General features: G+C 36.8%; 2 protein-coding genes across 5 annotated transcripts in view; both read right to left on the bottom strand.

Moving 5' to 3' along the window:
• Positions 1-298: 298 nt before the first annotated feature.
• On the bottom strand, positions 299-54,285 carry LOC106140260 (unconventional myosin IC). Of its 4 annotated transcripts, none has more exons than XM_060947276.1 (23): positions 54,131-54,285; positions 53,884-54,015; positions 25,403-25,559; positions 24,511-24,626; positions 23,323-23,393; positions 22,681-23,072; positions 19,666-19,878; positions 15,495-15,661; positions 14,819-14,914; positions 14,119-14,288; positions 13,322-13,476; positions 12,849-12,989; positions 12,052-12,193; positions 11,115-11,232; positions 10,201-10,314; positions 9,297-9,538; positions 8,121-8,277; positions 6,743-6,855; positions 5,900-6,027; positions 4,694-4,912; positions 4,083-4,183; positions 2,765-2,867; positions 299-1,602 (listed from the first exon to the last, which is right to left on the bottom strand). In XM_060947276.1, the coding sequence occupies exons 2-23, from the start codon at positions 53,988-53,990 to the stop codon at positions 1,588-1,590; spliced, it is 3,237 nt and encodes a 1,078-aa protein (XP_060803259.1). In that variant the 5' UTR covers positions 53,991-54,015; positions 54,131-54,285; the 3' UTR covers positions 299-1,587. The 4 variants fall into 4 exon arrangements, with proteins under 4 accessions (XP_060803259.1, XP_060803261.1, XP_060803260.1 ...); XM_060947278.1 differs by having other exon boundaries at positions 53,884-54,036; positions 54,131-54,227; XM_060947277.1 differs by lacking the exon at positions 54,131-54,285 and having other exon boundaries at positions 53,884-54,123.
• Positions 54,286-56,232: 1,947 nt separating this feature from the next.
• LOC106141500 (uncharacterized) overlaps positions 56,233-60,948 on the bottom strand; it is an 8,557-nt gene continuing 3,841 nt past the window's right edge. Inside the window, exons 2-5 of the mRNA XM_060947381.1 lie at positions 59,334-60,184; positions 57,593-57,715; positions 57,079-57,252; positions 56,233-56,566 (exon numbers count right to left, since the gene is read on the bottom strand). Coding sequence (XP_060803364.1) covers positions 56,233-56,566; positions 57,079-57,252; positions 57,593-57,715; positions 59,334-60,184 — 1,482 coding nt within the window. The remainder of the gene's footprint in view (positions 56,567-57,078; positions 57,253-57,592; positions 57,716-59,333; positions 60,185-60,948) is intronic.

Here is a 60,948-nt window from a genome sequence, read left to right as displayed (position 1 = left end):
AACCCTGCCCGATCCGGGAAGAAAATGTTGGGAAACTTGGGTAGTTTCTACTCATATCGGTTTTTTGCTTAGATAACATAATAAAAATATGTTTCTCGCCAGGAAAAAATATTTGTATTAAAATTTTGTTTTGTGAATAATGCACAACTACAAAATATATGGAATCCTGATTTTAAAAAAAATGGTTAAATTTATTACGTTTTTTGAAATTGTTACTTTCTTTTCGGATCTGACAAAAGTTTTTTGTTACATATTGATTGAGAAATTCTGGACAGGGTAAAAATGAAATAACGTAGAAATATATCAAAATACATTTATTCAATAATAAAATGACTGCAAAGGAACTGGCGTTAAAATTAAGGCACACATTCGCCTGTATTTAAGAATTTGGCCATAAACCTAGGTTCCTTAAGGTTTATTTTAAACCTTCGGTTTTTTAATACATTGAAGGTGATTCTTATTGTTGAAGGAATTTCTAATCATTTCAAAAATATTTTTTTTTTAAATATCTATGTTTAAAGATCCTTTCGAACCTGTGAAGATGGGTTGGCTCTTATTGATTCTTAGTAAAAAATTAATTGGACTAACTTCTAAGGCATAGTGCATCGCGCCTCTGAAGTCTCCTTTTCACTCTCGTATGTAAGTCAAGTTAATTTACTTCAAATCTTAGCATTAACTATGTTGTAGGTGTAGTATGACATACTTAAGCTACAAATTACTATCAATAGGCACCTTCGATTCAGCTAACATTATCGTTTACTTGACACGAAAGTTATTTTTTAATTCTGTATTCCGTACCAAGTGGTAGACGTTGTTAGGCAGCGTCCCCACTACTTGGTTGACTGTCCGTATAATAATCTGATGTCACGGGCAAGTTCGTACTGGGCGTAGCAAGGGAGGGCTAGCCCACCTCAGAATGAATGATGCCCAAAATTTGGAATTTTTCGTAAAGAACAGCCCTTTACCTTTTTCATATATCCCAGGATTCCGAAAGATTTGTTTATACGCCCGTGCATGTGGGAACATAGCCAGTGTAATGTAGTTAATTTTAACATTTACCTAAATATTTATTGATTTTTGGCACGGAAATCATAAAGCACTATGTATGATACGATATTAATCTTTTATGTAACGTAAATCAAGTGCATAAAAATGGTAAACGTTAATTAATTCTTGATCAATGTTACTAATAAGATATTTATTATAATTCGTTCATGATTTTTATGGCATATATATAAATATTAAGTACTTTGTACGTAAAACTATCACATCTTTACAATATAAAACTAAAAGTATGTTATAAAAATAAAATCATACACATGAAATAAACATTGGGTACCTATAAAACTAAAAATCATTTTTAAAATTATCAATTTGAATATTTTCTATTACAACTAGAAAAAATACTATTATTATTTTCAATATGGCCAATATTCTGAAGTGTCACAATAATTTTCAATCTCGTTGTGCTTAAAAATTACAAATAAATTACATATGTAGGTAGAATGGAAAAGTTCTAATACAATGATTTTACAAAACGTAGCTTCGTTATCGTCGGTCGCAAATGGTATTTTCTCAATATTGCGTTTATGGAGTAGCAACCTGTAAGAAAAATTGAGGATAAAAATCAAGTGCGTATTTTTTGTGACAATGATTCAATATATGGATACATACCTACATAAATCTTTTTAAAATTGGCAATCCATAAAATATATAAATATATTTTTTTCATAAAATATATAAATATATTGTAAAGTTGACGTTGTTGAAGAAAATGCTGCAGTGCAGTTTGTTACCGCTTCATCTGCACTGACGCCTTGGAAGCGGCAGTAAACTTAGTTTTTAAGTAATTTATTTGACGTCAACCAATGTTGTTAAACCATACGTTTTGACAATTATTAAGCGATAAATAGTATCCTATAATAATGAATAAAAATTTTGAATTTGAATTTTGAATTTTTTGAATTTGGATGTAAGGACAAAAAGAGTATGAGAATCAAATTTTATCAGTGATCACATCGCTTATTGATGGATTTGATTTGACCGTTGCAGCCCCACCTGCATAGGCAGCTGCGTAGGCATCTTGATACGCCCATGGTAAGTATGGAGAATATATTTCAATCAACTTTAACAATATAAACCGCCTCGCGACTGATGGTGTTTTGTGTGATAAGAATTGTCATAGTTTTTACGGTTGCCAGTTTTTGGTTTGATGAGTTAGGGCTTTGTTTCTAGGGTTAGGTTTAATAATAAGAGTTTTATCCTATTTTACAACATTCATTGGAACAGTGGCAGTTCCTACAAGAGCTAAAGTTTATAGCTTTATCCGTTATAACAATGCAATGAAAGAAATTCCCACGGGAGCCAACTCCCTAGCAGAGGCTAATTGGACATTCATACATACATATGCTCACATCTACATCCCTTGTGGGGTAGACAGAGCCAACAGTCTTAAAAATACTGATAGGCCACGTTCAGCTATTTGGCTTAATGATAGCATTGATATTCAAATAATGACAAGTTGCTAGGCCTTAGTCGTCTTTTACGACATCAATGGGAAAGAAGTAGAGTGGTCCCCTTCTCTTTTTCGTACTGGTGCCGGGAACCACTCTGCACGGCAAAGGCCAATTGGAAAATGAAATAATCTGTATAAATAAGCCATACTTACAGCGGACATGGACTTTCAATCTTTCAAGACAGTCGGCTCCGTCTACCCCGCACGGGATATAGACGTGTCTATAATATAGTATAAATGAATTCTTACCACGAGCAGGTTGCCGCTCTTGGCACGGTGTATGGTGGGCTGCGGGCCGTTGGTGACTTCGATGCTGCCCGCCTGCTTGCCGTTCACCATGTTGTGGGCGATCCTGGGTAAAAGAACTGGTCAAGTGTGTGTCGGGCCACGCGCCTTATGGGGTTCACATCCTACTACTATTATAAAGGCGAAAGTTTGTATGGATGTATGGATGTTTGTTACTCTTTCACGCAAAAACTACATAACCGATTACCATGAAATTTGGTATGTAGGTAGCTGAAGACCCAGAATAACACATAGGCTACTTTTTATCCCAGAGTTCCCGCGGGATTGATAGGGTTTCCATGCGGACGAAGTCGCGGGCGGCCTCTAGTACAAACATACATATCATCACAGAGCCAACAGTATTGAAGACCGATCCTGAGAGAAAACACTGGTCAAGTGTGTGTCGGGCCACGCGCTTTATGGGGTTCACATACATACATATCATCACAGAGCCAACAGTCTTGAAAAGACTGATAGGCCACGTTCAGCTGTTTGACTTTATTATAGAATTGAGATTCGAATAGTAACAGGTTGCTAGCCTGTCGTCTAAGAGAAGAATCCCAAGTTTAGAAGCCTATCCTATTAGTCGCCTTTTACGACATCCACGGCGAAAAGATGGAGTGGTCCTATTCTTTTTTTTTTATTGGTGCCGGAAACCACACGGCTAACCATGATCGATCCAATACGGGTTAGGTTCTCCTGCAAAGGTTGCGGAGGTCAGACGGGAGTCGCTTCGTGTGTAAACCTGACTCACCCAATCCAGGATCTATGATCAAAGGCATACCCCAGGCTCCTCTCTCTCCTGATGAGGATGCAACTGGGACCAAAGCCGGGAGGAAGAAGTAGTATTTGTTTTGGTAATTGGTACCTATACCTATATTGCCTATATAGGTACATTGGAATTTGTATAGGTAACCACTTCTGAATAAAGGTATATTTTATCTAGTAATCTACGACTCAATACAATTAAGACCAATTTTTTTGGCTTTTCTTGAGCAGTCCTGCTGTGCAGATACAAATTGTGGTTTGACGTCGAACCAGACGCTTCGTGAGTAAAGGATATTAAGCTGAGGAGAAAGTTGGTCGCTTAACATAGCGGAGGGTGCAACAGGGAGAACACACACAACTCTCATATTATCGTGTTCCCAGTTGCACCTTCTGTCATTAAGCACCGAGGCCTGGGGTCAGCTTTCCTTCTCTAATTCCACTTCCTCCGGTCTACCACGTCTCGGGAACACTTTAAATGTAAAAAAAACAACTTAAAATGACAACAGTGACTCACGTCCTAGTATCGACGATGTCGATGAGCTGAGGTTTCTTGGTGTAGTCCGTGACGATAGTCAGTGCCTCCACCAAGTAAGACACGGAGATGATCAGGTCACCCTGGAACAGACACACCACATATTAATTTACATACATATGGTCACGTCTATATCCCTTGCGGGGTAGACAGAGCCAACAGTCTTGAAAAGACTGAATGGCCACGTTCGGCTATTTGGCTTAATGATAGAATATTAATTTTTTTGACTTTATTTATTTCTTATTATTTATATCTTCTTTATTTTTTTATATATGTATATTCTTTTGACCATGATTCTGGATTGGGTCAATCAGGTATTGACACGTCTGGCCTCCACAACCTTTGCATCAACATTAAGAACATACTTACATACATATAAAAAAACCACGCCTTTTTCCGGAGGCAGAGACTACGTCTTTCCACTTGCCACGATCTCTGCACACTTCCTTCGCTTCATCCACATTTTAAATCTCTTCATGCAAGCTCGGCGGTTTCGGGTACTCCTGACCTGACCCTTTGCCAGGACGTCCTTAATTTGATCAAGATACGTTCGTCTAGGCTTTCCCACTACGTTACTTATATTTAACGCTCACCTTGTCTTTCTTCAGTTCCTGCGGTATCTTGACCAGGATGAGGCTATCCGACTCATTGGTGACCACAACCTTCAGCTTTTCCAAGGGAAGCCGGTGCTTCAGCTTGTATGTCTTGCGACTGGAAGCGTCTAGCACGTAGAGAGCTTTGTCGGAAGCGATAAGCGCGCGCTCGCGAGGCTTGTAGCCGCGGCGGTCGTATTTCACGGCTTCGCAAGAATACTGTGGAATGTAACAGGGTTAAGACCACTTAACCCTTTACAGTTCAACTTTGCAAGGTATACTCAGTTGGACTGTAGAGGCGTTGATAGATTAGTCCACATTCTATTCTAAGTTTAATTGATATTGGGAAGTTGACGTTCTTGAAGAAAATGCTGCAGTGCAGTTTGTTATCGCTTCTTCTGCACTGACGCCTTGGAAGCGGCAGTAAACTTGGTTGTAAGTAATTTATTTGACGTCAACCAATGTTGTTAAACCATACGTTTTGACAATTATTAAGCGATATGAAGTATCCTATAATAATGAATAAAAATTTTGAATTTTTTGATTTAAGTATGTGAAAAGATTAATTTCACACTTCGCAAAGGTGATGAGGCCGCCCGCCATTTATCTGATGGTCAGAGAGACCTCCAGAAAGCCCAACTTCCTGATGTGACAACCAAGGATTAACCTGACGCAAAGTAGTGAGGAGACCCGACTCCAAATAATACGATAAGGTCTGGACAAAGAAGATGTGGCGACTTCACTTACGTCACACGCCATCAGCCAATCATAGAGAGAATACGACTCGCTCAACCAATAGCAGCGATGAGTCTATGGCAACATCTCAAATGTCACACGCCAGCAGCCTATTACAGCGCGTATGCTAAATCGCGATATTGAAGTTTTCACGGATTGGGGCCTCCGATTCAACTCAGCCTAAAGTTGGAGGATACGCAGCTGATATGGGAATGTTGTGATGTGAAAGAAGATACAGTGACGAGAATAGAAAAAGGAATGCCTAGATTGTTTGGTCATGCGGAGACGATAAAGCAAGCAGGTTGATCTCCAGTTATCCCTTATTCGCCTTTTACGACATCCATGGGAACGAGATGGAGTATCCTATTCTGAAGTTCCTGGCACGGAAGAGAAATAATTATGCTGGTAACGTGGGAAAGTATCCCTCCGGAAAAGAGGCGTGTTATTATATGAACCTCTGTGTTAACTTACAATGAGCTGTTCCCCGGCCGGCCATGATGGCGACGCCATGAAGGTGTTCCTGAGGGTCTGGTGCTCAGGAGTGAGGCGGTCGCTCACGAACCGTTCACGGATGCTGCTCGGGTAACTGTTCTTCTTGCCTGGTAGAAAGGGTACGAATTATTTACTAATACTTAAATTGTGCCGTGTGGTTCCCGGTTCACTAATACAAAAAAAGAATTGCACCATTCCATCTCTTTCCCATGGTTGTCGTAAAAGGCGAATAAGGGATAGGCTTACAAATTTGGGATTCCTTTTTAGGCGATGGGTTAGCGACCTGTCACTATTTGAATCTCAATTCTATCATTAAGCTAAAAAGCTGAACGTGGCCATTCAGTCTTTTCAAGACTGTTGGCTCTGTCTACCCCGCAAGGGATATAGACGTGACCATATGTATGTATGGTTGTATGTATGTACTTAAATACATATAATCACGTCTATATCCCTTGATGGGTAGACAACGTTTACAGTCTTGAAAGACTGATAGGCCACGTCCGGCTGTTAGGCCTAATGATAGAATTTGGATTTAAATAGTGACAGGTTGCTAGCCCATCGCCTAAATGAAGAGTACAAATTGTATAACGCCTAACGCTTAGTCGCCTTTTAAGACATCAATGGGAAAGAGATGGAGTTTTTGTTAGAGACTTTTTGTTATTAGTGCCGGGAATCACACGGCACAATAGAGCTTAAATAAATGAGACTTACCAAATCTAGGATCACAGTCAAAAGCGAATCCAGGGCTCCTTTCAAGAGTAGTAAGTAGAGAGAATAACCAATATTTACCCCAGAAAGAAGAAGAAGGTAATAAAAACTCACCCTTGAAGATGCTCTCAGCCAGCACTTTGAGCTCGAACTGCTTCTTGTTCTCCGGAGACAGCGCCAGGCGATACTTCCGGGATAGATGCGCGCGATGCAAGCGTTGGAGTTCCCTGGGGAATGGCCTCAGTTAGGAGAGTGATTTAAGGGAAATTGACCATGTTTTTGAAGGTGTGGCGACGTCACAAATGTCACACTAACTGTCAATCATAGCGATAAAATGACGCGTTCTGTCAATAACAGCAAAGAGTCTAAATCGCGATTACAAGATTTCACGGATTGGAGCATAAATACAACATCCGACTCAACATCGTCGGAGCCGCGGTTCCCCAGGCATACCACGTCTAGTCAGGCGGAAGGTCTTCCCTTTGGCGCCTCCTGGTACAATGAGCAAAAGCAAAAGTATATATAGGACTGTCGATAGCATTGATATTTCACTAGACGGCCTCTGTGGCGCAGCGGTAGTGCGCTTGTCTGAGTCACCGGAGGTCTCGGGTTCGGCCAGGGCATGATGAGAAATGAACTTTCTCTGATTGGCCTGGGTCTTGGACGTTTATCTATACAAGTAGGTATTTATTATAAAATATAGTATCTTTGAGTTAGTATCTCGTAACACAAGTTTCGAACTAACTCGTACTTCGAGGCTAACTCAATCTGTGTAATTTGTCCCGTATATATATTTGGTATAATAGTATAAAAAATTGGTCAGCGGTTAAGGGAATTTACCAAGATATGTATGTCAGTCATTACTTTCCTTTTAACACATGCCGCGTCCCAAGCCCTGACTCAGGATCTAAGGCTATAAAGTAAGTTCCAGTTATTTCAAATCAATTCAAATATTTTATTTTCTCTCAAATCTTAAGCAGTAACTACATCACATAGTTAAGATTATGAGAGACTGGTGTCTGAACTAAGCAGATGCTTGTATCTCAGGAACATTAGCCTCTCCCCACTTGTAGTTAACATAACTCATATGTAAACGAAATCAAAACTATTTAAATACAAATACTAGCATGGCCCGCGACTTCATCCGCTTGGAATAGTTATTGTGGGCATCATTGAAGCCCTCAAGGATGAATCATTTTCTCCGTTTTTTTTTTCACATATTCCATTATTTCTTTGCTTCTTATAGTTGCAGCGTGATGTTATATAGCCTTAAGCCTACCTCGATAAATGGTCTATTCAACGCGAAAAGAATTTTTCAATTCGAACCAGTAGTTCCTAAGATTAGCGCGTTCAAAAAAAAAAAACTCATCAGCTTTATTACATTAGTATAGAATAATATAAGATAGGGTTCAGCAGTTAAGCTGTGGAATATAAATACATTCGCATTTATTAAATAGTATTAAGGCGTACATATACAGTAGAAAAAACATACTTGGATGCCTCTTGGCAGGTAGCTGGACAGATGGGCCACGAGAGGTCCAGGATCTTGGTGGGGAGCTGCTTCGACAGCCTCTTCAGCCAGTGGACCTTCGCGATGCCCAGGAACCGGCGGTTTTCTGGCGTCTCCGGCCCGTTGCGGGTGATGAAACCTGATGAGGAAATAAATAGATATATTCAACGGTCCACTAAGTTTATGTCACGCATGGGTTTGTGCTTCAACCAATTACGGCGAACCCAGTTGAGCTCATCATCATCATTCCTCATGAGGAATCTATGCGACATTGATAAGTAGTTGCGATACGCTGGGTGGTAAGCCAATGAGGCTCTTCGGATAAGCTTAACCCGAGCTCAACATTTTGAAATTCATGCAGTTCCTGTTCAGAGGGCCTGATGCGGGTGAATAATTCGTGGGGTAAGTACAACACAATCCAGAGGTTCGACGAGCTTCCAGAAATCGGATCCCATAGAAGGTACTGTTTCCTCTGTCAGCATCCCCATCCAACTTATAAGCCTTCACCTGGACTGACTTTAATGGATGTATAATATGGTGTTTCCCCAACTTTCACGAAAGAACTGATGAGCCCAGCTCCCATCTCCTCCTTTCCTAGAGCTTCTGCGCCAGGAACCTTTGAACCCATTTCCGCATATGCAGATGAAGGTATCACCTTACGCCTGAAAAAAGACCTGATAACTCCAGCAGATCATCTCCTCCTCTTTTTCAGCTTCTGCCCCTAGAATCTTTGAACCTAATTCTGGACTATAATAACTACGGCCCTTATCTTTAGGTACTATTTCCTATGCCAGCATCCCTTCCACCGACCTATAAGCCTTCCATTGATTGTTTTGCACCCATACATTGTTGCGTACCTTTGATGAAAGACCTTATGACCCCAGCTCCCATCTCCTTTTTTCCTAGAGCTTCTGCGCCAGGAACCTTTGAACCCATTTCCGCATATGCAGATGAAGGTATCACCTTACCCCTGAAAAAAGACCTGATAACTCCAGCAGATCATCTCCTCCTCTTTTTCAGCTTCTGCCCCAAGAATCTTCGAACCTAATTCTGGACTATAATAGCTGCGGCTCTTATCTTTAGGTACTGTTTCCTCTGCCAGTATCCTCTCCAACTTATAAGCCTTCTACTTGATTAAGTTTCATGGATATTGCATACCTTTGATGAAAGATCTGATGACTCCAGCCGCCCATCTCCTCCTCTCTTTCAGCTTCTGCGCCAGGAACCTTCGAACCCATTTCTGGACTATGATAGCTGCGGCCCTCATCTTAAGGTACTGTTTCCTCTGCCAGTATCCTCTCCATCGGCTCTGGATGATGGTCGCGATGTCGTTCTTCTTCGTTTGGAACGCGTCTTCTGTCTCGAACAGAGTTTTAGGGAAACGAATGAAGATTTTCGTGCTGTGGAGAAGAGATATAAAAAATTATAACCAATAGAAATAATAATAGGACTTGGGATTCTACTTTTAGGCGATGGGCTAGACACTTGTGTCACTATTGGAATCTCTATTCTATCATTGAACTGAGCTGAACGTGACTATCAATCTTTTCGAGACTGTTGGCTCTAGCGTGATTGTATGTGTGATTGTAGAAGTAATTGAGCATTATTTGTTGATCTTTTGGCAATTTGCAAATGAGACGATTAAAAATTCCTGAAATTTTAATACTAGGTCTACAAAGCTATTATATATGTATATATATATTAAACATAATTATAATATTTTTAATTTCTAAATCAAAGCTAAAACTACTTATAAAAAAGATGATTACAAACAAAAATTTAATTTACAAATTGTACTGTCCCGCATGTTGATGCTATATCAACATGCGGGAATGTGCCCAGAAGGCTGGCAGCATTGTCAGTGAATTTAAATACTAGACTCTGCGACTACTTTCGGACGACTATTCGACTATAAAATTTCTGATAATTTATCTTCGTGTCAACATTGTTATTTATTCCAAATTTAAAACATTGAAGTAGTAAAATTAAAAGTACCTAGTAAGATGTAAGTATTAAGTGAGAGCTAGTACGGTATACAAAGATGAGCTAAATGATTACTGACTTGCCCATCCTGTAATCTTCTCTCTCGTACTTGAGAGCGTTGACGAGCACCTGGACGCCATCTCGCGGCGCGCCGCGGTAGTTGGGCCACGTGTCCGAGCTCAGGCATTTGTACCTGATGGAAACATATTATTAATCATCAAATTCCGTGCCGTGCGGTTCCCGGCACCAATAGAAAAAGAATAGGACCACTCGCATCTCTAAGGGTAGGTTTATAAACTTGGGATTCTTCTTTTAGGCGATGGGCTAGCAATCTGTCTGTATTTGAATTTCAATTATATCTTAAAGCCAAATAGCTGAACGTGGCCTATCAGTCTTTTCAAGACTGTTGGCTCTGTCTACCCCGCAAGGGATATGATGATTTTGTAATTTAGTAGAACGTCGGTGGTCAAATCTGTAAGGTGCCCGGTTAAAATGGGTGTTGCGCAGAAAGGCACAGGTTCAAATCCTACAGTTCCAGACCATGTTACCAATGACTATTAAGTTATGTACATTAGTTTGAATACTAACCGATGATCTTACGGTGAGGGAGGGCATCGTGAGGATACCTGCACATTCAGGCATGACTATATGTGTTACCATAATCCGATACGGGTTAGGTTCCCCTGCAGAGGTTTCGGAGGTCAAATGGCAGTCGCTTCGTGTAAAAACCTGACTCACCCATCCAGGATCCATGGTCAAAGGCACACCCCGGGCTTCGCTCCAGAGTGGTGAGGATGCAACCGGGACTAAAGCCAGGAGGTAGAAAAGATACAAGGTAACTAATGCTAGAAGGCTGATAACGTGTGTAAAGGCCGACGAAAGGAACTTATAACCATACATACATTCATATAGTAAAGTCTATATTCCTTGCGGGGTAGACAGAGCGGACAGTCTTAATAAAGCTAGTAAGTGTAAATATTTTATAGGTATTACCTCTCCAAGAAGGCTTCATAAGTACGTCTGTATGCGAAACCAGCTCGCCTCACCCTGAGGTTCTCCATCAGCCCGAGGTACTTGACCTGGTGAGAAACCAGCTTCTCGTCGAATTGCACTGGAATATTTAATACATTTGAAATATACGGGACAAATTGAGTGAATTATTAATCATCAAATTCCGTGCTGTGTGGTTCCCGGCACCAACAGAAAAAAGAATAGGACCACCTCCATCTCTCTCCCATGGATGTCGTAAAAGGCGACTAAGGGGTAGGCTTATAAACTTGGGATTCTTCTTTTAAGAGATGGGCTAGCAACCTGTCACTATTTGAACCTAAACTCTGTCATTAACCCAAACAGCTGAACGTGGAACTATCAGTCTTTTCAAGACTGTTGGCTCTATCTACCCCGCAAGGGATATAGACGTGATTATATGTGATGTGTCAAATTGAGTCAGGTTCGAAGTGAGTTCGAGACTTTTGTTACGAGATACTAACACAACGATACAATTTTTTACGATAAATACTTATTATACATATAGATAAACGTCCAAGACCCAGGTCAATCAGAGAAAGTTCGTTTCATATTGTGCCCTGGCCGGGATCCGAACCTCCGGTGTCACCGACAAGCGCACAACCGCTGTGCCACAGAGGCCGAAAAAACTTAGGTATTCATTAATGTTTATTATTTTTCGGTATTTTTTAATGATGAAACTTTGTTTATTAAGACTTAAAGGGCACGTTTAGCTATAACTTCATGATGGAATCGAGATTCAAATAGTGAAAGGTTGCTAGCCCATCGCCTACAAGAAGAATCCCAAGTTTATTAGCTTATCCCTTAGTCGTCTTTTACGACTTCCATGGGAAAGATATGGAGTGGTTCTATTCTAAAGTGTCAAAAATCACACGGCACGTAGTCAAAGAAGGGAATCTCATACTGGGTGCCTTAAAATCGTTGGGTTTGATGCAACGGATGTAGGAAGGCTCCTTGCTGCTCAGGATCTTGATCAGGTCGTTCAGGGAGTTCTTGAATTGAGTGATGGCAGTCTCTGGACGCTTCTTGCTTCTTAAGTTGAGGTCCTGTAATGAGAGTTAATTTAAATGTTTTGAACATCACATACATATGGTCATGTCTTTATCCCTTGTGGGATAGACGGAGCCAACAGTCTTGGAAAGACTGATCGGCCACGTTCAGCTATTTGGTTTAATGATTGAATTGAGATTCATATAGTGATAGGTTGCTAGCCCATCGCCTCAAAAAAGAATCCCAAGTTTGTAAGCCTATCCTTTAGTCGCCTTTGATAGTGACATTTTAAGAAGATTAATTCAGTAGATAATCCGCGAAGAGATAACAAACAAACAAATAAACTTACTTTCGCATATTTATAATATAAGTTGGGATGTAACATTTTTTCCAAAGAAAAAAAGAATTATAAATACGTTTGACAAAAGTTTGACTTAACATTAAGGAAGGAATTAGGAAGGAAGAAGGAACAAAGAAGGAAATAGGAATAAAGAACTAGGTACAAGGAACTACGAACGAAGAAGGAACTAGGAACAAAGAAGGAACTAAGAACATAGTAGGAATTAGGAACGAAGAAGCTAGCTGGCTAGTTCAGCCATGATGTTGTTCCCGCTGCTGGAACAAATCGACTTTTTCTCCAAGAAAATGCCCATGACCTACATTAAGTAAAGAAAGAACGAATCAAGGAACTAGGAAGAAATAGATACTGACCTTGAAACAACTGGCCACTATGTTGTTCCCGCTGCCGGCCATGAGGCTCTGGATGTCCCGGAACAGCAGGTCGTTGTTCTTCTCCAGGAAAGTGTTCACGTTGTACGTCACTTCTCCGGCGTAGTGTTTCAGGCAGAATTCCTGTTAATGGTAAAATTTAAAATAAATAAATTAAAATTTAAGACCTCTTCTAGAGGTGAAGGACCAAAGTTGGAAGAGTGATGATTCAAATTTAAGTACGTGTCAAGGTAATAATGTTGGCTGAAACTTAGAATGGCATTTCATCTTTTCGACTGAGGAAATATTAAGGATCAAAATTACGGTCAATTAGTGAACTTTTGTGAGTTAATTTCAAGAATATTTGGCAAAAAGCGTCGGTAGGATATCTTATAACAAAGCAGAAAACTTGGGTCGTATTCACATTTTCTTAGTACACAATATATACCAGGTCTTCTATAAGAGAATAAACTTACGTCTCTCCCCATCAGTTTCTGGGTCTTGGAGTCAGCTTTACGGTGGGACTTGTAGTGGGGGTGGCCGTCCAGTTGTTGAGACAGTCTCTCCAAGAAACTCGCGTCGGTGGCGTCTCCCGGTCTTAGGCACTCATCATCAAGGATCGCGATGATACCTGATGAGCAGATGAAGCTTTTAACCAGTTTTAAGTAATCTACTTCGCTCTCATTCGCTTTGCATTGGTAGCTTTAATTAAAAATTTAGGGTTCCTACTCTTATTATAAAAAATCCTCTGAAATGGTAAAGAATAATTCCATACTTTCCTGACCTAGCATGCTTTGGTTTAATTTCGCAATCAAAGGAGGCCAGGAGTTTCATTTGAAGGCTGAATTTTGCTAGGAGTTTGAATGATTCAAACTCATCAAAAAAATATGGAATTTCACCATATACGACGGCTTCTGTGGCGCAGCGGTAGTACGCTTGTCTGTGACACAGGAGGTCCCGGGTTCGAATCCCGGTAAGGGCATGATGAGAAAAGAACTTTTTCTGATTAGCCTGGGTCTTGGATGTTTATCTATATAAGTATTTATTATAAAATATAGTATCGTTGAGTTAGTATAGTAACACAAGTTTCTAACTTACTTCGATGCTAACTAAATCAGTGTAATTTGTCCCGTATATATTTATTTATTTATCCGCCACTGGAAACTCTAAATGATCTACCAAAACTAATTTTTCAATGGGAAATTAATCTGCCTGGTGGTAGATAAGCAAGTGCAACTCTTAACTCCGATTCCTAGACTCAAGCAATAGCTACCTTTATGCCTAGCCTCGATGAGGTCGCAGATGATGATGTTGTTGAAGTACTCCACCGGCTCCCACTCGATGCCCTCCCGCAGGTACTCCTCCTGTTCCTGCCTCAAGGTCAGCTGGATAAACAGCTGTTGCAGCTTCTCGTTGCAGAAGTTGATGCAGAATTGCTCGAAGCTGTGTGATAAAATTGACAATGTTAACACCATTGTTAGATAGTTGGATAAATTCAAAATTTGGTAAAATCTGGAGGCTATTTAAGAGCAATAAGAGATTTATCTCTGATTTTGATGGGATCAGGAATAAATTGTGGTGTGGTTCCCGGCATCAATACATCCTTTCCCATGGATGTCGTAAAAGGCGACAAAGGGATAGGCTTACAAACTTGGGATTCTTTTTTAGACGATGGGCTAGCAACCTGTCACTATTTTATCTCAATTCTATCATTAAGCCAAATAGCTGAACGTAGTCTTTTCAAGACTGTTAGCTCTGTCTGATATAGACGTGACCATATTATGTATGTATGTATCAGGAATAAAACGTTTCATCCCTTAGTCATTGGTTGAAACGACTAAGTGATAAAAGACGCGTTAGCGTTGGACGATGTGGCGCTACTTTTTTGTAGACATTCTTTTGTCTACGGAGTTCTATAAAATTGTAGACGAATAAATTTACTTTACATTGACATGAATGGAATCAGTCCTCACCTGTTCTTGGGGAATATTTCAAATCCATAGATGTCCAGAATGCCGATGACTGAAGCTCTCGCATCTTGGTCTTTAGGCGCGAGAGACGCGTTCAATCTGAAAATTATAATGATAATAATTTCAATCGTCTTATTGCCGTCTTTTGAAGTGATGGTTTTAATTGCCACACCAGTCAAGTCAAATAAGTTAGTCATTTTGGTCATAGGGACAAAAATATAAATCAATAACGAGCGACATTAATACATTTTGAAATTTAGCTTTGCTGATAGATAATATAACCAAATCAAATCTACTAATATTTTCTAAAGCCTTCCTATCGACGAGTTTTTGGGCGTTTTGAGAGATGCTCACAAAGGCCGTGTGGTTTGCGGCACCAATAAATAAGGGATAAAACCACTCCGTCTCATTCCCACGGACGTCGTAAAAGGCGACTAAGGAATCGGCTTATAAACTGGGGATTCTTCTTTAAGGCTAGCAACCTGTCACTATTTGAATCTCAATTTTATCAATAAGACAAATAGCTGAACGTGGCCTACCGGTCTTTTCAAGACTGTTTGCTCTATCTATTCCGTAAAGGATAAAGACATGATTATATGTATGTCATAAAGGATTTTTCACGGACTAGAACTCTTACCAATAACGAAAATGCTACTAACAACATGACTAGAATTTATACCTGGAAACCAGCCAACTGAAGTGCTTATCATACATGGCTTTAGCGAGGGCATCTCTGGCGTACTGACTCTGCTCCAAGTCCAGGGGGGTACTAACAACATCCCCCCTGGCGTCTATAGTTCTGCTGGTAAGAACTTCGCGGAGCCTGGTGGCGTTCACTTTGAGGAGCTGAAAAGGGTAAAATAAATATATAAGGTGGGTGGACCATGGAAGGCCACTCTAACGGAGAAATACTTTTTATTCGTTTGTTTACTGGAAAAATGAAGGAAACACCATTTAAGTGCACCATTTAAATCATTCTTTTTTTACCTAACTTTAATCACTTTTTAACAAACTTAAGTTTTATAAAGCTCTTCCAAATGGCGTTGCAAGGAACACGGCTCCAAATAAAGCCAATATTAGAAATCAGTCGTTAAACTCAAAAATAGAGTTGTAACAATTAATATATCTGCATGTACTAAAACTACACAATAAGCTTTATCATTTAAGCGTAACATTATTTGCTCAATATATTTTTATCATTTATATTAATATATTAATATATACAATATTTGAACACCGTAGTGTAACTAAGAAAATATTAATGGAAATAATTTAAAACAAGATATAATGAATATTATATTGGCAATAAATATCTTATCAACGTGTTTTATAACGAAACTACGAACTTTTTTTTAAATCCAAATTGGCCTTCCAATGGGTCCGTTCTTTGTTAGGCCAACATGTTCCTTTCCATGCCAAACTAACGATTATGACTATGAATTTTTCATATACATAGATATATAACGCCTCTTTCCCAGAGACCACATCTTTCCACTTCGTCTAGGCCTTCCCACATCTAAATATAAATTAAAGTAATTGTTAATACATACATGTTTTGTAAGTGTTCCTTCTAAGGCCCATGTACCATAGCAAGGCCAACCGTCAAATTTTTTATTGGCCTTTTAAGGAACGACCGGCCTTCCTAGGAACACTACCAATATTTTAACTTAAATTGAGTGAAAACTATGTCATTATTCTTTAATACCATAGACATATCCTTCTACTATGACTCACAGAAAAAAAAATGCAATAGTATAAGTATATTAACCAAAACCTGACGTTTTGCTGTGCGCGCGAATAACAGTTGTAGCGTCGACGACCGAAGTCTACAAAGCATGAGATCGCACAGCCACAATGGCGGCGCAATCGACTCGCTGCCACTATTGTGGCCTTGAGTGTGATGGATGTGTGTGTTAAGTATAAGAAATATGTCTTAACATGTCAATAACTACGATTTTTCAACAGTTGGCCTTCAAAGGAGCGTGGCCTTCCATGGTCCACCCACCTTATAAGGGACAAATTACACAGATTGAGTTAGCCTCGAGGTAAGTTCAAGACTTCTTTTACGAGATACTAACTCAACCATTCTGTAATTAATAATAAATACTTATATATGTGCCGTGTGGTTTCCGGCACCAATAGAAAAATAATAGGACAACTCCATCTCGCTCACATGGATGTCGTAAAAGGCGACTGAGGGGTAGACTTATAAACTTGGGATTCTTCTTTTAGGCGATGGGCTAGCAACCTGTCACTATTCGAATCTCAATTCTATCATTAAACTTTAAAGCCAAACGTGACCTATCAGTCTTTTCAAGACTGTTGGCTCTGTCTACCCCGCAAGGGATATAGACGTGATTATATGTATTTATGTATCATGTAAAAAAAGCAAGCACAGCCTTTATAGTGCGTTGAATAGTTTCCTTCTTTGACTCAATAATATTAGAACCATAATTCATATTGTTAATATATATATATAGATTTAACATCTAGGTAGTCAAACGGCTTGTATGTGGGTATGACCTAAATAGACCTGTATTATCGCACGGTGACCTCATGTACACGTCCCTAACGATAAGCCTGTGGGAATAACGATAGGGCACGGGGTTTGATGTAATGTTTAAAAATAAGTATTATTCGTGTAATTAGCATTTGGTTTTTTTATCAACCAGTTATTTTACTGACTCTTCTTTTGTTTGCGTGTGAAAGTTAAGACTCTGTTACGAGGTAACCTTGTAACAGAGTCTTAACTTGCTCACGCGTTATTTATTTCTTTTTTGAGCAATTATAAGGTAACCCTTCTCTTCTCGATTTAAATAAAACGAATGGCTCTAAAGATTAACAAAATGTTACCGCTCGGAAAAGATTTAACATTTTTTTCAAGTTTTATTAAGCTGTGGTCGACTGTTTATGTAACAATTTACTTAGGGGTTGCAACTATTTAATGATTTCTAATCAGGGCATGATAAGCAAAGAACTTATTCTGATTGGCCTGGGTCTTGGATGTTTATCTATATAAGTATTTATTATAAAATATAGTATCGTTGAGTTAGTATCTCGTAACACAAGTCTCGAACTTACTTTGAGGCTAACTAAATCTATTTTGCTGGAGACTTCACAAACCGAATGTAGAATTAAAAATCACTATCAATTGTTCGTTATTGTTTATCATAATACAGAATGTTAGGTCCTAGGATCCATTGTTTGAATACTAGAAAAATAGAAAGGTATTGTAATATGTTTAAAAGTGACATCATTGGTCTAGACTAGACGTAGTTAATAGCATTATACGTAGTTCTGTCTATACTAATATTATAAAGCTGAAGAGTTTGTTTGTTTGTTTAAACGCGCTAATTTCAGGAACTAATGGTTCTATTTGACAAAATATTTTTGAGTTGAATAGACCATTTATCGAGGAAGGCTTTAGGCTATATAACATCACGCTGCAACTATAAGGAGCAAAAAAATAAAGGAAAATGTGAAAAAAACGGGGTAAATTATTCATCCTTGAGGGCTTCAATGATGCCTAAAATAACTATTCTACGCGGACGAAGTCGCGGGCACAGCTAGTCGTATAATATAATGAGTGGTTAATTGATTATAGCTAGTATATTGTTATCATTTGAGTTTAATTCTAGTTCTATCATTAATGATGTAGCTATTTAGACTCCAGGATCCATTACATAACCAAAGTGACTTAACGAGATACAAGCTTTTAGAACAGGCTTAGAACGACTCCGCAAACCAAAAGCAGATAAAAGTCTTTATGAAACTTTTACATTCATACAAATCACGTCTTCATCCTTTACAAGCTAGAAAGAGCCAAGATTCAAAAGACTGAAATGACACTTTATTGGATGGATGGCTTTATAATGAAAGTTAGAAATTACTCGTAACAGAATGCACATAAAGAAGTAAGAGTGAAAGATTGCTCATCGCCTTAAATAAGGTTATACAGGTCCTTCCCAGCCACTTTCACAATTTGCGCGGGAATAGAAGCAGTGCCGTGTGGTTCCCGGCACCAATACAAAACGAATCGGACCACTCCATCTCATTCCCATGGACGTAAAAGGCGACTAAGGGATACGCTTACAAACTTGGGATTTTTTTAGGCGATGGGTTAGCAACGTGTCACTATTTGAATCTCAATTCTATCATTAAGCCAAATAGCTGAACGTGGCCATTCAGTCTTTTCAAGTCTGTCTACCCCGCAAGGGGTATAGACGTGACCATATGTTTGTATATGAGCAACTAATATTACATACATATAATCAAGTCCATATCCCCTGCGGGGTAGACAGAGCCAACAGTCTGGAAAAGACTGATAGGCCACGCTCAACTGTTTGGCTTGATGATAGAATTGAGTTTCAAACAGTGTCAGGTTGCTAGCCCATCGCTTCAAAGAAGAATCCAAGTTTATAAGTCGCCTTTGACGACATCCACGGGAAAGAGATGGAGTGGACCAATTCGTTTTTTTAATAGTACCGGGAACCACAAGGTGATATTCTGCCGTGGTATAACTAAAATGCCGTTATCTGACATCAGAATTTACAACTTTTTTACCAGTAAAATAAGAAAAAATAATCTCTTTCGATCTGTATATACGATTTTTTGGTACCTTTAAGTCATGAATAGGCGTTCTCATTGATGAATGGCATCAGTTTAAATTTTTACCGCATTTTTGACGTTTTACCTACTTAAAACAAGGATTTGGCAGATAACGGCATTTTAGTTATACCAGTGCAGTATTACACTGTGTTTTTTACTTCACCGTCTATGAAAAATTCATTACTGTTAAGTAGGTACTTAAATATCTTTTTAGGAAAGATTGGTGCCTAAAAACCACTCACCTCAGCAACACTGCTGCTATGCGCGTCATGGTGCAGTATCTCAGCGTGCCCCTTCTCGCTCGTGTTAAATTTGACATTCCCCAAGTGAAGAACCGACGCCACTATCTCGAAGATAGCTCTTTGTTCCTCGGCGCCGATCTCTATAATCTTCATAGCTCCTTGGACGATCCGGAATTGTTCCGCATCATACTTTAACTGACTGATTTGTGGATTCTGAAAGATAAGGTTAATGTTTAAATTATATCTAAGTACTGTGGCGCAGCGGTAGTGCGTTTGTCTGTGACACCGGAGGTCCCGGGTACGAATCCCGGCCAGGTCATGATGAGAAAAGAACTTTTTCTGCTTGGCCATTGGGTATTGGATGTGAATTTTATGTTCCAGACGCAAATGCACAACATATTCTCACGTCTATATCCCTTGCGAGGTAGACAGAGCCAATAGACTTGAAAAGACCGAACGGCCGCTTACAGCTTTGTAATGGAATTCAAATAGTGACAGGTTGCTAGCCCAACGCCTACAAGAAGAATCCCAAGTTTATAAGCCTATCCCTTAATCGCCTTTCGCGTTATCCATGGATCCAAAAGATGGAGTGGTGCTATTCTTCAATGGCGGGAATCACACGGCACTAATATGCTGATGGACTACATAATATGCTTTTAATTCCGTACATAATTTACAGAACTGTGACTAACTTGATAAATCAGACGATAGTCATGAAGCGGTATAGTAGAACCGCCTAAATGAGTCCTCGCCCGCGGAGTACAGGGGCGCGGGGGTATGACGACGAAGGGGACCGAGAGAGGTGCGGGCGGCGGGCGCATTCTTGTAAAAACTCAGTTCGCTCGCTACGCGGTTAGCGATCACACGTGTTGACAGTTGCGGACGCCTTGTGAAAATTATACATGAGATTACATTCTCAAGATGAGTCGAAATATTTTCGGACATAGAATTAATAGTCAGTGCAAACAAATGGCGTTTAACGTATATGAATATTTTAGAAAAAAGAAACTCGACCCAAATTCTGATGAATATAAACAAGATATACCTTTAAATAAAACTGTAGCAGAAGTTACTGGACTATCAGAAAAGACTGTATCTAGAATTGTACAACAAGGGAAAGCATTAAATGACAACGAGAGATTTAAATCACCGAGAAAACCAAAACAGGTTCGTAGAAAAAGAGTGGAAATAGACGATTTCACAAAAGGAGTGGTAAGAAGAAAAGTCACTCAGTTTTACACAATTTTCAAAAAAATACCTACTCTGAAAACTTTGAACGCTGTACTTAGAGAAGAGAATATATTACACTGCGGCAGGGAATATTTAAGGCTATTATTACATGATCTAGGTTTTAAATTTAAGAAATGCGGATCTAAAAGGAAACTCCTTATCGAACAGCCAAATATCACATCGTGGAGGTGGAAATACCTAAATACTATTAAAAAATATCGTAGAGAAGGAAGACATATTTTATACCTTGACGAAACTTATGTAAACGCGTCTCATAACGTTTCAAAATGTTGGCAATCAAAGGATGAACTTGGCGTTCTATCATATTGGTAAAGGGGACCGTTTGATCATCGTACATTGTGGAGGTCAAATTGGATTTGTAGACGGAGCCCTTGTGATATTCAAATCCAAATGTAAAACAGGTGATTATCACGATTCTATGAATTTCGCAAATTTCAGTAAATGGATAAATGAAAAGCTCATGCCTAATATACCGCAAAATTCTGTCATAGTAATGGACAACGCAGCTTATCATTCGGTTCGAGAAGAGAAAAAGCCAACTATGGCTTCTACCAAGCCAACTATGCAAGAATGGCTACGACGACATAACGTGCCTTTTGATGAAAAACTTAGAAAGGATGACTTATATAAATTAATTAAAAGTAATTTCACAGAAGATATTTACAAAATTGACGAGGTATTGAAAAGAAACGGACACGAAGTATTGCGTTTGCCTCCATATCACCCAGACCTGAACCCAATTGAGTTGGTCTGGGGTGATATCAAAGGACAATTAGCACAAAAAAGTATCGACTCTAATTTGGACCAGAAAAAAGAAATATTAGAGAGATTATTTGCTGAATATCCCAAAGAGAAATGGGAGAATTGTGTTAAACACGTGATTAAAATCGAAGACGAATATTGCAAACATGATGGAGTCCTAGATGAAGTTGTTGATTTTATTATTAATGTGCAAGACGATTCTGATGATTCTGATGATGGCTGTTGTGAAAGTGAAGAATCAAGTTCCAGTGATAGTGATATTATGGACATAAGTGATTGATTTATAATTTTGATAAATTTTGCATAAATAAATATTACATACATAACTTTATTACCTTTTTTTTACCTACATATCATACCTATATATCATAAAATCACATTTTTATCGAATTGTTTTGTATGAAAAATAAAAATTTGAAAATAACAATAATCGAAAAATGCTTATGCTATTTAATTCATGTACGTGGTCTCGTTGATACCATGGAGTTATGGGATAACAAAAGGAACACGTTGTATAGTTTACAGTTGTTTCATTCAAATTTTGTATAGCCATTATTATTTTTTTAATAAAAATCTTCACCTGTTTGCCGCTAACCACTATGACGTCACATATCTCAAGAAATGTCCAGTAACATTTCGCCCCTTGTATTACACGCTACGCTCGACCGCCGCCCGCACCTCTTTCGTTCCCCTTCGTCGTCATACCCCCGCGCCCCTGTACTCCGCGGGCGAGGACTCATTTAGGCGGTTCTACTATAGCTGTGATTTGGCTTGACCACCAAAGGGAAGATCTTCCACCAGGCTAGGTGTGATGCCTGGGGAACCGCGCGACAGACGATGTTGAGTCGGAGGTTGTATTTATGTTCCAATCCGTCAAATCTTTGTTAGCGCGATTTAGATTCTTCACTGTTATTGGCTGAGCGCGTTATATGATTAGTTATTGTGACTTGTCGCCACATTCACACAGAAGATACCACAAGAAAAAGATAGTGCATTACTTACCGTGTCAGTAGTATATTTATAGTTCTCCGGCTTATTCTGAAGCCTCAACTGATTAAGCAACTCAGGGTCCGCCCCAGCGAGCAACTGATAGAAGATATGGAAGTTCCTCTCTCCAGACATCTGGCTGACCACTCTAGACTTCTCTAGAAGGTAATTAAGAATATGACCCCCTTCCGGAGCGCCCTCGTAGTTGAACTGTATGTCCATGTACTTGCCAAAACGACTGGAATTGTCGTTTTTGTGAGTTTTGGCGTTTCCGAATGCTTCCAGTAAGGGATTGCTCTGCAATAGTTTGTCTTTGACTGTCTCCACATTGTGGAGGTGGTTGGTTCTAGCCGCGATGTACTCTAAGACCTTTTTGGACGCCTCAGTCTTCCCCGATCCGGATTCACCTTTAAAATAAAAAAATAATTTATTATATGCCTTGTACATACAATTACGTCTTTATTCTTTTTGGGGTAGACAGAGCCGACAGCCTTGAAAAGTCTGATAGGCCACATTCAGCAAATAGAATTGAGATTCAAATAGTGACAGGTCGCTAGCGCATGGGAAAGAGATGGAGTGGTCCTTTTCTTTTTTATATTGGTGCCGGGTGGTGATAAAAAGCTTAGTTATAGAGCCTTATGTTACTTGGGAACTTACCTGAGATCAATATGCACTGCTCCCTGTGTTCGTAAACCAAAGACCGATAAGCGTTGTCGGCGATAGCGAAGCTGCAATGAAAATTCATATAAATGATTTGTTCTTTTGTAACATGTTTATTGCACAGAAATTTACACAGTTAAAAGGAATAGTAAATAGTAAGAAAATAAATAAATCACTTTTGTTACATACATATATACCTACATATTATCACGTCTTTATCCCTTGCGGGGCAGAACCGCGCCGTTCAGTTGTATGGCTTCATAATGAAATTGAGATTCAAATAGTGAAAGGTTGCAAGCCCATCGCTTACAAAAAGAATCCCAAATTTATTAGCCTATCCCTTAGTCGCCTTTTACGACATCCGTGGGAAAGAGATGGAGTGGTCCTATTCTTTAGTGCCAGGAACCACACGGTACTTCTGGATCGTTTTCAAAAGCGAAAGCAGCGCTCCTATCCTGAGAGGAAGCAAACTTGACTAATGTCTGGTGGAGATGGTAGATTATCACATACCAGGGTGTTCAGGGTAGACTGACCTTGGGAATAACATTCTTTACGCGTTAAATCATGTACGATAATCGAACACATCATTACGCCGTTCTCAATAAATATTTTATCGCGATAAGCTTGTGATATTGTTGTGATAATAAATATCGATAAATGTTCTGAGGCATAAGACTACACTATTTGTAATCATGACACCTAGCGTGTCATTATTCCTTCTCTGGAATATGAAAATTTATGGACGAATTTACACAGAATTTCCAGGGCGAATCTACGCAAGAACACCACAATATACACATACTATATATGTAAAGCACGCTTCTTTGCCGGAGGGTTTGCGAAGACTTCTCTTTCCACTTGCCTTAATCCCTGCATACTTCTTTTGCTTCATCGACATTCATAACTCTTTTCATTAAAGCTCGTCGGTTTCGAGTACTCTTATAAATATAGGATAGAGATACATACAAACATACATAACATCACGCCTCCTTCCGGAGGGGTAGGCAGAGACTACCTCTTTCCACTTGCCACGATCTTTGCATACTTTCTTCGCTTCATCCACATTCATAACTCTCTTCATGCAAGCTCGGCGGTTTCGGGTACTTTTGACCTGGCTCTTTACCAGGACGTCCTTAATAAGATACGTTAGGAAATAGGATATAGGAAAATATATGTGTATCTTACACATGTGGTGGGGCTTCGAAGAACGCCTTCTTGTAGTAGAGTTTAGTCTTCTCTTCCGTATAGATGGGAAGGTTCTTGTACGGGTTAACAGATATCAACACGTTGCCGATGTATGTCTGTGGACAAAATACCAAATACTTTGAGTGCTTGATCAATAGGTCTAGGACAAAGCCCTTAATTTCGAGAGTGGAATTGTTAAATGCACACAATATTGTTAAGCTGGTCTTTTTCGTACAGTGAGCCCGAGATATAGTTGGACCTCCTACCGTATAATACTCAATGCAAGGTGGCATGTGTATCTTCGGCCCACCGTACCTTTGGAAGGAAGTCTTTAAGACATGTCGTGTTCTAACATAATCTAAAATGAATTAGAGCTGTAGGAAAAGGGGGGAAAAGGAAGATTCATGGCGAAGAAAAGACATTAGGAAGAGGGAAAAAAGAGCAATATTTTACTAGTGCATGAGCATATCTCTCTTGAGAGAACTAACTTAACTCATCAAGCCATCACCAAAAAGCTAACATAAAAGGTACCCAATATGTTTTTGTGAAAATAAAGGATTGATACTTAATAAATAAATATATACGGGACTAATTCCACAGATTGAGTTAGCCTCGAAGTAAGTTCGAGACTTGTGTTACGAGATACTAACTCAATGATACTATATATTATATAATAAATACTTATACAGATAAACATCCAAAACCCAGACCAATCAGAAAAAGTTCTTTTCTCGTCAAGCCCTGGCCGGGATTCGAACCCGTGACCTCCAGTGTCACAGACAAGCGTACTACCGCTGCGCCACAGAGGCCGCCGAATACTTAATTTTGTTGTACAGTTCTTTGGGCTTACGACGAGCAACTTTAATAAATAGAAATTAATGACGAAACTCACATAAATTATATTTTCATGGAACCGCTTCTTCAGGTTATCAATGAAGGCCGCTTCCGAGCGGTAGTCTTCAAGCAGCACAAAGTCCTGCACGCCCACCCGCTCGCGGTGCTGCAGAGCGTGCTCCATGTCGCCTTGCACTGAGTACGGCCGGTGCAGCCTGGAACAAAAACAGCAATGGATTAAGAACAATGCGATAATACACGACTCATCTTTTCTACCTGTGTTTCCGCAATAAAGAGATTTTTGAATTTGTATTTTTCGAATTTGAACTTACATACGTAGGTAGGATTATTCCCATTTCTCGGGATTGACCGTTCAAATTCAATGAAATAAAATGCACTTTTATTAAAAGTAGGTAAGTTAAGTACCTAAAGCTAAGTTGGTTTGGAAATATACCTTGATTACCACGATTTTTTTATTCAGTATTTTATTTCTTCAGGGAGATAACTTGCAGCATAAAAAATAACTTATTCTTACAGAAAAATTTGATAGGTGTTCACAATACGAGTAGGTAACAAATAAACATACTATAACTCATTAATACTTTGTATAGGTACTTCAATTAGGATTAGGATCATTCGTGGTCTTACCGCAAAGTCTCTATTCTGTACAACAAAGCACTTATTTCTCCAAAACCCATATTCTCACAAAATACACTGAATTAAGACTAACATGTTATCCATATAGAACTGTGAACAACAATGTTTTTCCTCTTAAACAATTATTACAAGTCAAGTTGTTGAGGTAGCCAAAACTATACTGAGCCAAATAATAATAAGGCTCGCGAAACGTAAACTCGTTAATTAAGTAATGAGTTTGTTTATTTTAAAGTGATTTACTGAAAATTATGTTATTTTTGTTGTTGTTGTAAGTAATAATGTTTTGTAAGGTAATCCCTTATTCCAACTTATTTACAAATTTTTATCTCAATGCGAACCAATTTCTCTTATCTGAGTTACGTACCTACATTAGTTTAATTGCTAACCGATGTTATTACCTCGTTAAAACATTGTGAGTATTCACACACATTCAGGAACTATGATCCAATATGTGTTAGGTTCTTTTTTTTTATTTATTTAAATACACGTAACAAATTGTAGTAAAACTATACATAGTAGTAAAATTGTAAGGTTACGATCTACACTGCAATAAAAAACAGTGTTCATACGACGACCATATAGGAAAAATGGAAACAATTAAGAGATACATATATGATAATGATATAGATAAATATTAACTAAGAAATTTTGGTTTACAAAAACATAGACAGAATAAACATTAACTAAGAATTTTTCAATAAGCTTTTAACCAGGTAAAAAATAAAATAAAGTTTCTTAAATATTCACATACAACAATTTAATGTCACTTTAATTGATCAACTTTATGATATACTCCAGCAAAGGTTCCGGAGGTCAGACGGTAGTCGCTTCGTGTAAAAACTAGATAGTTGAATCTCAATTCTATCTATATGCCATACACATGATCGTAGCCCTTAGTCTTTTCAAGACACATTGGCCCTGTCTACCCCGTAAGGGTTGGGAACCATATTTTCTGTCACCAAAATTTATATTTGTCATCAAGTTGTATCACCTAATAAATAGATCTATCGCCACGAAATATTTTCGTTCTCAGATAAACAAAAATTGTTCCCAGGTATGAATAATCAAATTAATGTTAATATATGTGTAAAATAAGAGATCGATAACCAATAAAATTATATTGAATTACATGAATATAAACTTCGTTCTTATAATAATAGTTTTGTTACTTAAATAATAGCTCTGTGCTCAGAATGGTAGATCTGTCACCAAATAAATCGATTATCGATCCCTGACTGCGACTCCTTTTTATTTGATATTTTGTCACCAATACAGTAGTAACATTTTATTTCGTTCAGATATTAAATTAATAGTATTCGTTACCAATTTAATACATCAATTTATAATTTTAATGAAAAAATGATCAAAGGGGCGGAGACAAATTGGCGCGCTTTAAAAATTGACCAATCCGGCCTCAACGATGGGTAGTAGCACTATTGATTATTTTAACTTTAATTAAGTGTTTTATCTACTATTCTGCTAGCCATAAGCCAGCTATTTTAAACCGGCGCTGATTGTTCAGTGGTTATTATTTTTAAGAATAAATATTGATTATTTTAACTTTAATTAAGTGTTTTATCTACTATTCTGCTAGCCATAAGCCAGCTATTTTAAACCCGCGCTGATTGTTCAGTGGTAATTATTTTCAACAATAAATATTGATTATTTTAACTTTAATTGTTTTATTTACTACTCTGCTAAAAATTTTATTTAAATATATAATTTATACTACCAGTGGAAATTTAGAACCTTGGGAGTCTAGTTAAGTAGCAGAATCTTTTGGTTGAAACGATGATGACAACCCTAATTTTTTATTTGAACTTAATGCAATTTTCTAGTAACATAATATGATTTATTGGTGATCTCTTTAAATTAGTTTGCTTAAATACTTATTAGGACACACCTATTATAATACATACAAAAACATTTATTTGGTACTAGACCTTATATCTCAGGATTTTAGGTGATTTATTGTGGAACTGATTTTGCATTGTTTGGTGACTACATTTTGGTGTCAGATCTACTATGTTGAGGACAAACCCTATTATTTAAGAAACACAAAACTAATTAAATTGGTGATAGCTTAAATGATACCCGTAAGGGTTAATGACGTAATTATACATATGTATGTCAGACATTATTTGTCCATACACGGCCATATATGTGGCTTATAATTATATACATACAGATAAACATAGTAATGTTATTTAACGGATATCCGGCGTTGTTAGGACGTAAGCTGTTGATTATGATGTCACCGATATGTTTAGGAAGTTGATTTGTTGTCACATTAGAATCCTGATACTTATGGTGGTGTTGTTTTATTTAGATTTTTTGTAATTTACTTATATTTGTCGTAAAACGCGACTAAGGGATAGGCTTGTACAGTTTGGATTCCTCTTTTAGGCGATGGGCTAGCACCCTCTCGCTATTTGAATCTCAATTCTATCATTTAGCCAAACAGCTGAACGTAGCCTATCACTCTTTTCGGCTCTGCCTACCCCGCAAGGTATATATAGATGTGATTAATGTATGTATGTATAATATACTTTGAATACTTTAAACAGAAAATATATGGGATGGTCGCAACTAAAAATTGTAATAAATTGATCGTACTGTAGGTAATTATCGCGTATAGGTTATTTTGGTGGCACATTGTTTCCTAAAACGGCGGAGTCAATCACCTTGCGGTAACATTCCTGGCTAAATAAAGACTGAACTATTAAGGATATGTTTAGCTAAGGGCCCGTGCACTTCGTCCGACCTACGAGTAGTCTGGTCAGTGACACTGCGCCGGGTACTATATTATAAAGTATCGTACTATATTTTAGTCAATTGTACTATATTGTATTATAGAAAAGCAATATAGGACAAAAGATAGATACTATATTTTTATCGCTAATTATATTGTCGCGTATTTTTTTAATTAACTGTGAATGGAACGCACCCGCAGCGCTGTAAAGGGAATTTTTGAACGAAACTCATCCATGTATTATGCCTAAAATTATTTTTAAATAAATAGAACCTTGATGGCCAAAGCGAAAAGTAATAATAAATACTCATGGAAAAATAAAAATAATGAGTGAAAATAGATGTCTACTAATTTTTTTATCCTGAATTTCCTAAAAGTATAATATTTTTTTTATTAAAAATAAATACTATTTTGCTTCAAAAAAATGGTGGCAACCCTAGTAATAACACACGTTCAATCCAGTCGGTCCGAGTCTGTCAAACGGTACAGTAGGTCGGACAATATAAAGTTTATAATATTTCAAAGATTAATCTATACTAGTGCCGTGTGGTTCCCGGCACCAATACAAAAAAGAATAGGACCACTCCATCTCTTTCCCGTGGATGTCGTAAAAGGCGACTAAGGGATAGGCTAACAAACTTGGGATTCTTTTTTAGGCGATGGGCTAGCAACCTGTCACTATTTGAATCTCATTTGTATCATTAAGCCAAATAGCTGAATGTGGCCATTCAGTCTTTTCAAGACTGTTGGCTCTGTCTACCCCGCAAGGGATATAGACGTGACCATATGTATGTATGTATGTAATATTATAAAACTGAAGAGTTTGTTAGAACGCGCTAATCTCAGTTCGAATTGAAATAATATTTTTGTGTTTAATAGACTAGGATTAGAATAGGCTTTAGTCTATTTATCATCACGCTGCAACTATTTGGAGCGAATGATGGAAAATGTGAAAAAAACGGGGAAAATTATTCATCCTTGAGGGCTTCAATGATGCCCATAATAACTATTTTTAACGTGGATGAAGTTGCGGGCACAGCTAGTTAAATATATAATACTAGCCCGCAATTAAAAATGTATGTCCACCAAACTGTACATTAGATAATAAGTAGTGCTGAGCGTGGCGTTTCGGTCTTTACGGGACGGTTAGTTCTGTCTACCCCGCAAGGAATACAGACGTGTTTTATGTATGTATGTAAAACTGACATTATGAATGGATTGCAGTATTTCCTCACGGTGTGGTATTTGCCCGGTCGCGTGACATTCCTGCTAAATACCAACTTAAACGATTCGGGTTCCCACTGGGACGAGTGACTTTGCTATAAAATATTATATGACTAAACATTTTCCACATAATTTAAGATTTTTTTTATAGATAAATAACTTGTTTTTGTAAATAACTTGATACGTGTTAGTTTTCTTTCTCGCAGATGTGGGAATTAAATAAGCATTTTCTTTCATAGTAAGTATATAACATACACGTGTAGTTCACGGCACCAATAAAAAAAAAAGAATAGGACACTCCATCTCGTTTCCATGGATGTCGTAAAAGAAGACTGAGAGATAGCCTTATAAACTTGGGATTCTTCATTAATTGAATCTCAATTCTATCATTAAGCCAAATAGCTGAACGTGGCCATTCAGTCCTTTCAAGACTGTTGGCTCTGTCTGCCCCGCAAGGGATATAGACGTGACCATATGTATGTGTGTAGATGTCCAGGTGAGACCAGGTCAAGCGGCATTGCGTGTAGGAATCACTTTAGGTACTGGACCCATTGTAAGCGTTGCTATTGTTTCGTATACCTATAAGGAAAATCGTGTCAAGTTGAACGGTCGATGTTAAAAATGATAAATGGATCGATCATTTTAATTCTGCTAATGGTTTTTGTGGAAGCTCAGGCTCAGCTTTTAAGTTAGCTAGATTTTTGCCTGAAGATTTTAACGAATATAGTCATATTTATAATGACGACTTTATCCCTTACGGTGAAGGCAGAGCCACCAGCCTTGGATAGACAAAAAGGCCACGTTTAGCTGTATGGAAGCCATACATCTAAACGTGATTTAAAATATAAGCTTTGTAACGGAATTGAAATTCAAACAGTGACAGGTTCCTAGCCAATCGTCTATAAGAAGAATCTTAGTTTATTATGTCTCATTCATGTCATTGATGTCGTAAAAGACATTTAAGGGAATGTCCCTTAGTCGCCTTTTACGACATCTATGAGAAGGTTATGGAGTTCTAGTTGGATCATGGTTATGATGCAGGTTTCCTCTCCAGTTCATGTGATGAAGACGTAGTTACATTTAGGTGGATATCTGTTTACAGCCGTAAGCTCATTACGTACTTAAGAAAGAGTCATTGGGTTTTGAACCCAAGTGAATTATAGGTGTACACACTAGTCGGATAATTGAACTACTCGACCATCGTGTTCAAACGTTAAAAAGGCATACTGTCACGTTTTAATTTGTCGATAAGATAACGACAGTGTAGGCGGTCACGTCTGCAAAACAATTAGTTAGGTAGATACCTATAATTATGTACTAATGCACTTATCAATTCGAAACAACTTAGTAGAAATGTAGTGTAGTTCAAATGAGTATTGAAATCATTAGTTTTATACTAATTTACATTTTTTTTTTGAGTAGACAATGTGCGTTCGTCCACGATTTAGATTTAAGAGATCTATATTCGTAAATTGACGTACCGTGAAAATGCTGTAGTTTATTCCGCCGCTTCTTCTACACACGCGCTTTGGAAGTAGATATAATTAGATTTAAGTGATGTGACGTCAATAAGTGATAATTTGTATCCAATTTTGAAAATAAATCTATTCTATTCTAATGCATTTACTTAATGGCGAATGTAGGGGTGATGCCCATTGGCTATCGGAAAGACGTGCAACACCACTAGCCAACATATTAGGTATACATACATATCATAATACAAGGCGACACATCAATGCCGTGTGGTTCCCGGCACCAATACAAAAAAGAATAGGACCACTCTTCCCATGGATGTCCTAAAAGGCGAATAAGGGATAGGCTTAAAAGTTTGGGATTAGGATTCTTTTTTTTAGGCGATGAGCCTGCAACCTGTCTCTTTTTGAATCTCAATTCTATCATTAAGCCAAAATAGCTGAACGTGTCCTATCAGTCTTTTCAAGACTGTTGGCTCTGTCTACCCCATAAGGGATATAGACGTGACCATGGCGCCGAGCGTACCACGCTACGGAGCCTGCTATCTATACTAATATTATAAAGCTGAAGAGTTTGTTTGTCTGTTTGTTTGTTTGAACTCGCAAATCTCAGGAACTACTGGTTCGAATTGAAAAAGTATAGGAGTATGTATAGGAAGGCTAGATATAACATCACGCTGCAACTATTAGGAGCGAAGAAATAATGCAAAATGTGAAAAAAACGGGGGAAATTATTCATTCTTGAGAGCTTCAATGATGCCCAATATAACTATTTCACGCGGACGAAGTCGCGGGCCCAGCTAGTGACGAAATATAATATCTTATCTGCTCTCTCATAGTTCAAAGATAGCTCCATTGGCCAACCGAGATTGCTTTGTTTTCGTTATTGACACAAATTACAGGTAATTTCTGACAAAAACTGCATTAAATACCAATTAGGTTTCTAATGAGCCTTATTAGATAAAGTGTCAATCATAAGAACTCTCCTGCATTAGTGGAGTGTCGAGAAAATAGAGTAACTGAATTCTGTCTTTAGTAAAACCCGCCTAAATAAGTTTAAGATGTATTTGTTTCAGATTATTATTTATACAGTAAATAAAAAAGGGTTTAACAATATATTGTAAGTGGTGACAAACATATACATATATGTATATCAAATACGACCAACGGTAACTCTTAAAAAAGTATTATTTATTATATTTTTCACAAGTTTTTCAATTTTTCTCGTGCTTTCCGTTCCCGCGGGAATTCACAGAAAAAGTTCGTTATTTTGTTATGACTACGAATACTTAAATATATGCATATTATTATAAATTTACACCAAAATCGGAACAGATAGACTTTCGCATTAACAATAATGTATGGACATTTATGGATAATCTTATTTGCTAATAATGCGCGCTTTATACATGTTACTTACTCTTATCTTGAGTCACTTTATTGAAGGAAAGCAGACACTCAGAAAGCGTTTGTTTGTAAAATCCTGTTGGCAGTTGAAAGTTGGCTATGACGTCACTATATATTTACGACCATACACAAACAATGACTTGATGTGTCCGAGATATGAAGTCGAAACATGTTCAGACTTTCTACATATAAAATCGACCACAAACACTCACATCTAGTCTGTATCCTTTTATGTTTTTAAGATTAAGCTAATAATATTTACAATAAAACTAAAGGTCACTTAAAAAAAAACTATAAATTTTTATATAAAAAAAAAATTACACGGACTGTAACTTTTTTTTTAATAACATAACTTGACTTCGTTTGATCTTTGCCTGCCTGGTGGTAAGCAAGATGAGTTCTAGATAAAGTGGTGCACGGAAGCTCAATTTATGTCTATTCACTCATTACTTTTTAACTTGATTGTTACTAGAAATAAGATTCCTAGGTAACTATCTCAAATTTATATACCTCGCCCTCGATTGGCTTTTACAGTCAACGCGGAAAGTGAGTAAGCACATTGTTTTTTCTACGCTTCGAAACAAGCATAGAAGATTCAAATTCAAAATTCAAAATATACCTATTAATTTCTTTAACAAAATGGTACATAATTTAACACGTTCAAGTAATTTTTCGGTCTTAACATTCTAATTGTTTCAGCCAATCGATTAACCGTTTCTTACAAAAATAATTTGGTAGAATAGATAAATATAGAGATAGATATCTACATATCTATTTCTATATTTATTATATTATAGCTTATATTGTTGCTAAGTATCTAGCTTGGTTATTAAATTGCCTTTTAGCAAACTCTGTCCTGTCCTGACACTATCACCAATATTCACAATAGCAACTTTTCATACATACATATGATCACGTCTATATCCCTAGCGGGGAAGACAGAGCCACCAGTCCTGAAAAGACTGATAGGCCACGCTCAGCTGTTTGGCTTAGTGATAGAATTGAGATTCAAATAGTGACAGGTTGCTAGCCCATCGCCTAAAAGAGGAATCCCAAGTTAATAAGCCTATCCCTTAGTCGCCTTTTACGACATCCGTGGGAAAGAGATGGAGTGGTCCTATTATTTTATGTAATGGTGCCGGGAACCACACGGCTTTGCCGCAACTTTTCAACATTTTAAAAAGAAAAATTTCCAGAAATAGAGGAACGTTAGACAACTGTCGATAACTTTATCTTATTGTGCTCCAGATACCTACAGTGTGTTGTCATGTAGGTATGTATGATTGTTTACGTGGAAATTTTGCTATACGATTTGATTACCACTCGATTGATTGATAACCACGTACTCGTATGTTCGAAGAATATGTCCGAAAATTGAGAAAAACTTAAAGACAAAACTTTCCAGTTCCTTAAAAGTTCTAAAATACGACCTTCATTTGTATCCTGACAAAAAGGCGTTTAAAAAATAATGACTTATTTATATACATACAGTACAAATCGCATACTAAGATATGAGCAATCGTTAAGTTCCAGACTTGTGTTTTATAACCAATACAAATAGATAAACATTAAATACGTAGACCAATTAGAAAAAAATCTTCCAAAACAATTCGAACCCCACCTTTTGGTTCAGAATCGAGAATTCAACTGCGGCAAATATACCGTCAAATATTGAAATTCTAAATTCGAATGTGCTCGCTTAGCAACAAAAATATGATCATCATAATCCTTGCTTACGCCGAAGACCCGTTAGGTAACAATGAACTATCATAGCACCAAATTTGGTCGCCTCATTGCTATTCAACACGTATATTGTCTCCTTTTGAATATCAATAAGTTTAAAATGTAAAGGGAAACGATAAGAAGGTACCTTTTTACTGAAGAATGACAATATACTTTTACATCGGATTGAGATATTTGTTATGGTAAACTCAAGAATTTGTTTACTTGCTTGGTACATACTTGGAAAAGTTTTAGAAGTGCGGAAAACATAATATATGTACATTACAGCATTATATGGATGGTTGCTGACAAATTGTCGGTTTGCTTACCATTAGGCATTATACCAACGATGACAGTTTAAGTACACAGGTTATACTCGCAGTAGAAAGTAAACATGGCAGATATTGTTTGTTTATTGTTTGCGTATGCTCAATGCATTAGCTTTTGTGTAATTTAGGTAAGGTTTACCTAAATTATCTAAAACTCTTGCGTTACAGAGTGACAGTCAACGTTATGGACATCAGTGGAGTAGAAAAGATTTTAAAAAATAAAAAAAAATATAATATTAAATACTTAAACAAAATTTAACACAATCAAAAAAATAATAATTATTTAATCTGTGAATTAATCGTCAAATCTATTTTCACGTCATTAGCTGTGTAGGTCAAGGCAGTAAACAAATGAGGCATAACGCATAAAAATGACGTTTAAGGTTGTATAATCTGTGGCAACATGCGGAACAGTATGTAAATCGCTTGAAAAGGTCAGAATAGTGGGCGAGTGGCGAAATTTTGTTGCGAATTCGCTTGGTTTGTGAAAATTGAGATCTTTATCTCTTGAAGTGAGTGCTATGAAAATAGTGTACCTACGTCCCTTAAAAAAATACAATCTGTCTTAAATTAGTTAGGAAAAAATGGAAAATTGAAGTATCAGCCTGAGGATTAAAAAGTAAACTCACGTCCATATCCCTTGGGGGTGGACAGAGCCAACAGTTTTAAAAATACTGCCAGGTCACTTTCAGCTGTTTGGTTGAATGATAGAATTGAGATTCAAGTAGTGACAGATTGCTAGCCCGTGCCCTAAAAGAATCCCAAGTTTATAAGCCTATCCCAAAGTCTCCTTTTACGACATCCATGTATCCATCGATTAAAAAGTAAGTTTCTAAGATCTGCTCTATAACCGTGCCAAATTACATCAAAATTGGCGTAGTAGATTTATGGTTATTCGTTACAAAGGTTTGCGCGCGATTTGTAATACAAATAAAGATATTGTTGTATTTTATTTTCATTTTGGGCATCATATTTTCTATTGGTTATTGGCCAAATCACGACGTGACCGTTCAACTTACACAAAACTCAGATTTTAATTTCAATAATATTTCAAACAATACTCTCTTAACACATACCTACAAAAAGACTAGGCATATATCGCCTGTTGTTAACAATTTGGTTAAGTTATTCTTATCACAAAACAATGATAATGTGGCGTATTGAAACAGGGAGAGGGTCGACGACCTTCAAAACTTCCATTGATGATTCATTAGCTAAATGCTATTGCAATAATAGACACTTAATTTAAATTTTAAAAACAAAAAATCACAGAAGAAGGAAGAATAAAATAAATATAATATATATCTATACTAATATTATAAAGCTGAAGAGTTTGTTTGTTTGTTTGAACGCACTAATCTCGGGAACTACTGGGCCGAATTGAAAAAAGAATGAATGTAAAGTGATGGTGTACGATCTCAACAATTCTTTTACCTGGCTGTATGGCCGTTCAGTCTTTTCAAGATAGTTTTCTCTGTCAACCCCACAAGGGATATAGACGTGACTATATGTATGTGTGTTTGTATGAATTAAAAAAATAATTAACATTCGCTAATCGCTCCATTTGTAAGTATGGAATGGCAAAATTATACAGACACATTCAACTTTCAACACCCCTCATTTTTGAGTCGGAGGCTTCATAATACATGGTCTTGTTGCGTCAACGACCACCTACCGAATTCTTTATATGTCGTGTTAATCGCATAATAAACTGCTAAAGGTCTGCTTCAGTTGGTAATTGGGTCAATTAATTCTAAAAGCCACAGTAACCTGATCTCTCGCTTTTTGACGTCACACGTCAGTCGTGACGCATAGCCTAAGACAAAAGGTAAGGCCGCCCAGACTGGATAAGTCACGAAGTGTTCATATGGTTTCATGATATAAGTATAGTATGTCATAGACAAATTTATAAGCTATATATAATACTAGCGAGCCGCCCCGGCTTCGCACGAGTGAAATGCTGATTGTCGTAAAAAGTAAAAGAAAAAAAAAATATTGTGGGATATCCATATGAGAGATAGACATATACCATCGCGGAGTTTTCTGTAGACATTTTCAATGTGTTCAAATAATTAGTACATTATTTTGATAAATCTCGTAGGGTTCAGCCTGCGTTTGCAATGTAAGCGGAAAAAAATATGATAATTAACAACATCACATTAGAAACCTCAAAAATAACAGTATTTTTCCATTATTTAATGGATGTTATTATACATATAAACCTTCCTCTTGAATCACTCTATCTATTGAAAAAAACCGCATCAAAATCCGGTGCATAGTTTTAAAGATTTAAGCATACAAAGAGACAGAGAAAGCGACTTTGTTCTATACTACGTACGTATATAGCTTAATATCTTAAATAAGACACTACCCCTTCACCAGCCATGGCTCAGCCAACCTTCCTAATAATGTCCTAATGTTGTTGTGAGTGCGATGATCTCGCTTTTGCTCTCTAACAGCGCACCCTTTCTTGATACACACATACTTTCACGTCTATACCCCTTGCTGAGACGACAGAGTCAACAGACTTCAAAAGACTAAAAGGCCACGTTCAGCTGTATGGTTTTATAATGAAATTTGGATTTAAATAGTGACAGGTTACTAGCCCATCGCCTACAAGAAGAATCCCAAGTTTATTAGCATAGCCCTTAGTCGCCTTTTACGATATCCATGAAAATCGTATTCCTTGCGATTCCATGAGACCCTCAAAATAGCCAGAACCAGGTTTTAGTGGGTAGACTGGCATATTAGGTGCTAGGAGTCCCACGCTCTTCCAGGTAAAAACCCAGGGTGCCGCCGGTAAAAAGGATTTTCCCTCACCTTTAAAATTAGGACACCGAATTCCTGTGGTATATTATGACTCATAAAATTTGCAAGTTTGTGTGTCTTATCGTCTCAAATGTTTTACATCGAAGCTTTAACCGGGGTTAACGTTTGGGCCTTGCCGAATCCCAGATCGTGACTCATCAAGACGTGATCTTCGTAATAAATGTCAGGATTATCGCCCTGAGGATGTTGGTTATGAGGTAAACAGGATGATTCGTTATTCAAGGATATTTTGGGCCGATTAAGGTTGGAGAAATGAAGATTTTTTTTTTATTCTTGCCTCTTGCTCATTCTCAAGGGATTGTTTCTTCCTCTTGGCTTTAGTACCGGTTGCATCCTCACCATTCTGGAGAGGAGCCAGGGTTATGCCAAGGTTTTTACGCAAAGTGACTCCTATCTGACTTTTGCATGTGAACCTGAACCATATTGCATTGATCATGGTTATCACGTATATTTTGGTCTGAATGTGAAGGTTCCTCACGATGTTTTCCTTCACAGTAAGAGCATCGGTTAGTATTCAAACTAATGTACATAACTTTGAGAATAGTCATTGGTACATGGCCGCGGTGGGATTCGAACCTGTGTTTATAAGCGCATCACGTATTTTAACCAGGCACCTTACCAATTTGACCACCGACGCTCCTCTTCTGCTGGGTCCAAAAAGGACTTAATGCCAGGAAGTTGACGCTAGTAAATACATAAAAAAAAGGTTCCAAGTAATTCTTTGTATTTCATATTTAGGATCCTGCCGGGCCATATTTCATACCACCCACTTTGAACCGCAGTTAGTCATACGCTGATGTCATTCTAAGGCTACTCTATCGTTATAATAATTTTATTAGATTCTGTTAGGGACAAAAATTTAATAAAATGTGTAAGGGCTAAAACATTTATAAGGTGATAGGTATTAATTCTAAAAATAATTATAAATTCTATCATAAAGCCAAATAGCTGAACGTGGCCATTCAGTCTTTTCAAGACTGTTGGCTCTGTCTCTGTCCGCAAGGGATATAGACGTGACCATATGTATGTGATATTAATGGTAACTAAGATAAACAATATTTTTGCAACATTATCTAAAACCAAATATGACAAAGAACGTTGTTTATTATAATCATGAAGGTGCAATCAATCTTACTGCTAAGTTTAATTCTTTTCACGAAGAAAAACACACATGTTATTTTTTTGTTCTCTACCAGTGGGTTGTATTGTTATAAATATTTGTATTGTTTTTAAATTTACATAAAATTACTTTCCCTGGTGGGCAGAGACTACATCTCTCCATTTTTAAATTTATCTTAAATGCAATCACTATTATTATTATAAATGCGAAAGTAACTCTGTTGATCTGTTACGATTTAACGCCTAAACCCTTAAACCGATTTTGATGAAATTTGGTACAGAGTTGACTCTGAGAACATACGAGTAGGCTACTTTTTATTGTAAAAAATATGAAGAAGACCACGCGTATGAAGTCGCGTGCAAAAGCTAGTGTTAATAAACAGATAGAGTTATAAATTACACGCGAACAAGAATAATTATATCACTTTTTACAATTTCTCATACTGCATTTGTCTTATCAGTTACCACATACTAGGTATCTCTTAATTAGTTACCATTCTCACGAGATAATAGTGGGAAATGTTGGGAAAAAAGTCTCACTTTCCCATGTTACCATTCCGTTTGACATATTTGTAGTGTCAGGTATGCAGAATGTTAGGAAGTGGGAAGAAAATTGATGATTAATGTGGGATCTTTGTGTCGTAAAAATAGAATTTGTTGCCGGAAATAGAAACAGCATTGTTTGCAGAAGAATCTTGGTTTGAACTGTGTTTTTTTTATACTATTTATGGCAACTAAGTGGTATCAGAAAGATTTAGATCCGATTGTACAGTCAACGACAAGGAAACATGACCCTCCGTTGATATAAACCAAAACCATTTCTGCTGTTTAGTGTAAGTACATGCCGTAGGTATATCTAATATAAGACTGATCTGATTAACTGATCTTCTCCACTTTTGGCTCTGACAACCCCATACGGAATAAAGATGCGGTAAATGTTTAAAAGACATATTTACAATTGAAAAAACCGTATTGTCATTGTGGGGGCTAGGAAATGTGATATTTATTTACATACATACATAAAATCACGCCTCTTTCCCGGAGGGGTAGGCAGAGACTACCTCTTTCCACTTGCCACGATCTCTGCATACTAATGCAAAATGCGATATATATTTACAGATATACGCTATTGAAGAGCGTCGATGGCCGAATCGGTAAGATACCCGGTGCGCATAAAGGTAAGAGTTCAAATTCATGTACCAAAGTCTGCTTTCTTAGTTGTTTTACATTAGTTTTAATACTAACCGATGCTCTTACGGCGATACAAAATATTGTGAGGAAATCTGCACATTCAGCCAACTGAATGCGTAACCATGATCCAATACATATTTAGGTCTCTCTGCAAGGTTGCGGAAGTCAGATGGGAGTTGCTTGGAGTAAAAACCTGACTCACCCAAACCAGGTCAAGTGACCCCGATCTCCTCTCCGGAGAGGTCAGAATTTAACCAGAACTAAATATATAAATATATACGGGACAAATTACAGTGATTGAATTAGCTTCGAAGTAAGTTCGAGACTTGTGTTACGAGATACTAACTCAGCGATACAATATTTTATAATAAATACTTATATAGATAAACATCCAAGACCCAGGCAGGCCAATCAGAGAAAGTTCTTTTCTCATCATGCCCTGTACACTACAGCTAGATGTAAGGAGATATACGAATAGAATAGAATAATTTATTTGCATGATTCACATATTTTTACATATATGTAAATCAACCTGCATGCTGCGCGCAAATATTAATGATGGGTATAAACTCAAAATAAGGATTACATTTGTTTTTTTTGATTGAGAACTCATAACCCATTTTTTAGGCAATCGGGTAAAACCGTATTGTCATTGTGGGAGCTAGGAAATGGGTCGGGGCGCGGCTAGGTGCGGCACCCTACGGCAAATGTTCTTCGACGTGTGTTTACTGCCCTATACTTTATGTCGACATAAATTTCGTTTGTACATACATACGAGTACATATAATCACGTCTATATCCCTTGCGGTGTAGACAGAGCCAACAGTCTTTAAAGACTGATAGGCCACGTTCAGAAACGAAATTAATCTATCTTAAAGTCAAACAGACTTTAAGATAGATTAATTTCGTTTGTGTTACATTAAATTTTAGTATTTATATGCACAACTAAAGGACACCAGCGAATTCGATCGCGTTAATCGTAAAATCACCACCAAACGCCAAAAAAGGCACGAAATGATCTTTATTGATATTTAAATTTGCGAATTGATACGCAATTTCTTAAAAAACATTACATGCAATAACGGTCATTATCTATACGATTATAAAGCTGAAGAGTTTGTTTGTTTGTTTGAACGCGCTAATCTCAGGAAGGGTTCGATTTGAAAAATTATTTTCGCGTCGACTAGACCATTTATCGAGGAAGGCTTTATAACATCGCGCTGCAACTATAAGAAGCAAAGAAATAATGGAATATGTATGGGAAAAAAAACGGGGAAAATTATTCATCTTTGAGGTCTTCAATGATGCCCAAAATAACTATTCCACGCCGACGAAGTCGCGGGCGCATATAAAAAAGTGTACTTATAAAAATTGTATTAAACTTCCTATTAATTAAAATCCCCTTATGGTAGTTTTGTGGCACCTGCTCATGCGCAATACACAACCGTCATTACAAATAAGGTCATGACATAATGGTATACTAACTTTAGACTGGATCTCTTTACTCGTGTTATATAAGTCCGATTTTCCGTTGCTGTGTGCGAATTTCAGGAAATTCTCGTACACGGGGTATAACAGTCTTTTCAAGACTGTTGGCTGTCTACCCGTATAACATATAATGTGTGTATACATAATATGTATAATCATATCAGTGAATTAAGGACATACAGACGGACATGACAAAACTCTAAGCTTCTTTGTACCTAAGAATACGAAATTTTCCATACGTACTCAACGACTTCAGTCTTGAAGCTATGTCTAAAAAGTGTTTGCTATTTACGGAACGCTAAGAGTTCTTTGAAAAGTCTTATGTAATAAACAGTCGATAGCCAGTCTCTAGTGATAAGCGGTCATTACTCCTAGTTGATTGTGCGATGACCTTTATCAACCAACACAGAACTTGCCCAATACAAATTCGCACTGCGGCCAAAAGTAAAAAATGATACTCTTTTTCTGAGTAACTTATTTATTTCATAGTGTTATTATTTCATACTTTCTGTAAAGAAAAATATCTTTATTTTTTATTTATTTATTCATTAGGAATAACAAACAGCTATATTATAAAGACATATTAAAAGTTATTATCGTGAGAAATCCTGCAAATTTTTGAAGTGACACACACATACACATAATCACGTCTATATCCCTTGCGAGCTAGACAGAGCTAACAATCTTGAAAAGACTTAACGTGGGCTGAACTGAAAACGAGGCCTACGTTCAGCTTTGATTGAATTTATATTCAAATAGCGCCGTATGATTCCCGGCATAAATAGAAAAATGAATCCACTCCATCACTTTCTCATGGATGTTGTAATTGGCGACTAAGGGATAGGCTTATATACTTTGGATTCTTCAATTGCGATGGGATAACAAATTGTCACAGCATGAAATAAAATAAAAATATGGAATGCGAACCCCGAGCTCTGATCCGACAATGTTGTGTAAATTAGAACAAGGATGAAAATTAATTTTCTTTATTTTTGTGTAGAAATTACGCTACATACAACTGATTGTCACATAATGACAATATTATACAAATATTTGGCGGTGTCTTCGCGTAATTGTATTGTAATAAAAGAGGCATTATGCTCTATTTGCTCAACTGACTAACTGACTGACTCATTGCACCATTTATAATAACTTTTGGGGCATCTGTTATCAAGGACGTTTTAGCGATCTTTTTAGAAACTAGACTTTTGCTAAAGACTTCGCTCATGCAGGAATTTTGCAGAAATAATTTTGTAGAAATTTAAAACAAAATTTTATTCACTGAGTTTTTTTGGTAACAAATCAAAATAAAATCATAAAAATATCTTCCATTTTTACTATAATATAATGCCCGAAACATTGTCCGCGTAAACTGGCGGACTAAGTAAATTATTTTACAGTTTATCTTGAGTTACTTTAAGTCTAAGTTATAAACCTATTATGTAGTAGGCTATTGTGACATACGTACAAATGATCACGTCTATATCCCTTGCGGGGTAGACAGAGCCCACAGTCTTTAAGAAACTGATAGGCCACGATCAGCTGTTTGGCATAATGATAAAATAAAACTGAGATTTAAAAAGTGACAGATTGCTAGCCCATCGTCTAAAAGAAGAATCCCAAGTTTATAAGCCTAGTCGCTTTTTACGACATGCGTGGGAAAATGATGGAGCAGTCCTATATTTTTTTTATTGGTGCCGGGAACCGCACGGCTATTGATATTTATGATTACGGAATTACTGGATACGGATTAATCTTATCTCTGTCCAATATGCTATTATTTGTGATTCATATGTTTACTATGAAGAGGATGTAGAATTATAAATGTGACACTTACGTCAATGCCTTATTAACTAAATGCACATTTTAACGTGGACATTAAAATAAATTTACATATACAAGCTGTTGACCGCGACTTCGTACACCTTTTAATTTAAATCTCTAAACTTTTTTCTCATTTTGTTATTCCAACCCAATGTCTAAGCATTTCTTTTCTTCTTGTTTCATAGTTTGATGCAAAATCCGTTCTGTAGATTTTGTTTTAAGGTGTAATAAACACACACACAACCTTACAAACTTTCGCATTTATAATTTTACTAGAGGCCGCCCGCGACTTCGTCCGCTTGGAAACACTATCATTACGTAACAATCAATCCCGCGGGAACATCGGGATAAAAATGTGTAGCATATGTGTTATTCTGGGTCTTCAGCTACCTACATACCAAATTTAATCGTAATCGGTTCATTAGTTTTTGCGTGAAAGAATAACTAACATAAATACTGACATACTGATGGGCTAGCAACCTGTCACTATTTGAATCTTAATTCTATCATTAAGCCAAATAGCTAAACGTGGCCATTCAGTCTTTTCAAGACTGTTGGCTCTGTCTACCCCGCAAGGGATATAGACGTGACCATATGTATGTATGTATGTAATACTGACATCCTGACTGAGATACTCACAAACTTTCGCATTTATAATATTAGTAGGATTTAGTAGGAAAGGTTGTCGTGTGGTTCCCTGCACTTCAGAATAGGACCATTAGACTAAGGGAGAGGCTAATAAATTAGGGATTCTTCTTCTAGGCAGGGATAGCAATCTGTCACTATTTGAATCTCAATTTCATCATTAAGCCTTATGGCTTTAGCTGTACGTGGCCTGTTAGTCTTTTCAAGGCTGCTGGCTCTGTCTACCTCGCAAGGGTTATAGACGTGATTATATGAATGAATGAAAAGAAGTTAGACGAATACAAATAAGCAACACTGACAGTATAGTTAAAAATATCGAATGATACATAGTTCGCATATAAATGACTAAGTAAATGAATTTACTGACATCACAATTAAAGAGAGGTTACCTACTTTGAAATATTATCCCGTTTCGTTTCCAGAAATGGTGTCGTTTTCCGCATAAGCCTGTGATCACACTGATTTTAATTCCAACTTATCTAAATAACATGATATTTATGCATTGTTTGAAGTTTGTCATATTTTAAATACTTGGGTAGTAGATTTCACCCGCGTGATAAGTGTCCTTTATTCTTCTCTCTCCACACTATACGTATGCAAACTTTCATAGAAGTCGGTTCAGTGGTTTTCTCATGAGCCTTAAATTAAGACGTATAAACAAAAACACATTCAGCAACACGGGTTAGGTTCCCCTGCAACGGTTGTGGAAATCAGATGGGAGTCGCTTCGCGTAAAAACCTGACTCACCCAATCCAGGATCCATGGTCTAAAGGTGGATCGAACGAAGGCCAGGAGGAAGTGTCCATAAACATTTTTTTTTATCATTTTTAAAAAGAGACTGCATAGACATTAACAGTTTCTTTTTTAAAATTTTTTTGTATTAAAAAAAAACCTTGAATAAGCATCTTCTTTCATTCCTTTTCATATTGACTTAGGAATCGATGTTTTTTGTTTTTCTGCGAAAGACTTACTAAGTATGATTATCTTCATGTTATTTAACTTTTTTTCTGTAAAGGTGAATGCGCATGCGGCCTTTCCGAGACGTGCGCAAAAAGATTCACGCATAACGAGCTACCAAGGACTTAGGTCACGGTGTGGTCAGACCCAGTGGCGTAGCGTAGTGGGGGCGGCGGGGGCGGCCAGCCCCGGGCGGCACTTTTAGGGGGCGGCAAAATTTTACAACAAATAATAAAGTTTGCTCTTAAAAAAAGTAGACATATATTTTTTTTATTGAAGACGGAAGTTTTATTTTTAATTCTAACAAAAACTCGTTAATATAAAATTATAGTATCGTTCTAGTTATAATTAAAAATTGATTTTATTTAATCTTGTCTATCGTCGTACACCTCACATCATATATCGTAGGTACACCTGGACGATAGACAAGATTAAATAAAATAAGCTTAAGTGATAGGTAACTAAGTTATATCCATGTATCAAATTGGTTAAAGTAAAAGAATTTTTGTATTAATAAATGTGATGTGATTGTAAAACTTAGACAAGCTTATTTATTTAAAATCTAACCTGTATAATGCAAAATAATGATGACTGTTATCGTCGACAAGTTCTCTATAATGAATGTATGTAATGTATACTGTACATCAAATTAAAATACCTAAATAAGAGGGCGGCAAAATTGTCTTCCGCCCCGGGCAGCCGACACTCACGCTACGCCACTGGTCAGACCTTAACTTTGCAATGAACAAGGTAAACGGCATTTCAATACAATGCATTGTCGCGTGTTACTTGAGTCTAGTACTTCCTATGAGCTATGGTCAGTACTAGACATCTGAACAAAAACTGAGGTAAAGTAATGTTAAGAAAAAAAAGCCTATTCCTTTATGGGATTCATGTTTTAGGCGATGGGCTAGCAACCTGTCACTATTTGAATCTCAATTCCATAATTAAGCTATATAGCTGAACGTGGCCTATAAGCTTTTCATGACTGTTGAGCTCTCTTCCCTATGAGGAATAAATACATGATTTTATGTATTATGTATGTGTAAAGTCTTAACATTTGCTCAAACAAACAAACAATAATCCATATAATATATCTATAGGCTATATCCCCAACGGGGTAGTCAGAGCCAGCAGTCTTGGAAGACTGACGGGCCAAGTTCAACTGTTAGGCTTAATTATGGAATTGAAATTCAAAAAGTGACAGGTTGCTAGACCATCGCCTATAAGAGGAATCCCAAGTTTATAAGCCTATCCCATAGTTGCCTTTTCCAACATTCACGGGAAAGAGATGGAGTGATCCTATTCTTTTGTCTATTGATGCCGGGAACCACACGGCACAAAGCACGGCGAACAATAAATTAACTTATATACGAGTATCATTGGTTCGTATACTATCGCTTCACAGTTCAAATCAATAAAGTTAAAGAACATCTTAGTAAAGAGCATTATTTATGAGCATCAATAAAAAAGTTGATGTTTTATTGATCTTAATGTGCAATGTGTTTGTAGTACGTAGTACTTTGAGCTAGATAGCTCAATATCTGTTATATATATTTAAAGATACCATTAAATGGATTTGACAAGCAATAATTACATTCACTGGATTTCTCTTTCTTAATACCTACGTATCGTGTGGTGCCTAGCACTTTAGAAAAGAACCACTCTATCTCTTTCCTGTGAATGTCGTAAAAGACGACTAAGGGAATAGGCACAGAATTAAAATCTAGTGATTTTATCAGACTAATGGTAATGATATCCATATTGCATTGTGTTTTTGATAGTCTGGATGATAAAAATTTTAAGAGAAAAAAAGAATTGAATGCATAAAAAATTTTATCAAAATTTACGTGGGTGAAGCCGCGGTCAACGAATAGACATTAATTAAAAAGTGAAATTCTACGTCCCTTGTCAATGCTAGCTGTAGAAGAAATATTATTAAAAAACAATATGTATAGGGGATGGTGAGTTTGTGCCTATATTTGTTTTTTTTTGTTAACTCTTCAAATTTTACTACTTAAGTCAACCAATTTTTTTCATACAAGGAAACGGCAGAGTTTCGTCAAACTTAACCAAAATTCAGACCATAACAAAAAAAAAACAAAATTGATTAAATTTTGCTAAGAGATAGACTGCACCTTTAGGAGGAACACTATTACAGAAGGAACTTTCAAGTTAAAGCTTCGTAACTAAATAAATAAACGTTAAACAACCCGCAATGCAGTGCGATCTAAAAAAACGAAGATTAATCTACGTGTAGGTATAGTATAACCTAGTCTATTGATGCAATAAGTCGTTATCTCAAATCGATATTCTAGAACCGGCACCAATCCCCAAAATTGCAGTCAACGACCGCATCGCAAAAAATACTCACCTCACTAACAACTCGATTAAAACACCACATTCGACAATTCCACCTGCATCACTGCACGAGAAACTTGCACTGAACTTAACTTTTTTGAACCGAAAATTTTATCGATTTTTATCACCTTGTTATCTACTAGATTCACATCTGACCGCGTTCAAGCCCTATTAATAAAAATTAAAGGCACTATGGTTTTAGTTTTTAAATTTGAAATTTCAAACACGCGTTCGATATTTAAAGTTTTTTGTTTCGTTAACGGCTTACGTCGAAGCGAGCGACATGGAGCCTAGTCAAGCGTTGGCGGTGTACTGGCTTCGGTCAAGTGAGAGTCGGTATTGAGTCTTGTGTCATCATTTAACCATACGCTTGCCAATTAAATACACACTGAGCCATTGTTTTGGTTACCGTTGGTATCTTATCCTGCCAGACTTGAATAAATCAAGTTCAACTTATTCATTTGAATTGGGTTGATTGAATTAACTTTATTGAAGGTCATGCGTAAAATGCATTGGTCTAGCCATTACACAGTCCAGACATTTTTTTGCAAAGAAAATTATTAATAAAGGTTAACTACTAGACTAACTCGCATGGAGTGGGCCCAATAGCTTATTTATAGGTTATTTCTTGATTGAATTAAAATTATTTGTAATTATCAAAGAAAAGCATTGCCCGCATTTCCGCTCACGTCAGTCGAAAACTTCCGCTATTCCCGTTGTGGTGGATTTTTTCATAAAAATAAACCTATTATTGTTTTAGGATATTAATCTATATTTATACAAAATTTCATTAACTAATGTAGAACATACTACTAGTAATCTAATGTAGAACATTTATAGTTGTTGTGTTTGTTTTAAATATAATGATTTATTTCAAATGAGGGCAGCACTGCGCCGTTGAATAACGTGAAATAGATCCTAAGATATCGATCACGGAATATAAAAATTAGTTACGTGTGATTTTTATTACGCATGTGCTAGCTATGTCTCGAACGATATAAATAAAAATAAAATTTCAACATTTTCTCACAATAATCCATTCACATAACTTTTATGACTTTTATTTAGCAAAGAACGTTACAAAATAAGATTTTGCAAACTATTAAATATGTCGAAATCGCTTTGGGGGCTAACTAAATTTAGTTGATTTATGTAAAAATCTTGGCATAAAAATAAGTAGATATTTAAAACAAGTATTGTAGTTAATTTTCTTCTTCCAAAGTCGTTTCACTCTTGACATAGTGGTCTTGGTCGACTCCTGTCGAACTGCAGTACCGGCTGCACTAATGAACGGGATAATATTTTGCCGCCTTTTTTTGGTCTGTCCATCTCATCGGGGATGCCACGCGATCGGGTGCTTTCAACTTTTTCCTCTGTAGCGGGAGCGATGATTCAGCTCGACCGCCACCAAAGGGATCTTCCGCCAGGCTAGGTGTTATGTCTGGGGAACCGCGCGACAGACGATGTTGTGTCGGAGGTTGTATAATGCTCCAATCCATGAAATCTTTGTTAGCGCGATTTAGGTTTTTTTGACTGATAGCGTCGCGTTATTTTAATTTTTTTATTGTTGTGTCGTATAGCATAGACATGTCATAACACCCTCCACTACCACTCCATCCATCCACCAGCCATGGTTTTAACAACCTTCCGGTTATCTCCGCCGAATCACGTTCGGAGTTCGCTACTCCCACGTTTGCTCTCTAACAGCGTACCCTTTCTTGACTCTCTATGAATTCTTAACAGTGCCCTTTAGTTATGTGTTACTCAGATATTCTAAGCGACGTATGACGATAAACGTCTGCACCCAGCATTACAAGACTCTCAGTCATTGTTGCGTCGTGATGTGATACATAGCAAAAGAATGTAAGGATGTTTGTTTGTATTAAGTTTAGGCGACAGGCGCTGACTGCTGGGCCGTGTGCGATTTTAATATGGCATTCTATGGAGCAAAACTGACCAATAAACTTTAGACCACAATCAGTAACAGTGAAAGTCAAATAAAGAGAATAGGTGTCGTAGATTTATATATGTTCTTTCATTCATATTATCACGTCTTTATCCCTTGCGGCGAAGAGTAGTAATCTTAAAAGATAGATAGGCCACGTTCAGCTGATAAGCTTTATGATAGAATTGAGATTCAAATAGTGACAGGTTGCTAGTCCATCGCCTTAAAGAAGAATCCCAAGATTATAAGTTTATATGCGTTCAATCTACATAAAGAATTATTTATCATAAACTTTAATGATAATAAGACACTGCAAGTTCTGCCATCAATAGATATCACTGTTTTTTACAAATAAAAGTAAAGCTGATACTTTTTTCTTACGTCCATAAGAGTCAATGACATCAATTAAAAACTTCTAATTACACAGAAGACTATCACGAAAGAAAATTATCATGATTGATAAGTAACTATTACCTTTATGTCATACACACGGTAACCTTACCTACATAGGAGTATAACAATGTAGAAGGATATTGCAATTTTTATATTGCTGTTTTCATGGTCGTAGCAAGCTTTAGGTAAAAAGTGGGGTGACGTAGATAGTCTCTGCCTATTTCACCGAGAAACAAGCGTGATTTTTATTTAAGAATGTTTATTTGAAAGACCACCACAGTAAGGCCACGTCATATTGTAGATCACACAAAAGATTACAACGTGCAACTTTAAAAGAGTCTTTTTTGTAACCAGTCCTGATATTTGAGGGTAGGTACCTACTTATTCCATTATCTGTTTAACATTACCGCCTTTTGTCTGCTAACGAAACGTTTTTTTTTCTTCTTCACTTTTTAGTTTCTATTAAAAAATTATTAGGAAACTTGAGTTATTTCATTTTATCGTCAGTATAATATAATTTATGCCGTGTGGTTCCCGGCACCAATAAAAAAAAAGAATAGGACTACTCCTTCTTTTTCACATGTCGTAAAAGGCGACTAATGGATAAGCTTATACATTTGGGATTCTTCTTTTAGGCGACGGGCTAGCAACCTGTCACAATTTGAATCTCAATTCTATCATTAAGCCAAAAAGCTGAAAGTGGCCTATCAGTCTTTTGAAGACTGTTGGCTCTGTCTACCCCGCAAGGGATATAGACGTGACTATATGTATGTATAATATAAAATCACTCCGAGGCACGAAAGCAAATTTACTCAACATGTCTTCTGTATTTAATTAGACACAATTCTATGGTAACCTATGTAAGCCACGCTTACTGCTCTGATATGATCAGATTGTGTTCCTCCTTAATTATCTTTAAAACGTATGATTACGTGTTATTAACGCTATACGACAAAAAAAAAATATTTTTTGAAGTATGTACTTTGGAAATTAGTGGTAGTTACAGTTTTAAAAACTTCAATTTATATTTTAGTAGGTACAGTACATAGAAGCACTCGGGTTGACAGAGAAGAAGCTTGGAAGCTTGCATTAAATAATGTGCGCAAATTCCCTTTGTCGCCTTTAACGACATCTAAGGTAAAAAAATAGAGTGGTCCTATTCTAAATCGCCGGAAACCACACGACACATTCACGAACAGACCTAAGTGTATCTTCCCTCTCTTACAATCTTTTCGAATAACCTTAGAGACAGACAAAGAGAGAAGACATAAAATATGCCTTATTAACTTTTTTGAACGGACCAGCGTAGACGCATTAGTGCATCGAAGGAGCATTTTACCAAATCCAGATGCCCTGTCAAGAGTGATTGCTCAGACTGTCAGGACAATGACCCCCACTTCGCTGAAGTGTTTGCATTTGCGAACTACTTACTCTGTTGTCACTATTACTCGTAAAAAGTCAAAGGTAGTTTGTTGCTGGTTCAACTTGTGTTTTAGAAACGTTTTTTAAAAGACCACACGTCATATTGTAGATGTCACAAAAGATTACCGTTGTAACTAAGTCTTCTTTGAGAGACTTTTTTTTATCCAGTCCTGATATTTAAGGGGAACTTATTCCATTCTCTGTTTAAAATTGCCGCCTTTTGTGTGCTAACGAAACTTTTTTTTCTGCACTTTTTAATTTTAATTAATAAATAATTAGGAAAATGAGTGATTTTTTTAAACTTGTGTTTTAAAAAAAATCTAATTAACGAAGGGTGTAACCTTTAAGTTGCTACTTCATTAAAGGTTAGCCCTTTAATGGAAATTGGCCCACAGGTATCTTGATTAATAAAAAAAATTCTTAATATATTATCTGTGCCAAATTTCATTTAGTATAGTAAAGTTTTTAATAATAAATATATTCGAAACGTATCAGCTGAGCTGCTGATTACCAACTTATTATCTCATAAATTTTTTGTAAGTATTTTTTGTTGGAAGTCTTTGCGTGGGCGATCAGGTCAATAGGAATACAGTTAGATCAATATTTTTTATGTGGCAATATTTGTGTCAATGATGTTTATTAAACAATGGATCCAAAACGGGTTAGGTTTACCTACAAAGGTTGCGGAGGTCAAATGGGAATCGCTTCGTGTGAAAATCTGACTCACACAATCTAGGATCTATGGTCAAATGCCTACCCCGGACTCCTCTCCAGACACTTGAGGATATTTATTTGACATTGTTGTCTGTCGCTAACCCCGCGTGAATACCGCGTGCTACTCGGCCACTTCTCATGTTTTCTCTATGGTTTTTTCAGCTTTAAAAAAAAATATTCATACCTACTTTGTGGAATGTCTCCATCGACATTTAACGTATCAATACTAATAATAATACTTATTTTATGGCTTTTCTATTGGTTCAATTAATATCAATTCGATGCAATCGGTCAATGGAATGGACGATCATATTATTATTGTTTTGCACATGCTAGTTGCATGTTACTACTTTTGCCTAGGGTTTCGTTCGTGTGGGAATTTCCAAAAAACTAGCCGTATATCTGAAACCATCGTCTATTTTCAAATTCAAGTCAAATTTTATTCAAATCGGACTAGTAATTTTTGAGATTATAGCAATAGTCGTTCTGCCCGATGACTATTATTTTAAAAATATTTAATTTTTTCATTAATTAAATATGTCATCATTATATAATATGTAGTTATCTTTAAAATATTAATATATAGAAATAAACTTAGTTAAGTATTAACCATAAATAAATAAATACATGACTCATAGGGAGTACATTTTGATTTGTCTTTGAATTTATCTTAGATTAAACTCTGTTGATATAAATTAAAATATCATAACAGTTAAATATTTCAACCAGATTAATTTTTCATATCAATCCGACAATCAACTCAAGGTTTCAAAATCTATTAGATATGAAGAATATAATGAATATTGAGAGTATATGCTTATTTTAGAATGATCTCTTTAATTGTCATTGATTTAACTTTCTAGATATCCAACATTTTAAGTTTTTCGTTTTGTCGGGATCCACAGAGCATAGTTACATGAATAAAATATTATGTTGAGTTACATTAACTTCATCTAAAAAAATCACATTGTACACCCTACGAAATTTAAATATTGTTTCATCATATTTTTGTCAGGAGCTTTGCCTTCAAGAAAGTTTTTAGTCATCTGACCTCCGCAACATTTGCAGTAGAACCTAACTAGGGAATAAAACCCAGGAATGACTCTGGGATCCCGGCACATTTCAATTTTCGGGATCATTAAAACCGGGTTTCGGGGCCAGTCCCGGAAGCGCATGATTGGAAGAATCCCCCGGATTATATCTCCCGATCCTAACCTTTATTGATATACCCATAGTGACAATCATAGTTACACATTCAATTGTCTCAATGTGCAGGTTTCTTCAAGACGATACCCTTACAGTGTAGAAAATTCTCTGTCACGGTTAATTACCAAAAATTACGATAAGCTAATTCTAAGAAATATTTAATTGCAGGTGTTTAAATATCAATTTGATATTTATTAGAGAAAGATTATATTTTATGTTACAAATATTACCTACAATTGTAATTGCCTATCGATACTCTTTACGTAAGTAACATCAAAGTCTCGAGATAAAAGGTACTTTATCAGATATGGATTTAATTATTACTATCGTTATGAATTCCAATGATTAATTTTACTTTGTGCTACAGATATTCATAGGTATAAATAAGGACTGGGGTATAGTCAAAATTATCAGAGTATTTAAAAACTATAACCGTGATTTTGCCGGCAGAAAGAAGGTTTAATTGTAATAATGACTAAGGACACATAAGATCACGGCCAACAATATTAGGTATAAATGTTGGTTGTTGTCAGGCAGGCTCACACACAGCACAGCTTGCGGGGTAGACAGAGACAACAGTCTGGAAAAGACTAATAGACCACGCTCGGCTGTTTGGCTTGATAAAGGAATTAAGATTTAAATAGTGACAGGTTGCTAGTCCATCGCTTAGAAGAACAATCCCAAGTTTAAAAGCCTATCCCTTAGTCGCCTTTTACGACATCCATGGGAAAGAGTGGTCTTATTCTTTTTTTATTATTGGTGCCGGAAACTACACGGTTAAGTCTTTTCATATAGATATATTCTGTTACATAATTTTAAGAGTAAGTCGTACTTTTTAAAATATTTATTTGTTTCTTTTTTCTTATAAAATTTTGCACTTACTCTCGAGGCGGGGCCAAAGATCCTCCGCTGTTCTCCACGACCTGAATCGGCGCGGGCGCATTATCAACGGAATTCTCCACCACATTCACTGTAATTTGGTCCGTCATTATTCAGTTCCTTTGCACAATCACTCTGAAAAAATTAAAAATAAATCTGTTTTTATAACATAACTAGCAGGTAATAAAAACAGATTTATTTGTAAAATTTTATATCACTCGCGGTATTTATGTTATTTTTTTTTAAATACTTGTATTAATAATAGTGACGTGGCGTTGAATTTCCTCCAAGGACCCGGTGCCAAGTGAACGAGTGTTGTCCCTTATCAGATATATAATATAATAATCTGTTTATCATTATCGTTAATTGTTCGATTATAAATATTCTACTCTCCTTTTAAGGAAAGTTTGATTAGATTGGTCGAGTCTCATAAAATTTTATAATACGCATATACATAAGTACATATATTAAAGCGTTTACGATTTCATGGAAATAGTAGATGGTAATCAATTGGAAGTTTTATACCATAGCTAGTTCAATTATGGTTTTTTAGCCCCTCAGGATATTTAACAGTGCAAGATACGTGTATTTGTACCTACCTACATAATGCACAGTATACCCTCTAAACAGTACCCTTAACCGACAAGCATGTAAAAAGAGAAACAAGTATGTTGGGATCGTGGCTAGTGAAAAGATGTAGTCTCCGCCTACCCCTCGGTTACCCAGGCGTAGTACCCAAGTATAGGTATTTTTCTCTTTGTACGATTTTAATAAGTTAACAAAAAATATAGGATTGAACTAGTTAATTAACTTGTATTTGATGCAAACAACGCCATCTATGTGATAAAGTTGAAACATAATCTTTCTCAGTTTAGCTATTCCACGCGAGATGGCGTTTAATTAATGCATTTAACACGAGATGGCAGCTCTGGTTAAATTTCGAATTAATCTTTTTTTATGAATAAATTATTTTTCGTGCACACGTAAAAATCGTTAGTGCAACTTTTTTATTATTAATATGAAGGTCAAGACTTATCCATTCCTAGTTATTATCCGTAGACTTCCATACTAATTTAATATAATATAGCGAAAAGATTCGTATCAATAAACTTAAAAACTAGGACCGATTTTAATGATATTTGTCGCAAATACATAAAAAACCTAACATAGGCAACTTTTTCTGAAATTTCAAGGGAGCCAATCCGAGCGCAAAGCTTTGTATTTAGAATATACGTGTGTACTCGTAAGTAAGATACACTTTCAAAAATTTTTTTTTGCCAAACGACATCTACAAGAGTTTGGTGCGGTGCATTATGTAGGTACATACACCTACATACATAAATCACGTCTCATAGGGTAGGGAAAGATTGTCTGTAATATTAAGATCGTTTTTGTAATAAAACTAGAAAGTTTTTATTTTAAGTGCTTTATTTTATTAAAATGTATTTGTTCGTTCACGTTAAAGTTATAAATCTAATTATAGTAAAAAAATAGTACTTAATCTTAACTAATACTGAAAACAAAGAATTTATTTTGTTGACATAGGCATTTACCAGTTAAAGATAATATTTAAGTGTATTTAAAAATATAAATGAAAAGAACATATTTGCTGGCGTAGAACATTTTAGCCATTTTGTGGCAAATTTATAGATCTCATTAAATATTTTAACATGCTTTTTGGGCGTTTTTCTTACAGGTAACCTCCCAAAGTCCCTCTCTTTCTATCGTTTTGGTTTAACTCAGAGATAGAAAGAGAGAGAGACGAGATAAGATATGCATCGTAGCGGAGTATACATACACGTAGCTACAATTTTATTTTACGTAGGCACACTGTGGATAAGTAGCTTTTATTATTTATTCCAAAAAATACAGATATACATACAATCTAAAACATCAGCATTATAATTACTTAGACTAATTAGGCGTTTGCGGACGACGAGCTCATATCTTGGTGCAAGACACATGATGAGCGGTTTTAGTGAATAATTTTGTGTACAGGGAGCCACATAGAAAAAGGTATACCACCCTCGTTGTAAAGGTACTGAAAGTGATATGTACACTGTTCAATGTGACCCACCGTACCCGTACATCATATTAAAATTTAAAAGTTATCAATTATGTGAGTAATTTATGTCAAAGCCTCTTGTAGATACTTTTTGTAAACTAATTTTTGATTTTTTATCAATATATATAAAATGTGGCAATAAATATAATAATTTCCTTAATTACTTTCAGCATCTTTAAAAACCTAATACCATTGACATTTCTAAGTATTTACCACCAAGTATTTTTTTAAAAGTACCTAATTGTAACATTACCCAAAAAAATTAAACTATCATTATATAACTTAATCTAAGATGGCGCCTTAGTCGTTTCCTCCGCAGATTTAGTGGTCACGCGTTCGTCTGACCTCTGAAACAAGTAACTTGTGCTAGGCGTAGTGCTGCTGCTGTGACCACTCGTTGCCGAGTTCTGTTGACCATACGCGTGTTGTCCATAGACATTTTGAGGTTGACCATAGACATTTTGCGGTTGACCATAACCGTTTTGAGTTTGACCATAACTATTTTGTTGTTGGCCATAGGGATTTTGTTGGCTATAACTCGGTTTTGATGGCTGTCCGTAGCTGTTTTGGTCTCTGGATGGCTTGTTGTGTGAGCCCCTGTCATCGAGGTGTGCAACGCCACTGAAATCAACATAGACTAACATTTTAAAGTTATAAAGCTTGTAAATAGCCTGTGGTCCGAAATGGCGATACGATTTTGATAAAAGTGGAATAAACCTGAGGCATTTTCGTCACAAATTACGTTTGAGAATCAAATTGAATACCATTTGAATCTCAAGATTGAAATAGAGAAAAATAATAAAATGTTCTTCATTCATATTGTATTGTAAATAGTCTCATTATTTTGTAAATATTCACAACTAGTTTTTGCCCGCGACTTTTTGTGCGTTTGCAATAAAAAGTAGTCCATGTTCTTCCTCGGGGTCAACTCTATATAAATCGGTTTAGTGGTTTATGTGTGAAAGCGTTACAGATAGATAAACATACAGAGTTCCTTCCGCATTTGTAATATTATACTTATCCTTCGTAATATATTACATAAATTCATACATAAAGTGAACAATTTTTCGAAAATGAAATATAGGTAAATTCCGAGGTCTGGAGTTTAAAAATATTCTATCTATTTTACCCACCTCTGGTCCCTATATGGTCTCCGTTCACCGACGCTGTGCCAACCACTAGCTTGTCCAAAGCCAGCGTTCAGATCTTGGCGGTACCCCTGGTCTTGGTACCCTAAGGAACCCCTGTACTCCAGGGGGTCCCGGTACCCTGTGTAGCCGACGTTCTGCCAGCCGCTCTCTTGGGGTCTGAAAGAGTAATTTATTTTAACCAGCTGCAATAATGTTAAGATTCCCGGGTGATAGTAAGTAAGTAATTGCTTTATTCTTCACTAAAGGAGTACATTACAAATATAAAACAGTACAGTACAAAGGCGGGCGTATCCCTAAGAGGGATCTCTTCCAGCCAACCTGACAATAAGAGGATCGCATACAAAATTGAGGCAAGGGTGAACAACAGTTCATTTACGAGTTACGAGATAGTGTTAAGGCATAGAAGACAGGACAATAGGTGCTTTATTTTTCGAGTAATTGATCACGATCACCCTTACCTCGTCACAGGGTCTAATTGACTGACTGATATCCTCACCTGGCATACCCCGGCTGTCCCCAGCTCGGTGCTGGAGCGGTGTCCGGTCGACCTGATGCGAAGTAGTACCCTCGTCCACCGGCGTCCCATCCGGCCTGTCCGCGGTACGTCTCATCCCAGGGTCTGAAACTGACAGGATTGTTTGAAACACGAAAAGAGAACTTGTAAGCTATTACTAAATGCTTTTCTTTCTTTCTTTCTCCTGGCAATTTCTTGGTTGCGAAGGTGGTCGGGTGCGACTTAGACCTTAAGTTCTGATTTGGATTGTGTAAGCGACTAACTTCTGACATCCGCATCCTTTACAGAAGAAATAGAATAGAAAATAATTAATAAATGGCATGTCTAGAAAGGGAGTGTACTATATACTTGATTATAGGGTGCGAATCTACATATCTACACTGATTCATCAAAAAATATACGCGATTTGGTAGTAATTTGACGATGATAAAGACTGTAAAATTCTAAAATTACTGTCTCAATTGATCAAATGAAATCAAGCGAAGGTTGTTAAACTATGCATATTTTGGGTATAGTTTAATTAAGGCAACTCGCACACAGTTATGGCATTATCTCCAATTAATCATTGCCTACCATATAAAAAAGTTCAGTTCCATGACCGCTGTTCAAATTTCGAACCCAGGAAGCCGAGGGTCAGTGGCCGCGTTTTGCTAGGGGTACTCAACCGTTGGCCAACCAACGAGAAACAAAATGGCCGCAAAAACAAACGGGTACCGTTTGCAAATTAAAACGAAACTACATTTTGTATAGCGGTTCCTTCGTGTTAATGTAGATTTGTACCTACAATCAGATGTCTAAACGTGTCAAGATTGCGCCGCAAATTGGATAATTGTATGGAATCAGTGTTGGTATTTTGCTGAAGATAATTATGTATTTATTCAATGGTGGTCGTTATTTCACGCCTCGCAACATTGTTGATCTTAGATTTGAGAATAAATTATATATTTAAGCGGCTTGAATAACGTTACTAACGGTAGTTCGTTAAGTACTTTTTCAGTAGAAAATGTAAGAAATGAATATCAGTTGTGCAAGAATATGTAATATTACGAAGATCTATGTTCCAACTTCATTAATTTAGTATGATTCGTATATACGGGGCATCATACACCAAGTCTTCAGTTAACAAGACCTATATGGTAAAATTAAGCGTCACATAATATTGTGATCTGGCACATGGGTATTGTATGACTTTCCGATGAATTATATCTAAATATGTAGCTGATTTTATAGCGGTAAAGAATTAATCAGAACATGACTGGACCAAACCGATCATTATTTTTTTAAGGTTATTAAGATATGTCACATGACCCGCCATTTTAACAATGGCGGCGTATAATGGCGCGCAAATATTCCATTACCGATGTCCGTTACAATTCAAATTGACAATTTGCAATTACCCGTGCATTGAGCACGTGTGAAACAGATTTTGGTGAAAGCGTGCACATGTCTATTCAATATTGACATCGTTTAGTCGTAACGGTTGCTATTGTTGATTAACTGAATGATGAACTCTGTGATCACTCTATTTCAGTAGATAAGTATAATGTATAAGTACAAACCTTATGATCCTCAAACTGGTAATGCATGTTAGAAGAATTATAAACAGAGATATTTGGGGTTACAAGGCACTTTTTTGTTAAACGAATACTATCATACATGTCCTACTATTTTTACGTCAATGCAGCTGATTTAATTAAACTAAGATTCCAAATAGAATGCTCACCTGTCATGAGGTCCACGTCCAACGCCTGGTCCATATCCTCCATAGCCATCATCATAACCTCTATCGTATCTATCATCATACAGCGGCCTTCTGTAACCCCCATACCCATCGTATCTACCCGCGTACACCGGATCATATCTAGATGCATACCCTTCGTCATATCTATCAGGATATCTGTCATAAGCAGGCCTTCTTTCTCTATAAGGATCCCCATACCCCCTATCCCTTTCCCTCGCAGGATCCCTCAAAAACCTATCATAATAATCCGGCCTGTACCGATCCCTATCGTCATACTTGCTTCTATCTCTGTCTCTTCTACTGCCACTAGGCTTGCTATCTTTGTCATCATAAGGCCTCTTCTTATCTGTATCATTATCATCATCAGTGCCGTTATTAGAATTGTTATGTCTATCGTCATTGTATGAATCATCGTCGTTCTTATTTCTATCAAATCTGTTGCCGTATGTTGGTCTATGGTTGACTCTGCGGTCGTCATAGCCGTCACGGTCTCGTCTATCGTCATCTCTGTCATCCCTATCGCGATCCCTGTCTCTGTCTCTGTCGTTTCTATCTCTGTCATACCTATCGTCGCAACGACCACATCGCGATCTATCGTATTCTAATCTAGCGTATTCATAATATGGTCGTTCTGGTCTACCATATTCGTACGGCCTGGCGTATTCGTAAGCTCTCCCGTCGTACGGAAGTCCAAACCCGTAGAATCTAGGGTCGTAGTAGCTTCTACTTTGGCGGGACAGAAGCTTGGTGTCTGGAGTGAGAACTGTTGATAGTATTGTCTCTGCAGCGAGCACTTGAGTGTGTAGCAGAAATGAGAGGAGGGATGACACAGTCTGTAAGAAGAAATATATGCATTATTGTAAATTAATATAAGTTTATTGTTTGAATCTCAATTCCATTGTGAAGCCATACAACTGAACGTGGCCTTTCGGTCTTTTCAAGATTGTTGGCTCTGTCTACCCCGCAAGGGATATAGACGTGACTATATATATGTATATATGTAACTAATATATCATCAGGTAACTAGAACAACTTTTGCTAAGACGTCATTTCCGTACATAATACAGTGTACCTACATATTATAATTTGCGTACTTAATAATATATAACCGTTTGAACCGTCGAATTTACATCATAATATTTCCCATATATAAAAAACTTGTACAATCGTTGTCGGTTTATCACTAAATCGCACATTAACAGCTAGTTCGCGTGCGAACTCAAGTATTTTTTTGTGTATGCTCGTTTCCTGGCCTTTGATTTACTGTTTAATTAAATTAAAAAAATCGAGATTATTTTCAGCCGCGTAAAGTATTATATCAACAGTTAAGTATGAGTAGGTACCGGTTGTCAAATACATTGTTAAGACTATTTCTATATAAACGTAAATATTTTCAACATGACATAATATAAGATGATATGGATTATATAAGATGTTGTCTCTGCTTACCTCTGCGGGAAAGAGGCGTGATTATTTAAGCAGTATATATAAGTTTATCATATCTTGATTGGATATGGTATCCCATGTACTCCTCAGTAATTTTGGAAATATAACATTCAATTTGAGACAGTAACTTAGGACAGATCTTTGCCGGTGG

Source organism: Amyelois transitella, chromosome 13 (assembly GCF_032362555.1).
Source record: "Amyelois transitella isolate CPQ chromosome 13, ilAmyTran1.1, whole genome shotgun sequence".
Lineage (NCBI taxonomy): Eukaryota > Metazoa > Arthropoda > Insecta > Lepidoptera > Pyralidae > Amyelois > Amyelois transitella.
This window is presented reverse-complemented; position numbering and strand designations above follow the sequence as displayed.

Bases quoted from the DNA above. Each gene is read 5' to 3' on its own strand.
- LOC106140260 (XM_060947276.1), bottom strand. From the start codon at position 53,990: ATGACGGACCAAATTACAGTGAATGTGGTGGAGAATTCCGTTGATAAT. The intron at 13,477-14,118 runs GTAGCTATTGCT...TCTGCTCATCAG, and splicing joins CATCGAGGCTAGGCATAAAG to GTATCATCGCGATCCTTGAT. The intron at 6,028-6,742 runs GTGAGTTTTTAT...CCTTTCTACCAG, and splicing joins GGCTGAGAGCATCTTCAAGG to GCAAGAAGAACAGTTACCCG.